The 72,089-nt window shown below is 41.2% G+C and overlaps 1 protein-coding gene across 1 annotated transcript; it reads left to right on the top strand.

Annotated features, from left to right (window-relative positions):
* The first annotated feature begins 16,523 nt into the window (after nt 1-16,523).
* On the top strand, nt 16,524-47,205 carry HAS2 (hyaluronan synthase 2). The gene is made up of 4 exons (XM_019459935.2): nt 16,524-17,171; nt 28,434-29,060; nt 42,335-42,436; nt 44,275-47,205. The coding sequence occupies exons 2-4, from the start codon at nt 28,434-28,436 to the stop codon at nt 45,202-45,204; spliced, it is 1,659 nt and encodes a 552-aa protein (XP_019315480.1). The 5' UTR covers nt 16,524-17,171; the 3' UTR covers nt 45,205-47,205.
* Nucleotides 47,206-72,089: the final 24,884 nt, after the last annotated feature.

The following is a 72,089-nucleotide window of genomic DNA, read 5'->3' as shown; positions in this document are numbered from 1 at the left end:
GGCTCGTTGGAAAATTACACTTTCCACCCCTTCGATGTCAGCTTTGTCCACGTGACTTGTTTAAACCAATGAACTGGGAGCAGAAGTGTGGTGTCACTTCTGAGCAGAAGCGGCCCAAATCCAGCCTCCTCTGCCACCTTCTCTTCCTTTGAATGTCCCAGGCAGGAGCTGTTCTCTCAGCCTGGACACCAAAGTAAAGAGCCATGAAGCAAAGCCTCAGTCAATGACACAAATACATTGAGAAATAACCTTTGCTTTCGTAAGTCACTGTGATTTGGGGTCTTTTTTGTACCGTAGTATAACTTAGCCTCAGCTGACTAATATATGCCGATGAGTTTCCTTATTATCCTGTCAGAACATGTTATTTCTATGAGCCATAGGTATTGACGCCACTTTTTCTCGTACACTCAAGACTTGCATGAATGGGATGATATATAGCAAGTGAATAAAGGTTTAGAATATTTGAAATTGGGACTGCCTAGTAAATCCTCCCTATATGGTCAATTTACTTAAAGAATGTGGATATATGGGTGGGTGGGGAGAAAGAGTTTATATATATCTGTATATATTTCTTTATATATTATGTTTATATTATTATACACATTTATATTATGTATTATATATAATTATATTTATCTCACCTTAATGATATTATTTGTATAGCAACAGAAAACATTTTTGTTAGTCTCTACAAAGAATAGGAATATGTGTGAAAGTTAAGAATTAGCACAGTTTATGCCAATTTGTTTAAACAATTATTTTTAAACCACAATCATTTTTCCCCACTGATCCTAATGTCACCATTTCCCCCCAAAATAAAAACTTTTAGCCTTTTAGATTATAGCCTATATTTCAAAATATAAATAGGAATATTTGGAGACAGACAAAAGAGGAAAGAACCTTTGGAGACTGATCTAATCGTACTTGGGTGAGTTACTGTAGATGTTTGAGGATGATTAAAATTTCATCTATCAAAATAAAAATAAGCCGGGCGCCTGGGTGGCTCAGTCGGTTGAGCATCCGACCTCGGCTCAGGTCATGATCCCATGGTTTGTGGGTTCGAGCCCCACGTCGGGCTCTGTGATGACAGCTCAAAGCCTGGAGCCTGCTTCGGATTCTGTGTCTCCCTCTCTCTCTGCCCCTCCCCTGCTCATGCTGTCTCTGTCTCTGTCTCTGTCTCAAAAATAAATAAAACATTTAAAAAATAAATAAAAATAAGCCAATGACAGTTATTGTTCAAGAATAATGTTTTGTAGAAGATATAAACATTAGACTCCCTTTTTTCCTTGCTCCTTCCCTCCTTTGATATAAATATATATATTTTTTAGGATCTACATATACCGGGCAGTGTGCTAGATGCTAGGGATTAATCAAAGAATAGGGCAGAGCCTGTCCCTGACTAAAATGAATTACATGTTTTAAATAGGCAGGACACATTCCTTCCTCATCTAAACAAGGCACAAGAGGGGCGTCTGGGTGGCTCAGTCGTTTGAGCGTCCAACTTCAGCTCACGTCACCATCTTGTGGTTCGTGGGTTCGAGCCCTGAGTGGGGCTCTGTGCTGACAGCTCAGAGCCTGGAGGCTGCTTTGGATTCTGTGTCTCCCTCCCTGCCCCTACCCTGCTCGTGCTCTGTCTCTCTTTCCCTCTCAAAAATAAACATTAAAAAATTATACAAAAAAAAATAATAAACAAGGCACAAGATTTTCAACAAACTTCCAATCTTCACCGAGAAAAGCCAAGTCACCCTCAGGTGTAGCTGGCCAGTTAGAGGCCACTGAAGAAACAGAAGGTTGTTGGCCTTCTCCAATTTGGGTTTTCCCACTGGCAAAAGGAGAGACCGCCTGTATAAACAGTGATTCCAAGAAGCCAATGCCTGTGGCAGAGTACTTTATTAAGTGAAATGGTGGAAAGCCATTATTTAGTTAAAAGGCAAAGTGGAGCATTTGAGAAGACACTGGACTGGAGCAGAAACAAAGCGTGGGGTTCCTTCTGCAAGTCGGGTAACCTTGGGCAAATCATGTCTTCTGAGTTCAAGTTCTTCGTCTGCGAAACAGAAGTAACGAGATCAGTTTTATCTTCTCATAGCGTTGTTAGGAATATCAAATAGACACAGGTAATGTTCACTGCAAATGTATCTTGCTCTTTTTATTTAAAAATTATTTATTTATTGTTTATTTTAGAGAAAGCCGATGTGCACGTGCGAGCCGGGTAGAGGGGCAGAAGGAGACAGAATCCTGTGCGGGCTCTGCACGGAGCCCAACACAGGGCTTGATCCCATGACCCTGGAATCATGACCTGAGCTGAAGTCACGGGCTGGACCCTCAACAGACTAAGCCACCCAAGGTGACCTTTGCTCCTTTTATTTTAAATCTTACCATTTCCTTCTCCACCGCCTTTTCCTGCAGTTTTTGTCTATGTAAACAAGTAGCATAAGTCTGGGTTGGCTCCTCCCAGAACATCTAATACTACTGCATTAGGTCCATCATATTATAGGTCAGTCAGCAGCCAATATTTTTTTAATATCTATTATTTTTAAGGCTTCACATCAGGTGCTCCAAGAGACACAAAAGTGAATGGCACAACTGCTTTGGCATGACAGAAACTCTAGTTTTTGCTTTGGTTTGTTCTTAGGATTTTATTTTTGAGGGGCGCCTGGGTGGCTCAGTCGGTTAAGCGGCCGACTTCGGCTCAGGTCATGATCTTGCAGTCCGTGAGTTCGAGCCCCGCGTTAGGCTCTGTGCTGACAGCTCAGAGCCTGGAGCCTGTTTCAGATTCTGTGTCTCCCTCTCTCTGACCCTCCCCCGTTCATGCTCTGTCTCTCTCTGTCTGAAAAATAAATAAACGTTAAAAATTTTTTTTTAAAAAAAGATTTTATTTTTGAGTAATCTCTATACCCAATGTGGGGCTCAAACTTACAACCCTGAGGTCAAGAGTTACAGGCTCTATGCTTGAGCCAGCTGAGTGCCCCCAGAAGCTCTAGTTTTAAGAATTTATCCCAAGGGATGGGGCGCCTGGGTGGCTCAGTTGGTGAAACATCCGACTCTTCATTTCAGCTCAGGTCATGATCTCAGGGTCGTGGGACGGAGTCCCATGTCAGGATTGTGCTGGCAGCATGGAGCCTGCTTGGGATTCTCTTTCCCTCTCTCTCGGCCTGCCCCATTCAAAATCAATAAATAAACTTAATAAAAAAAAAAAAAAGAAGAAGAATCTATGCCAAGGGGATAATGGTACACGACTGAAAAAGTTTAAAATGGAAAACATGTCTTACAATATTTTTGTAATAGATAACGGAGAATAAAATAAACTATTAAGCAAAAGAGATTGGTTAAATATGTTCTGAAGTATTAGTAGCATAGAATAATAAGCAGTCATTTAAAAAGACTATGTAGATCGCTGTAACAATTGAAAAAAAAGGTACAAAAAATAAATGTTCCTCTTTTTGTAACTTCTATACATCAATCCATGTATCTATATGAAAAGATTGGCAACACTTCTGAGTGTCAATTCTCTTTTTACACTCTCTTGTGGTGTGATTCACTTACAACAAATAAGCATCATTTCTACAAAAACAATAAAGCTATTTTTTTAAATCTTTAATATTTATTTATTTTTGAGAGAGAGAGAGAGACAGAGTGTGAGCAGGGGAGGGGCAGAGAGAGAGGGAGACACAGAATCGGAAGCAGGCTCCAGGCTCTGAGCTGGACAACGGGGCTCGAACTCACAAACTGCCAAGACCATGACCTGAGCTGAAGTCAGACACTAACTGACTGAGCCACCGAGGTGCCCCCAAGAAAGCTATTTTCAAAGAACTGAAAGAAAGTGAATGCCATAGGACTAGGCTTCAAGAATTCACAAGCAAAACTAGTGTAAACACACAACTCGTTAGGGATAAGTGTGATGAAAAGAACAGCGTGGAGTCTCATAAAGATAAAGGGAGATGAATAAGGACATCAAGCCAGGCAGAGATAGGAAAAGTATTTTTATTTTATTGTTAATTTCATTATATTTATTTTATTTTATCTTATTTTAGAGAGGAGGGAGGGGCAGAGAGAGAGGGAGAGAGAATCCTGAGTAGGCTCCTCATTGTTAGCACGGAGCCCGTCGCAGGCCTTGATTCCACAATCCTGAGATCATGACCTGAGCTGAAATCAAGAGTCAAATGCTTAACCCACTGAGCCACCCAGGTGCCCTTGAAAAAGTATTTTCGGCAGAAAGGACAAATAGAGGGGTATCTGGGTGCCTCAATCAATTAAGTGTCTGACTTCAGCTCAGGTCACGGTCTTGCAGTTTGTGAGTTTGAGCCCCGCATCAGGCTCTGTGCTGACGGCTCAGAGCCTGGAGCCTGCTTCGGATTCTGTGTCTCCCTCTCTCTGCCCCTCCCCCACTAATGCTGTCTCTCTCTCTCTCTCTCTCTTTCTCTCTCTCTCCCTCTCTCTCTCAAAAATAAATAAACATGAAAAAAAATTTAAAAAAAGAAAAGAAAGGACAAACAGAGTAAGTTATTGGGATGGAAACATGCTCTAACTTGCTTACCATAAGTACACTGTTGTCAAAGAACAAAAAGTCGGTCGAGGAAATCTGAAGATCTAATTGTCTTTATTAAATGATTCATGAGTGGGGCGGCGTCCCATCTAGCAAGCAGAGGGGAGCTCTGAGGAGGTGTAAAAACAGAAGGTTTTCATAGGAAGGAGGTTGTTAACAAAAGAAGTTAACGAAAGAAAAGACTGTTCCAGACAAGGCCACATTCCTTTAGGGAGAAGGGCAAGGGTCTTATTAGATGGATTACCTCATTTTTGGGGGAGATGGAGAGGGCCTGTGTGATAGATTGCCTCATTGGTACTGATCAGAAAATTCTTGACTGACCCCCTAAGACATATATTTCTGCGGGAGGCTGAAACTGCAATTAGGTTAGGTATGATGTCCAGATTTGGTGACTTAGCCTAAGTAACACCATTTTGGACCTGGGGTTTTCTTTCTAACACTGTAAATGGGAAAGTTCGCTATCAGGTTGGAAAGTTTAAGGCCATATCAGACAAAGAATTTGGGCCTTTGCTGAGCTGACGATGAGAAGTGGTGATATTTTAGGTGAATGATATACTCAGATTGCACGACATAAAATTTTAGTCTTGCGTGGATGCCTTGGTGTAGCTCCTGGCAGTACAACACTTAGAGGAAAGACCTTATTTCTGAGCCTATTCCCAGGGCTAACAAAAGCTTCCACCCTTGGAGGTCAGGGGTCCGAGGAAGGATGCTGTGGTGCCTGATTTCAGGAACAGTGGAGGCACTTGGCCGTGTAAGCTGGTACTCATACAATACATATGTTCAAGGCCCCTGTCACCAGCTAGACCACAAGACCTGACATATACTGTCCACTTTCTTGTACTCACTAATGTTTGTCCCACATTTTCCTTAATCCCTTTTCCCCAGCTTAACTCTTAACTCAGGCAAATGGAACCAGAAACCACCTCTCAGGTGATGGCAACTGCCCTGACAAGGTCTCCAGCTGGCCCAGACCACCCAGACTTTCTTCCTCTTTCTTTCTTTCTTTCTTTCTTTCTTTCTTTCTTTCTTTCTTTCTTTCTTTCTTTCTTTCTTTCTTTTCTTTCTTTCTTTTCTTTCTTTTCTTTCTTTCTAAGATTTATTTATTATTGAGAGACAGAGAGACACAGAGCATGAGCAGGGGAGGCGTAGAGAGAGGGAGAGACACAGAATCTGAAGCAGGCTCCAGGCTCTGAGCTGTCAGCACACAGCCCGACACAGGGCTTGAACTCACAAACTGCGAGATCATGACCTGAACTGAAGTCGATCGCCTAGCCAACCGAGCCACCCAGGCGCCCCCAGACTTTCTGAGCTAAACCCATTTGGTGCCTATGCAGATGGACCATGGAGTGACCTATGGAATGACCTACCATTATTTTTACATCAGTATAATACTAAAATCTCCACCCAAGGAGAAGCCTCAGCCTCACTTACATAACACACAAAGTGTAGGCACGTTTCCTTAAGGCCCATCCAGGACCTTATGCCCATCTTTACATACAATGACAAGCCTTCCCTATCTAACTATTCATCCTAACCCTAAACAAAAAGAACCCATTCACCCTCTCCAGGGGAGCCAGGCTTTGGAAGCCATTCTGTGATCTCTTTGTTTACTGCAAATAAGAGTTTTCTTTGTACAACTCAACCTGGGGCAGTTTCTGACTCAGGAGGGAGAGAACTCACCTTGGTTGGTTTGGTTACACCATCACATTAGAGGATGTAGCCTGGAGTAGGAAAAAGGAAGCCAGTTTGATTTATAGATATTAGGCCTTTAGATATATGGCATATCAGCCTTCACTAGTACTCTTGTGCTGAGTCCTGCAAATGTTAGTGGCCAGACTGTAGAACAGATGATTGATAAGCACATAGTAGATGATCGATAAGCTTTTGGGGAATGAATACTTGGCAACAATGAACACAGTAACTCAAACTGGGGAACAAGGACGGAGGGTAGACCAACTTGGCCAGTATTTCCAAGAGACAAACTCTCCTGCTATACTTCCAACTCAGTATCGTCAGTTAAACAGCATAAATTTAGTTATTTGGAAGAGAGTTGGTAAGCCACGTTCAAGTTATTATATTTAGAATATTTCTTATTTTATTTAGAAATTTAAATTTAATAATGACCCAAGAAATAGCAAATGTATCTCTCTTCTTTGCTCTAAAAGCAGAAGTGTAAATATTTATCTCAGTTAACCATTTATTTGTGGACACTCCTACCAAAGAAACTTGCCAGAAGCCTGGGCATAAAAACCCTTGATTCAATCAGGCCTGAATCACTGACTCATTGTGTATGACCTGGGGCAAGTCACTTGACCTCTCAGAACATTCAGCAGGAAACACAGGTGTAAAGCAAGAGTGTGCTGAAAACCAGATGCTCCATCTAAGTTGGCTTCTAAGTTGGTAAATACATCGTGGAAGAAAAAGAACATTGAATTCTTTCAAAGAAGTATTTTAAATTTGGCGTTTAATTCTTAAACATGGGGCTTCTTAGAACTTGGTGAATACTTAGCAAATTCCTTATGAACTGCATACTTACTTCTGGTACTCAACTTTATTGTAAAAGGATTTTCTTTAGGAATTAAAAACCAAATCTGCAGCTTTTAAATCTTTGAGGTTTGCAGGTTTTGAACTTTTTGAAATCTGAGCAATGCTAGTGATGAAGTTTTGGGGTCCTGGGGGGGTTGTGGGGTCTGGAGCCGATGGCCAAGAAAGAATTCCTGAAGACGTCTTTGGTGCAAAAAAGGTGATTTTATTAAAGCATGGGGACAGGACCAATGGGCAGGAAGAGTTGCATGGGATCCTGATGGGTAACTCATTACATGCCCTCAGGTTGGGAGGGGGTCAGGGATAGAGTAAGTCTCTAAAGAATTTTGGAAGCAAAGTTTCCAGGACCTTGAGGGGTTACCTGTTGTTAGGAAAACATCATTTATTACTGTTTTGTAAAACCTCAGTCATGAGACCCTTCAGATGTATATCAGGGGTCCATAAGTTGGAGTCCAATTGCCAGCATATCCTGGGCTAGCTGAGATAAAGGAAGTATATTTAAAGGATCCTCAAGATTGGGATAATTAAGCTAAGTTTCTCTTTGGCCCCTAGCAAAGTGTCATCCTCCAGGCAGCTGAGCTCCTAGAGGGAGGTCACTCTGCCAGTTTCAAGGACTTGTCAATGGGTTATAGGCAGTAAGGAATTTAATTTTTAATTGCCTTAGTTTCCCACATTACCATGCCAAGCATTTAAGCCCCTTTCCTTTGTTCTTGGGCAGCCAGGATTGTCTGAGAAATATCACACATATTCCACCTGGGGGGGGGGGGGGCGGGTGTGCTAGCTTGTTCTTTGCCCCTTAGCCTGCCTCATGCTCCCTCATCAGTAAAAATAGGAGCAAAAAGCCCTCTAGGACTGGGAAGACTGAATATCTCCATAGCAGCGAAGGAGCAAGTTCTTAGATACTTATATTTCAACCTAACAATGTTTTCAATGACACCAATAATTTTGGTTAAAATTGCTTGCACACTTATCAGAGTTTTAGGTGGATAATTTTATTTACTTCTCACATGAACTTCTAAAGTCAAGTTTTCCTACTATACCCATTTTACAGAGAGAGAAACTGAGGCTTTGAGAGATTAAGTGATTTGCCCAAGACCATATAGCATTGCCCGAGACAGGTGGTGGGAGTTTAGAGCTCTCACTTTCACACTTGGTATTACCTGCCTTGGGGTGGAAATCAATGGATTAATATGCCAGCAGATAACATATTGATTAGATAAGCCTCATCAAGACAAAGATGCTGGCTTTAAAAGAGATATTCTTTGGAACTCACAATTCAGCTGTATTTTGCAAAAGAGGCATTTTTACTCTTTTGTTATCCAATCACAGGGACAAAAATCGAATCTTAAAGAGCTATGTGTAAAAAGCCCAGGAAATGATCTCTTCATCTCTAAAGCAGAAGTTCCCAAGCTTCAGAGTGCCTAAGAATTACCTGAGGAATCTTTCAAAATAGGCTCGTCCCCAGGACTCGCTGCTATGAATTTGCATGAAGTAGGTCTAGGGTTTGAACATGAGTCTGTAGTTTTAAAAGCAGCCAAGTAATTGCAGGGGAGGCCGCCCTCAGTCCACACTTTGAGTTCTGCAATTTCTTTTCACCTCGGATTCTTGGAGATACCTGGCTTTTCAAAACAAACAATAAGGCTACTTCCCAAATTGCTTAATAGCAGCCTGACAAATTTGGTGTGAACAAACAACAGGTGCTATCTGCAAGAGGTGAGTCAGGACCCGAATCAGAATGTGTACTGGTTCTTGGCCTACGCGTAAATACGTAGATGGAACCCTGGCCTATTGAGTTCTCAAAACCAGCGATCTGGGCTGAACTCTGAAACTTTAAAATCCTCGAAAAAAAAAAAAATGCTATGGGTGAGGACGTGTGCATAATTCAGAAAAATGGAATTCTTTTGAATAGCATCACAATTCCTTGCTTTTAACCCCAAATTATCCTGATACCTGTGGTAGGCAGGAAGTGACTAAGGCCATGCATATGGAGTGACGCCTCTTAATGGTATTTTTAGGACTGAAGGTGGCGGTACGGGTCTCAGGTGCCATTGGAATGGTAATTCTGCTAATTGGGTCTTGGAGCTAACACCTCTCTTGGAGAAAGGTAGGAAGTCTCACTTTACTGAATTGGTTCAGGGTTTTTCCTTCCAAGGATTTCAGCCACCTGTATTTGAAGGCAGTCTTCTCACCCTGAGAGTTTGGATGTTGTTGTTTTTCTAAAAGGATAAAAGCAGTTCTCAATGCCTGAGGAAGGCTAAATGGGATGGATTCTTGAAAAACTTTGTATTTCTTGGTTCCTATTCTTCTCGGGTAGCTTTCTCCCAAATACCTAAGAGTCCTTTGAGATTTCCCCTCCCCCAATTTAGGCTTTAAAAAGAAAATTAGTGTGAATCATTAGAGAAAAGAAAAGGTTCACTTAGGGTTCCCCCCCACCTTTGTCTTCTTTTTAAAGCTTTAAGTATATGATGTAACGAATTAGGAAGATGTGATATTTTCAAAGACTGAATAATACTTCTTTTGGACAAGGGAATTTTTAGTTCCTCCATGAACAGATTTTGGAGAAAGCAATCTGTGAACCCCCTGAAATAGTATGGAAAAATTTGAGTGAATATTCACTTTTCTGGGAACAGGGTCAGTTTTTTTCTTAATTATAAAAACGGGTTCCCTCTACCTAGAAAACTTTAACAACTAGTAAGAAATAAATTAGTTTAGAATAAGAAATACGAATATGGAATCAGAAATAACATTAGTTTATAGAAATTAAGCATATCTTTTCTAAGATTTTAAAAAGCTGTAAAGTTTGTTAATCTTTTCAGGACTAAGGTGAAAATCTCCAAGGCAGATCATTTAAATAATATGGCTACTTAATCTAATTTCACAATTAAGACTATTAGCAACTGCTTGTGGACACAGATATTATAACATCTTCTCCTTAGTCATTAGGATTAGGATTAAAATATCAAAGGACAAGTAGACTACACATTTCCCTTTGAGTAACACTTTCTGCTTTTATCGATTTGTCACATAAATAATAAATCCTCATTGACAGAAATTGTTGGCATTCAAATCAAGGAGGATAAATGGTTTTGTCCTTTTCTGTAATCTGAGTCAGAAAAATCCAAATTATAAATGTGTTATATACACTGTATAAAGAATTTGCTCCCCCTCCAATCCAATACATAGGAGCCTGGAGGTAATTTAAAAAATTAAAATTTATATAAAATAATTTTAAAAATTATCAAAACATTTTGATAGACCAATAATATGAAAGTAAATCTCCCACATATTCAGTGGTTTAAGGTGCAGTTCCAAAAGATAAAGTTTTCTTTCGATATATGTAATTAAATAAACTCTACATTCAATGTGGGGCTACAAGTCACTATCTTACTCACACGCTCTACTGACTGAGCCAGCCCAGCATCCCTCTTTATTCTTTCTTAATGTTTATTTATGCTTGAGAGAGAGAGAGAGCATGGGAGAGGCAGAGAGAGAGACACACACACAGAATCCGAAGCAGTCTCCAGGCTCCGAGCTGTCAGCACAGAGCCCGACGCGGGGCTCGAACTCATGAACAGTGAGATCAAGACCTGAGCCGAAGTCAGACACTCAACTGACTGAGCCACCCAGGCACCCCAAGTCATATAATATTTTAAAGATAGTTTCCTCAATCATGGAAAGGAATGTTAGAAGGTGGTTACAAAGAGTGTCTGATGAGAAAGGGATTTCCATCCCTTTTCTTTCATTTGAATAATCCTTACAACATAATTCTAATAATAATCAGGATGTAATCTGAAATGATCAACAATTGATAATTTACTACTCTGATATGGTAAGATCTTCAAAAACTATAATAAAATATAAACTATCCTCTTCTACCTTTATCAGTGAATCAATAAGTATTTGGTCTTTTCCAATGTGTTTATTCTAATTTCCTGGATGTCTGATAGATGCTTCCATATCTCCCTATATTCACATCTTCAAATTTAGTCATAAACACAGTTAGCCATATCCTTTTCAAAATTTGGTCTGAATGAAAAAGAGAGCCTCAAAGTTTAGCCTTGGAATTAACACGAAAAGTAGTCTGCTATCTATGTGATTCTGGAAACTCCTTCACATTATCCAAACTGGGATCTAGAAAACTAAATTCCAGTTCAATCTCTTTCCATTTTTGCACAGCTCAGACTCACAAACTTCTATGTTTTGTAAAGCTGAAAAATGTTGTGTTTTAATCCCTACTGGGGCACAGTCTTAGGGTTTAGAGAATGTTACATCTCAAATGTATGTAGAATAAGGAAATACAGGGGCGCCTGGGTGGCTTGTCGGTTAAACGTCCGACTTCAGCTCAGGTCATGATCTCATGGTCTGCGAGTTCGAGCCCACGTCGGGCTCTGTGCTGACAGCTCAGAGCCTGGAGCCTGTTTCAGATTCTGTGTCTCCCTCTCTCTCTGACCCTCCCCTGTTCATGCTCTGTCTCTCTCTGTCTCAAAAATAAATAAACGTTAAAAAAAATATTAAAAAAAAAAAGAATAAGGAAATACATCAACATTTGAAAATCCTGCATTACTCAGTGAAAGGGTATTTTCCAAAGAATCAATTCACAATGTAAATTCATGAATGGTTGTAAAGGATGCATTTAAATTGTAAAGTAAACCAACAGATTTTAATGTAACAGAGTATACAAAGTTCATTCCTATTGTTTTATTTTTTATTTACATTACTATTGTTTCAGATACAACATTGCAATTTACCTTTATAAAATTACTATTTGGGAGCGCCTGGGTGGCTCAGTTGGTTAAGCTGTTGGTTAAGTGTCTGACTTGGGCTCAGGTCATGATCTCACGGTTCCTGAGTTCAAGCCCCACCTGGGGCTCACTGCTGCCAGGGCAGAGCCTCCTTTGGATCCTCTGTCTTCCTCTTTCTCTGCCCCGCCCCCACAAATAAATAACATTAGAAAAATAAAATAAAAATAAAATTACTATTTGTTGGGATGCCTGGCTGGCTTAGTCATAGAGCATGAGACTCTTGATCTTGGAATCCTGAGTTTGAGCCCCACATTGAAAAAAATTTATTATTTTTATTACTTAAAAAAAAATTATTGGGGTGCCTGGGTGGCTCAGTCGGTTGAGCATGCTACTTTGGCTCAGGTCATGATCTCACAGTCCGTGAGTTCGAGTCCCGCGTCGGGCTCTGTGCTGACAGCTCAGAGCCTGGAGCCTGCTTCATATTCTGTGTCTCCCCCTCTCTCTACCCCTTCCCCACTCATGCTGTCTCTCAAAGATGAATAAACGTTAAAAAAAAATTTTAATAAAAATAAAAAATAAAAAAATTATTACTGGTCAAGTTTTGACATAGTGCCAAAGAATATCTAAAAAGACGACTAAGATACTTCTCTAGTTTCCAATTACATATCTGTTTGAAGCCAGATTTTTTTATATACTTCAGTCAAAACAACAATTGGATGTTAAAGCAAATATGAGAATCCAGCTGTCTGCTATTAAGCCAGATAGTAGAGATTGCAAAAATGGAAAACGATGTTACATTTCACAAAAGCGTTATTAAGTTGACAAGCCATTGTGTTTATTATTATTTTAAATGAACTAGTAAATATTTTAAAACTTTCAGTCAGCTTTTATATCTAATCTGGTAAATATTGATAAACATAAACCCTATAAGCAAAGCTTTGTGAAGTCTGCAATAATTTTTAAGAATGTATAGAGAGGTCCTTTACATCAAAAAGTTGAGAGCCCCTTATGCCTGGAATTGTGAAGTTACCAAATCCTTTTTCTGGAAACTGCCTCTCAGACATAGTGAGCACTTCTTTTGTGATGTGGGAGGAGGGAGATCAGCAACAAGATACTAACTCACATTAACTAAAGTAAAACTCCTACCTCTGAATTTCTTTGCTACGTTGTCTTGTGTAGTCGACAACATAATAAGTAGAAGTTGTATAAGGTAGGAGTTAGGGTGTCAAAACCTGAAACACCTGTCATCTCCTGATCCAAATAGCTCATGTTTGGGGCGCCTGGGTGGCTCAGTCGGTTAAGCGGCCGACTTCGGCTCAGGTCATGATCTCGAGGTCCGTGAGTTCGAGCCCCGCGTCGGGCTCTGTGCTGACAGCTCAGAGCCTGGAGCCTGTTTCGGATTCTGTGTCTCCCTCTCTCTCTGACCCTCCCCCGTTCATGCTCTGTCTCTCTCTGTCTCAAAAATAAATAAATGTTAAGGAAAAAAATTAACAAAAAAAACAAATAGCTCATGTTTAAAATAGAAGTTATATTTTAAATTAATTATCGAATGTTATTCAGGTGGTTGGTGCTGTAGATTGTGTAACTGAATCTCATGTCCCCTAATTTGCTGCTTGTGGATCGGTACTACATGGCTGGTGGCCATAATTCAGGCCTACGACTCAGAAGGGAATTTTGGTTAAATGTGAAGGTTTGGGTGTATCCATGGGCACAGAGAAATATTCAATCCATGAGATTCAGTGAGATGACAGCAGGAAGCTGAAGTAGGTCAAATAAATGAGCACAGGATAAAACCTCAGTCAATGCTCATCAAGAATAATATACAGAATAGAAAGCCAGGAGAAGGGTACTGTTGTTTGAATACCCACAACGGTTCTATTAGCAACCACTAGGTTACATTTGGAACCCCTAGCTTACATTACCTAAGAGTAGATTTTAGCCCTACCCTTATCTCCTAATATAATTTGACAAATTATATCATCATAACAACAGTGTAAAGCAGGTATTTTCTTCATTTCTCAACTAGGAAATAAAGGTCTAGTGAGGTGAATATGCTTCCAGGATCACACAGATTCCACATCACACAGTCCCAAATCAAAGACAGGGTTTGGATTTCAGGTCTCTCTTGGGGCACCTGGGTGGCTCAGTTGGTTAAGCATCTGACTTCGGCTCAGGTCATGATCTCATGGTTCCTGGGTTTGAGCCCCACATCCGGCTCTGTGTTGACAGTTCAGAGCCTGGAGCCTGCTTTGGATTCTGTGTCTCCTTCTCTCTCTGTCCCTCCCCCACTCAAGCGCATGCTCTCTCTCTCTCTCAAAAATAAACATTAAAAAAGAAAAAAAAAAGAAAATCTGATATATTTAAATATATATATATAATATTCTACCCTTGAGGAACTTTCATTTCTGGCTTGAAATTGTACTAGCCTTTTCCCTATTCTCTTGAGGTAGGGGGAACTGATAGAAATGCATGGATGTGTAATGAGGTTTTATATTCATTCACAGTCAGGTAACATTTTACTTTTTCTTTATGGGCCATGAATTGCAAGTAAAAGGGGACAAACAACAAATGTGCTTTTGTTTAATAAAGAAACCCAGTTTTACTAAAGGTTCTTATTGCTGGAACTATTAGCAAAGGGGCAGCTAAGTGCTACTGAGCAAAAATCTGCAATTCTGCATTACAAATAATAAGCATAGACATTTAGAGCTAAGATTGAGTGTTCCTGTGGGGTCCCACAGCTAGACACTTGGCACCCACAATTTTCACCGTACCCGTAAATCGGCTTAATCCGCATTATATGTAAGAGTACATAAGTCAAATAATATGTTTTTTTAAATAAATTTTTTTAGCGCTTTATTTTTGAGGGACAGAGACAGAGCATGAGTGGGGGAGGGGCAGAGAGAGGGAGACACAGAATCCGAAGCAGGCTCCAGGCTCCGAGCTGTCAGCCCAGAGCCCCAGGAGGGGCTTGAACCCACGAACCGCCAGATCATGGCCTGAGCCGAAGTCAGACGCTTAACTGACTGAGCCACCCAGGCGCCCCCCAGATAATATATTTTCAGTTACAACTTAGCCTTTAAAAACTATCATACAACTAAAATTCAAGAAACAGTCTAAGTGGGATGAATCCGGCTCTGAAATTTAAGCCAGTTCCTCAAGAGTTGAATCACCTCAGGCAGTGTTCACACAAAGGCTGAAGCCTTGAAGATTTGTTGGGGAAAATTAGTGAGTGGGTTTCCCCAGACCAGCGTGAAGTCATCAGGCCAGGGCAATGCTTCCCAGAGGTGTAACCGCGGCGGGAGGGGGGGGGGGGGGGGGGTGGGTGGGGGTGGCGGTGGTGCGGGTGCGGCGGAAACGCGCGGTACTTTGCAGGTCGGCCCCTGGGGACTGGGTTGGCTGACTACCTGGCCTGGTATTGCAATAAAATTCTTGACCTCTAAGCACATCCCCTAACACCACACCCAGCGCGAACTTGTTGAAAAGCATCGTTCCTAGTTTACTCGGCTTTTCTGTTTTGACTTGTTCCTTATTGTCCAAAATACGTGATAAGGAGCAAGACCCCACTTTTCAAGGCCTAGCTGAGTTCCAAAGCAGTTCACACTTCAGAGGATCCTTGGAAGGCGGGGGGGGGGGGGGGGGGGTGGAAGCAAAGGAAAGGAAAGAAATCTCTTTTTACCCTGCAATAATTACAGCGGAACCTTCAATGGCCAAATTAGTGAATTTGTAAACCCACTCTCATTTTTTCCTAAACAGTGCCACCTAGTGTCCATTTTAAGTCATCAGGAGACGCTTTGGCGAGGACCAAAGAGAAAGAAAGGGGAAAAGAGTAACCGGGAAGACTCTTTCCAGCTTTAGGGCGTTGGGGGAAAGATGGAGAAAAGAGCGTCTCAAATATAAGTATTCTGATTCGTTTTCTTAGAAAGCTCGAAAGAAGCAGAAGCCATTTAAGCCATTCCCTTGGAAATGGCTTTTTCTAAGCGCGCTACTTTCGAGTTCTACGGAGCACGATTTTTATTTTGTTTTATTTTATAATGCTCGCTGCTTGCGTGTTTTTACGTGAGGGGGTCAAGTGAAGGAAAAAAATATAACTATGTTTCCACTTTTCCCGCCACCCAAGACCGAAACTTCTGTGTAGGGAGGACTTTGACACTTGACGTCTGCTCAGAAACTTTTGAGCTACTGGGAAGAAAGGGTTAACACGCGGTAGACCTGTGGCCGATTTTGTTTGGAGTCGCTGCCGGCGTTCGGAGGTTCCAGGTGTGCACACACACACACACACACACACACACACACACACACACACACCCCTCCCAGCTATCTCTCCCCAGGGCTGTTACTTAGTAGCCTAAGGGCACCATTTGGCCTCACAGCAAATTAGTTAAACCGTTTGGGGAGTTTATCGCGAAGAGGGAATCCTTGTAACTCAGACCGGAGCTGAGGGATTTCTGCAAAGCGCGGCCTCCCAGCTCCGTCGCTGGAGGGAAGGAGGGAATCAGGTGGTGGCCAGCCTGTGCGCAGTGCATTTCTCTGCACACGTTAGCAATCAAGTTAATTGAATTCATTGGAGTTTAGAACCGGCCTCTAGCTCAGAGAGGGCTTTGAATGGCCAATTTCTCTTTCTTCCTCTCCCCCTCCCCGCCTCCCGCCCGCCCGCGCTCCCAGTTCCCTCCCCCCGGGTTCCCCAGTCCGCACCTCCCTTCTCCACTCCCCTCAACCCCCACTCCCTCCTCCGCCCTATTAAAACACCCACCGGCTCACTTGTTAAGACCCCCTTAAGTTGGAGGAGGCAGAAAGGCAACAACAGCGAGGAAGGAGAAGTCAAGACGTCTGGAAAGAATTACCCAGTCCTGGCTTCCAGCAGCCCATTGAACCAGGGACTTGAACCAGCCCCAGCCAAAGACTTTCTCCCGATTCTGCGCTTCCTGGGTTCTGCTGAGACTTCACCGGGCTTTTCTTGATACGAAAAAGAAAAGAGACTTTCCGTTATCAGGGGAGGGGGAACTGGAGCAAAATAATAATAATAATAATGATAATAATAAAATAAAAATAAAGTTAATTTATTTTTAAAGCACAAATTTTTCTTTTAAGAATTAGACTGAAGTGCAACGGAAATATTAAAAAGAATAGTGGTGAAATTTCCTTTTAAAGTGGGGGTGAACCAAACATTTCAGACTCCCCCCCATCCTTTTTAAATGTTGTTTTTAAATTTTTTATTTTTTTTGGCCGGTCGTCTCAAATTCATCTGATCTCTTATTACCTCAATTTTGGAAACTGCCCGCCACCGACCCTCCGGGACCACACAGACAGTCTGAGGACAACTTTATGACCAAGAGCTGAACAAGGTACGTTACACTGGCGCGATATGGTGAACCAGGAGGGCCCCCGAATAGGCCAGGGAGAGGGAAGAAATTACCCACATAAGTGTTAAAAAATTGTAAAGCTAGTTTTCGACAGAGAAGTTTGAGGTCTGATAATTTCCAACAGACTGAAAATCAGGGGATATTTCAGATCACTGTCAGGCTTGGCAATACAACCCTGGCTTTCCCCATCCCTGCGGCGCTCGGCAGAAATCCGCTGCCTTTCTGGGAACACAGGTAACCTCTCTGCCTGGGAAAGACTGCACGTCCCGAGAGGTACTTTTCCACTCCTCATCTTCCGGAGCCGCAGAGGGGCTCCCGGGCTAGGAAACCAGAATTTCCACTGTGCAAGGAAAATGCATTCCGCACAGCCACCCCCCCCCCCCCCTTTGCCCCTTCCCTTCCCATCCCTTCCCTTCCGTTCTTTTCCCCCCACACTCTACGTGGGGAGGAAAACCCTGGAACAGCCAGCTCAGTGCCTTTTACTTGTAAGTGGGAAACCCGCTTCTTACTTGGAATGCAAAGGGTTAAAGTGATTTGGGCTCCCAGCTCCTGGGAGCCGAGACCCTCCGGGAAGGAGGGTCCTTCGCCACCTCCTCGCAGCTACCGGCCTCGCTCGGCCACTCCCACTTTCCCGGGCTTCCCGTCCTTTGCACTCCCTGGACCCCAAGGCAGTGTCAGGCTCGGTCTGCCCGGGCTCAGCCCGGCTCCGGAAGCCTTACTTGGGCCAGGGGTCCCGGACACAGGCGGTGGCAGCCGCCGACCCGAGCGGGAGGAGGGCGCGCGAACCTCTGCTCGCCGCCGCCCGGGGGCAGGGCGTGCGTGGGGACCGCGCGCTGCAGCGCAGGCAGCTGCAACGTCCCGGGAGCCAACTCCGACGTGGCACCGAGCACGCTGGCGCTTCTCTTCGCAGCTGCAGCGCGGGGCCGCGCGGGTGGGGGGCTTGGGGGTGCCGTCCCCAGCGCCCGGCCTGGGGAGGGGGGACGGGGGCGCGCGGGAGCTGGGGCGAAGTGGGAGGCGAGCCAGAGGCAGGGTTGGGATGGATAATCAACACCTTGGGCGGAATTGGTCACGCTGGTTCCCGCCCAGCGTGAGCGAGGGCTCCGAAACGGGTCCCCGTGAACTGGAGGGCGGGTCTGAAAGGAGGGTCTGTGCGCGGGCCGGACGGGGAGGCGAGAGAGCACTTCCCCTCCGGCCAGGGAAACGCAGCCGAGGGGAAACGGCGCTGAAAGGATAATTAAGGCTGGAAAGAGGGGCTGGGAGCGGAGAGGCGGTGCCTGGGGAGGAGGGTTTACAAGACCCGGGTCCTATTACACCGGCTTAGGTGCCAGCGCCTCTTTTTCCATCCCCCGAACGCGCGCGCGGAGTACTTGGACTCGGCGACCCTGCGCGCCTCCAGGGCGTGCGAGCCGCTGCAGCCGCGCGCCCAGAAGGTGCGTGTAGGAGCCCTGCCGGCCCCTCCCTGCCCGCTTCCCCACGCTTGGGGACCGTTGCAGCCGGGCGTCTCCCGAGCTGCTGCCCAGAAACGCTGTGCTCCAACCCACGTGGCTGGCCTGGGATTGCCTCTGACGTCACACCCTGGGGGGGAGGTGTGACGCAATAGGTCGGGGAGCCCTGATTGGCCGCGAAGGGCTTTCCCGAACTGGAGGCCTGAGTATATATAGACTCTCAGCTCAGTATTGAGAGTAGAGTGAAGGGTATTGGTAGTTGGGCTTTGCTGAGAAACTGAGGTGACTGCCAAGATGGGGAAAGACTTCACTGCCCTTTGTAGATTTCAAGCCCTTTTTTTTTCCCCCCTCGCAGATTTTTCACTGCAGTGAGGGAGTATGATAATGTACCTTTGGAAGTGTTAAACAAGATTATAATTGTTTAGAAAGGTTTTTTTTAACCACTTTTTAAAAGGTCAACACTTATTCAAACACATATGCAGTGACGAAAGGTTTAAAATTAAAATGTGCATTTATATAGAATTGGCTAGGACAAATATTTGTGTCCATCAAATTATTTGTAGATACTGTTTTAAATTTTACAGAATAGGATTGAAAAGAATACTTAAATTCTAAACTTTTTCTTTTCATACCAATGTGTGCAAATTGACTCATTAATTATATTTTTGCTGCGTTTTTCTAGTTGCTAGATACGATTACTGGAACCACTGAGGTGCTGCATTTTTAATATCCATCATGCCACATCTCAGGTTTTTCCCACTGCTTGGCCCTTTTACATTTTCAATAAACGGTTAACTCTTTAACGTGCCTATGTTAGTGTCTATATTATGTCATGTGTAAGTTCGCAATTTTGGAACAAGTATTCAGAATCCTAGGTAAATATTTCTGGATGATAGCATTGTCATTAGAATATCATTACTCCTATTCACATTTTTTAATTTATGTATTTCCTGAGGGGAATAGAAAACAGTCTTGTAGATACATTGACAAAAGTATATTACCTCAGTTGCTTGTGTTGTACCTGGAACTAACTCTTTACCAGAGAAAGTTATGCAGCTTATAAAAATGAAGTTCTTAAATAGACGATTAGCATCAAATTTGCATGTCACTCTCCACAAAGCAAAGATGTAGTAGGTTAACCTTCCCGGAACACAGGACTTGAGCAGCAAACGAATAAGAAACTTACTAGAAAGTAAGTCAGATTGGAACTAATAACTTTTGGTAGGTTTATAGAATAGCATCACAGTTTTGAATTTCATAAACTCTTGTTTTACACATGGTTTCCTTACCAGCTTTCTTTTAAAACAATTTTTTTTTTTTTTGGACATTTTAAGCACAGACTGATTCATTTAGTATCTATTATTGGAACTGTGGGGAAAGCCCTTGGGGAGCGATGTGTAGGTCTCCTTTGGCAAAGCTATATTACATTGTCATAGTTTTAAAAATTGAAGTATAGTTCACACACAGTGTTACATTGGTTTCAGGTGTATAACATAGTGACTCAATAAGTCTGCTCTTCATGCTGTGCTCACCACCAATGTAGCTCCCCCTGCCCCCCTGCCCCTGGTATTGTACAAACATATTGCAATACCAGGGATTCTGTTCCCTACGCTGTACCTTTTATCCCCGTGGCTTAGTCACACAATTACATTTTTCAATTTAAGAGCAAGTAGTTTGTTACATTATCAGCATCCTGACTGTTACATAATATGGGAGTGATGACTTAATGTAATTGGAGAACAGATCATAAACTCCACTGTCTCTTTCTGGTTCTGTTTTGTTTTTTGGTTGTTTTTGTTTGTTTGTTTGCTTGTTTTTGTTTTTAAATCCACCTTCACTCAGGCTGTGTTCCACTAGGAGCCTGCAAGGACAGAGCCAGTGGCAGCTAGTACGACAGCTGATTGGGGGAGACAGCTCCCTGTAGAAAAATCACCTCCACCTCAATTTGGTTTTAATCCTTTTCTCTCCAGTGGCAATCTGCATAGAATAAGTATCGCCCCACGGCATATACCTTAAACTATTCAAGTATATTTCGAATGTCACCAATACATATAGATTTAGAGAGTTGGTATATATACTGCCTTGTCCACAATCTGTCTTTCGAATTTGCACCCAAAGTAGGGCTTGGACTCCTGACCCCGAGATCAAGAGCAGCATGCTCTACTGACTGAGCCAGCCAGGCGCCCCACACAATCTAGAAAAATGTTGTTGGTATAGAAGTCAAAACAAATATAATGAGGTCACACTCTTAAATATTTCTTTAACTTAAATAATAAAATATTTACAAAAGAATGCCTCTAAAATGCATCATTTTACTGCAAACTAAAAAACAAAAACAAGATGCAGTTCACATTTTAATGGAATTTGTCATACAAAAAATATACTCAAAGAAGTCTGTAAATAACCACAGTGTAAGGCAAGATAGAAGAGGACCCACAAAAAGTGAAATAATGGCTACTATTTATTACATGTCTAAAATGTATCAGGCAGGAGTTAGATATTTTTTTAATGTTTGTTTATTTTTGAGAGACAGAGAGACAGAGTGTGAGTGGGGGAGGGCAGAGAGAGAGGGAGACACAGAACTCAAAGCAGGTTCCAGGCTCTGAGCTGTCTGCACAGAGCCTCACATGGGACTCGAACTCATGAACCGCGAGATCATGAACTGAGCCAAAGTCCCATGCTTAACCCACTGAGTCACCCAGGCGCCCCTATTTTATATACATTATATCTAATGTATATGGGCCAAACCCCCATCAAGAAAATTTTGTAATTAAAGGAGTCTTGCTTCAGAAAGGTTGAACAACTCAATCAAAGTCACAGTGTTTAGTGAGGAGTGTGGATGAAATTTAATCCAATAAATCTTGAATATAATGCCCTTGAACTGGACTATGCTGTGGCTGGACTAGTCAAGTTTTCTGAGGGCTTAAATTGAGGAGAAATCACCTCTGCGAGAGATCAGGAAGGATTTTGTGAAGAGCCTTGGCACTTGTGGCACATACATGGGGTGTTGACCTAAAAGATAGTGTGCCCCAGAGCCAATGGAGGAACTTCGAGAACTAAGATTCCATGCCAAGTTTTGTTTTGTTTTTTGTTTTTGTTTTTTTTTTTTTTTTTTTTTTGCAAACTTTCTCCCCTTTGCCACACTGAACTCTAGGATGAAGTTTATGGCGGTGAAACTCAAGAACCAATAGGGCAGTTGGGCGAATTGGCATCCTGGGGGTCATGGATCATTGCTGATGGTACAAATGAGGAAGAAATCCGAGACCTACAGCTGTGGGTGCAGACACAGCTGGGGTGACGAGGCCTTTGAAAGGCTTATTGCCTAACCTTGCGAGCTTGGCTCCAGGGTCTCTGCCAGGATCGATGCAGTGGGACTGGAGAGACAAAGGCCAACTTCAAAGCCGGAGAGGGAGAGGAGGTCAGAAGGGGACAAGATGAGGGTCATGTGCTCTAATATGTCCCAGAGGGTAATGTTCTCTAATGTGAAGACTATTGAGAGCTCCGTTTGGGTACTTTTACCTCGGATTTCTAGTTGAGGACAGTAGCAGAGGCAATATGCATGGAGGAATGCGTATCAATCCAAATAAATCACTGAGGTTTTCTTAGACTTTAACCCAGTGATTGCCAAACTTTGTTCCAATTAGAATCACTTATGGAGATTTGAAAATTACTGATGCCCTGTTAGCACCCCCTACCAATTAACTCTGGATGTTGTAGGAGCCACATATCAGTAATTTTTACAGATCCCCCCAGTTAATTTGGACATACATCAAAATTTGGGAACCACTACTTTTTAACCTTTGCTCACCACCATGGTTTCCTAATCCACTGGTAGCAGGCAAATGTCTACAAGCAAAGAATGTCTTGTAGTATAAAAACGTGGGTTTCCGTGCTCCATGCCAGTGTCACCTGCCTAAGTTAATATTCTTAATTCTGATCTACATATGATTTGAGGCTTAGCCCCCCCCCCCCCCCCATCCTCCATACAGTGAGTTTAGGGGTAAAGAAAACCTGTGTTCCAGAACCAGTTCTGCTCTTTATGAGATTCTCTAAACAAATATTCTTTATGTATCTCCTTTTGGCCTTTGAGCCTTTGTATGTGTAAATATTGGCTACAAGTTAAAAAGACACCAACTTAGTCTTCAGTGGATTTGAGAACATAATGAGGAAGAGAGACAAGTGCACTTTATCCCTTAAGTTACTCTTCCTTTACATCAGAACCATTGGTATCCCATTGAAACTGCAATAAATATATATATTCCTTACCTACTTACAGTAAGCCTGCAAAAAAGTTGCACTCCCATTTTGCAGATGAGGAACTGAGGCTCAGGAGTAGATACCAAAAATGTACTCTTTGTACTCCTCCTTCAGATGACCATGATGAAGAACATGCCCACATTGCAACCTACATTCATCCTTCTTATAGACACTCAGCTATGGGTGGCTACAATATGAAAATTAATAAAGTTTCCATCCTGTCCCTAAAATTTGAAGTTCAGAGATATTCATTGTCTAAGGACACATGGCTCATTCACAGGAACCCTCAGGTGATTTGCCTGAAGTCAGGCAGCTAATATGGGGCCAAACTTGGGCTTGAACCCATTTCTTCCCAGTCCTGCTAGTCTTTTCCCTATGCCACAGTTAACTAGCAGTGGATTAGAGGGCAGGGGAGCAAGTCAGGCTGATTAGGTAGTTAGTGAGCAGGCAACAAGTGGCAGAGATCTAACATCACTGAGCTCTAGCTGTTGATAATTCTTTTTGGGTACTTAAATGAGTTCTCTCTTTTCAATCAAGAATCTGTTGTGTGAAGTCTGTGGGATTATTTCCGTTTTATAGATGAAGAAACTAAAGATGGCAAGTATTATGTGGCTTTCCCAATGTTGCCATGCCATTAAAAGGAAAAGCCAGGAATCTATCCCAATTCAGTCTGGTTCCAGAGGGACCAGGACATATACATACACACACACACACAAGTTATTAGAGCCGAACGCAAAACAGTGTATGGATCAATGCACCATAAATATTCTAAGAGTTCCAGATTTCAAGTAGATAAAAGATGATCTCATTATCCACCATGACCCACACTTGACCCCTGAATTCATAAGGTTCCTCAAATTGTAACTGACAGTTTCTGGAAATGCTTTTGGAGGGCCATTTGCCTTTTCTAACTTTATTATCCAAAGGTCTTCTACAGCTGGTCTGGTACTTCTTGCAAACCATTACGTTTAGGTAGCTGGGCAAGAGATTATGGAACTTGTCATTTAAAAAGAAAGAAAAAAAGGGGCACCTGGATGGCTCAGTCTGTTAAGCATCTCACTCTTGGTTTCGTCTCAGGTCATGATCTTGCAGTTTCGTGGGTTTGAGCCCCACATCAGGCTCTGTGCTGAGAGTGCAGATCCTGCTTGGGATTCTCTCTCTCTCCTTTCTCTGCCTCTCCCCTCTACTCTCCTCTCTGTGCTCACTCTCTCTCTCAAAATAAAAAAAAAAACTTAAAAAAATAAAATAATTAAAAGAAAAAGAAAGAAAAAAAACCCTTTAGGATGAGGGGTATTAAGGGTTCAACATATATTCATTGCCACTGCAGTAAAGAAAGGAGAGGGACCCACCCAAGTGCAAAAGGACTTACTCATTTATTCAAAATATATTTATTGTATGCCTACTATGCGCCAGCCTCTGTCTTTGGTACAAGAACACACAGTTGATTGAGATAATCAAGTCCCTGTAGCCAGAAAACGTACACAGGGCTAGTTAGAAAATCAAGTGTGGTCCGGGGAGAGTGACAGGGAGTGAAGAGAAGGTAGGGTGGAGGAGACATTTTAGAAGAGAATGGTAAACTGAGACCTCTCTGAAGAGACATCCCTTAGTTCTAACTCTGTAGCCTTTCCCAGATGCTGATGACTAATTTGAATTCACTTCCTCTTTTTCCCCAAATCTAAAACAGAAGGACCACTTTATGAAGCTTTGGGAACTCAGTTCTCACCCCTGCACCCCTTAGTGCCATGGGAGCGGCTGTCATTCCAGCTCATCCCACCTTGCCTTCTGGTTAATAGAAAGAATAGGAGGAAGAAAGGCTCCGTTATCCATTGACCTATAGAGTCCTACTTGGGGTATGTGAGCTCACAGCAAGGCTTCTATCTGCTCTGCAGGTGGAACAATGAATGTAGCAGTGCCTTTCTTAAGGTAAAGCAGGATTTTGGCTGTAGGCGGTAGTAACATGCTGGTGCATAGATGGAACCACCAGCTTTCTCTGGGATAACCCCATTCTCTGTCCCTTTTAGCTGCATCCACGCAGAAAAGTCTAAGAACCCAGAAATCTCTGCATGTTGGCTAATCTTGTATCTGTACCTGAGTGTCAGTGCCCCGTTTTCCATAATAACGGGAAAGAGTTTTCTACCTTGTCCTTGCACAACATGTTTTATTAGCCGGAAACAAAAGGAAGCTGCCGGTTTTGTCATGACAAATCAAATCTATTCAGCAAATATTTACTGAGAGTACTGTAACCTGGCTCTATGCTACCATGCGGATCCTACTTCTGGTTGTTTTGAGACTGTTACTTAAATACTTAGAGCCTTGGTTTCCTCGTCCTATGTGTATGTTATTTGTAACATGAGATTAAGAATACATTTATCACCTAAAGTAGTTAGGATTAAATGGGATCATGCCATTCAATAAGACAGACAATACTTAGCCCACTGCCTGGAACCTAATGAATGGTGAATAAAAGTTAGCAGATATAACAACGAGGTCAATGACGATGTTGATGCAAAGTTACATGAATTCATTCAGCAAATATTTACTGAATACCACCAGTAAGCCAGGCAGGGTTTTATGTCCTTGGGGCACATTAGCAAAAGTAGGTTTAGAAAAATCTGTTGACTTTGTGGAACTTACATTAGGGTGCATCAATCTATTCTTTACGCTTGGTTTGGCTTAGAATTCTGTGAAGACTGGTACTGGTGAAATTGGTATCCAATCAAATAGCAGCTTAAAAATCAATTGAAGTTTGATGTGGGCAAAAAAATAATTAAAATAAAATCCAACTTCTATGTTTTACATACTTACGGAAGGTAGATTCCTAAGTCGTCTCTCTCTTTAGCAGTAAACTCTTATGCTCCAGGACGGAACTACCGTATTTTCCAATTGAACAATGAAGCCATATGTCTGAGGAGAGTTTGCTTATGAAGCAGAGTATCTGAATTGAGGATTGTCTCAGAAAGTCTCACACATATGGTGCCCATATCTATGCAATTGCCCAGGGGAGATGATAAAGAAACACACACTGTGTGTCACTCCTTGAGATCAATGTATTCCCTCCGTAAAGTTGGCTCTGAAAATGTGCCTTTTGCCCTTTGGCCTGTACTGACATATGCTGCATGTGTCTTACCGGGCAATAATACGATACATCTCAGAAATAGACAGGTTCAGTTTTAACCAGGCTGCTGCAGTGTACTAGCAACTTTTCCCAGGCTTCAAAGGGACATTCTGTAGACTCCTATGATGTCAGAGGGTGTTCCCCCTCCAGCTGTGGCCAACAGATGCTACGCAAACACTCTCTTTGTCCACGTGTGCTGATAAAAGCAAGGAAAATGTGAATAATGGAAAAGAATGGCAGGCAGTACTTTTGCTGGCTATGGCGATCTTAAACCCAAGCGAAGCACACACTTCGGCTTCTCCCTGGCTGAGCGTTGCAGTCCCCTTGAAATTTTTCACTCTTGTGAGAATGACTCACGTCTTGGAAACGACGAGTTCCAAGTCTGGTGCTCCCAGCACCTTTAGGCATTCGTTAAGGTGCCCGGTGGGAGTTTTCAGCATCCTGTCAGCTGTTTTAATTAACAAGGGATGCTGTGCTTTCTGGCCTCTCACTGGAACTGTTCCCCGGCACCGTGAACTTTCCACTGGTGTTGGGGTTCCCTTTATCAGCCTCCCAGGTTACATACTGTGATGTCCTGTAGAAGTGCTGGAAGGGGAGCACATCTGTGTTTGGTTGTTTTAGCTTCCTTGTTAGCTGATACTTTGTCTATTTTTTATTTTATTTAAATCCAAGTGAGTTAGCATATAGTGGAATGTCGATACTTTAAACTGGATTGTGTTTTGGCTTTTTTTTTTTTTTAATTTTTTTTTCAACGTTTTTTATTTATTTTTGGGACAGAGAGAGACAGAGCATGAACAGGGGAGGGGCAGAGAGAGAGGGAGACACAGAATCGGAAACAGGCTCCAGGCTCCGAGCCATCAGCCCAGAGCCTGACCCGGGGCTCGAACTCACGGACCGCGAGATCGTGACCTGGCTAAAGTCGGACGCTTAACCGACTGCGCCACCCAGGCGCCCCTTGGCTTTTTAAAACCCTCTCAGAAACACTTTGATTTGGCTCCTCACCGCAGCTCTGTGAAGGGTCCCTGGCAAATATTATTATCTCCATTCAACAAAAGAAAATAACGTCCACAAGCTAGAATCCTGGTCTCCAGGCTGTTCTGCATTACCTCGGGTTGTCTTAGTTAGGGTGAGGTCAACTCCAAATTTTAAAACACAGGGAGACTTGGGGAGAGTGGTGCTCTTGGAGAGACATGGAAGTTTGTGCCCTTTCCATACCCCCCTTTCAGCTGGCTGCTTCTGAGTAATGTCCTTTTATAATAAACCAGTAATCGAGCGGGTAAGCAGGTTTCCTGAGTTCTGTGAGCCACTCTAGCAAACTAACCAAACCCAATGTGGGCAGGTCTTGGGAACCTCTGATTTAGAGCCAGTTGGTTAGAGGTACAGGTAACAACCTGGGCTTGGGACTGGTGTCTGAAGTTGGGGAGATGAGTGGCAGTCTTGTGGGACTGAACCCTTAACCTGTGGAGTCTGATGCTATTAGGGATGGTGTCAGAATTGAGTTAAATTGTGGGACACCCACTGTTGTCTGGAGAACTGTTTGTTGGGTGAGGAACCTCCTTTCCCTGACACGCTGGAGTTGGGTCCAGGAAAAGTTGGGCTGGAAAGAAAAACAAACTAACAAAAGTCTACCAGGTACCTCTTCTATGTTCAGCCTTGGAGATACTTTAGGAAATACAAAAAAATATATAGTTCTTCTCTACTCTGGTTGTTCAAAACCTTATTCAGAAGATACACAGACCATAGGGAGGAGTACAAAACTGGCTGTTATTAAGAGCTGAGATGTGTTTCGGGTCTAATGTATCACAGCTTTTTGTTTTTCAGCTTAGAAGCATCTTTTTATTTTTCGATTACCTTCTTCTTTTTAAGTTTTTTTGTATTACGGCTTTAAAAGGATGGGAAATTTACCTGTTGAAATGAAGCGTGATGCTCTTTCTTCCTTAACTTATTTTATTATTATTTTTTAAAGGTTTAGTTTTGAGAGAGTGTGCGTGTGTTTGCCCGAGCAATTCGGGGAGGGGCACAGAGAGAGGGAGACAGAGGCTCCAAAGCAGGCTCTGCGCTGACAGCAGAGAGCCAGATGTGGGGCTTGAACTCACGAACCGTGAGATCATGGCCTGAGCCGAAATTGGACACTTAACCGACTGAGCCGCCCAGGCTCCCCTAACACATTGTGCTTTTCGGTAGAGCCTCGCCACCGTCATCTCATTCGATCCTTGAAACGGCACTCTGAGGTCTACCAGAAGGACATCCGTATCCCTGTTGTGCAAATGAGCAAATTGAGGTGCAGAAAGTCACGTAGCTAGTTAAGTGAGAAACTGAGGTTGGAGCTCCTGAGTGCTTCTAGTCCAACCCTCCCCGTGAAACCATGTGTATAACAAGTATGGGACAAGAGTGGTTAACCAAGAGTATCATTTGATTATATTACAGATGCATTGTGAGAGGTTTCTCTGTATCCTGAGAATAATTGGAACCACACTTTTTGGAGTCTCCCTCCTCCTTGGAATCACAGCTGCTTACATTGTTGGCTACCAGTTTATCCAAACAGATAATTACTATTTCTCTTTTGGACTGTATGGTGCCTTTTTAGCGTCACACCTCATCATCCAAAGTCTGTTTGCCTTTTTGGAGCACCGAAAAATGAAAAAATCCTTAGAAACGCCCATTAAATTGAACAAAACCGTTGCTCTTTGCATCGCCGCATATCAAGAAGATCCAGACTACTTACGAAAATGTTTGCAATCTGTGAAAAGGCTAACCTACCCTGGGATTAAAGTTGTCATGGTCATAGATGGGAACTCGGAAGATGACCTTTACATGATGGACATCTTTAGTGAAGTCATGGGCAGGGACAAATCAGCCACTTATATCTGGAAGAACAACTTCCATGAGAAAGGTCCTGGTGAGACGGATGAGTCGCATAAGGAAAGCTCGCAGCATGTCACCCAGTTGGTCTTGTCCAACAAGAGTATTTGCATCATGCAAAAATGGGGTGGAAAAAGAGAAGTCATGTACACGGCCTTCAGAGCACTGGGACGAAGTGTGGATTATGTACAGGTAGGTTTCCGAATTCCTGCCAGGGCAAACATACATTTAAATAAAGCAGCTTTTGTGTCTCTCCAGGCATATGCTATAGCCCATCCTTGTCCCTCTGAACACAGTACTCCTTTCAGTTCATTTGAAAACCGCGTGACTGTTGAAAGCACATTTTGAAAGCGAGGAAAAAAAAAAATCTTGTGAAACTGTTAAAGACTATCTACGAAAATGCTGAACTTACGCAGTGTTATTGGTTGGAAATTGAGATTATTTTGAACAGGAGACCCTTCCTTCCTTCTCTCCCCCTCCCTTACCTTCTCTGCCCCCTTGGTTCTGCCAAGTCAAATCCAACGTCATTTTCCACAGTCTTAAAATCCCCAGACCTTGTACGAAAATAGTGTCTGCCGAGCAGAAGGGTCTTGAGAAAATCTGCAGGCTCAAGGGATGGCTATAAAACGTTTTTCACGGAGACTGGGCAAAATGGGGGTGGTGAGAACAATTTTGATTTTTAAAGGGTAAGGCATTCAAAGCTGGGAGACAGAAGGAGAAGGAAAATGAAAAAGGGAGAAAAACAAACACACACAAAAACCCTTCCCAGAGCAAAATCGAAGTAATGTTTATTTCACTCCCCAAACAGCATTACCTCACTCACTGCACTTGACCTTTGAAAGCATTTGTGATGGTGTTTGCTTGCATGAAAATGAGACAGGCTGTGTCTGTCATTAATTCCCTGACTGCTCTGCTTGCTCCAGGATTTCTCCCCTCCTAGTTCTCACTGAAGCTTTCTTTAGAATGTTAGTAGGGTCCCTGTGAGTTTTCTAACTGCAATTTTCTTGCAGATACTTCAGTTAAATTTTGGCCATGATGATACGGAGAAGGGACAAATGTCTGCAGTTTAAGAGAATCCATTGGGACACTCTCCCAATCTCTAATCAGTGAAATCCGACTTTTCAGAACACCCATCATATACTTTAGGGTCCCTGATTGTCACAAGGTCATGCCCAGTGGGATGGCATGCTCTGTGTGATTGGGGGAGAATGGGCACCGGCTTCAGAGTCAGCTGGATGACCCGCCTGGAGCAGGACCACCTTTCCAAGCCTCAGTTTCATGGAGAGAATAAGCCAGTCTCACAAAGGGTTTGAGATTACCACGGGGTTAATTCTGGTTACTATCTGAGGAGTTTTGAGGCATTTTTTTTTCCCCTCAGTTGGTACCAATCTGCATATTAATCTCTTCTAGGGAGTCAAGTTTCACTCCCAAGTTTCTCCTAATTTCTAGAATGTTCACAATCGAGGTACTTTTAGTTAACTCAGGACATTTTTATGTATTTTCATAGTGTAACTTCAGGCCCAGATAGAGGATGAAATGATCCTTTTAAAGGAAGTGATGGGATGGCTGGGGAATTTACAGAGGGTTTGAAGACTGAAGCCTAAAATGAAGAAACATGTTTTGATATTTTGCCTTTAATTCTAGTTAAAACAATTGCTACATTTGTCGTTTCTAATCAAGATGTCATTGTGTGGGTTTTCTTTTTTCTTCTCTTTTTTTTTTTTTTAAGCCTGTTCCTCCCAAAGCCTCTTCTTCCATCATTCCTGTGTTGAACTTTGTTTGTATCCTTGACAACTTGACATTGTGCCTGACCAGGACAAAATAATACAAGCTATGGAACGTTAGCATGGGCTCCTTGCTAGAACCCTAATCAGGCTTGAGAACTTTCCTTCCATCAGGCTGAGGCCTCCAAATAGACTAACCTGAGCATCAGTTGTTAACTGGGCCCTAAATCCTGCTAGAATTCTCTATCCATTCCAAATGTTCAAGGGGACTGACACAAGAGTAGAAAACCATTTGGCATTCTGAAATCAGGTGATTTCATCCTGCCATTCCTCATCAAAATCCCCAATTTTTAGCCATGTGTGTTCTATAAAAGTGGAAACATTATAACAGTCAAACCAGTACATTCTCACCATCCATTCTTTTTTTTTTTTTACTATTTTATTTTATTTTTCAATATATGAAATTTATTGTCAAATTGGTTTCCATACAACACCCAGTGCTCATCCCAAAAGGTGCCCTCCTCAATACCCATCACCCACCCTCCCCTCCCTCCCACCCCCCATCAACCCTCAGTTTGTTCTCAGTTTTTAAGAGTCTCTTATGCTTTGGCTCTCTCCCACTCTAACCTCTTTTTTTTTTTTCCTTCCCCTACCCCATGGGTTTCTGTTAAGTTTCTCAGGATCCACATAAGAGTGAAAACATATGGTATCTGTCTTTCTCTGTATGGCTTATTTCACTTAGCATCACACTCTCCAGTTCCATCCACGCTGCTACAAAGGGCCATATTTCGTTCTTTCTCATTGCCAGGTAGTACTCCATTGTGTATATAAACCACAATTTCTTTATCCATTCATCAGTTGATGGACATTTAGGCTCTTCCCATAATTTGGCAATTGTTGAGAGCGCTGCTATAAACATTGGGGTACAAGTGCCCCTATGCATCAGTCCTCCTGTATCCCTTGGGTAAATTCCTAGCAGTGCTATTGCTGGGTCATAGGGTAGGTCTATTTTTAATTTTCTGAGGAACCTCCACACTGCTTTCCAGAGTGGCTGCACCAATTTGCAATCCCACCAACAGTGCAAGAGGGTTCCCGTTTCTCCACATCCTCTCCAGCATCTATAGTCTCCTGATTTGTTCATTTTGGCCACTCTGACTGGCGTGAGGTGATATCTGAGTGTGGTTTTGATTTGTATTTCCCTGATGAGGAGCGACGTTGAGCATCTTTTCATGTGCCTGTTGGCCATCCAGATGTCTTCTTTAGAGAAGTGTCTATTCATGTTTTCTGCCCATTTCTTCAATGGGTTGTTTTTCGGGTGTGGAGTTTGGTGAGCTCTTTATAGATTTTGGATACTGGCCCTTTGTCTGATATGTCATTTGCAAATATCTTTTCCCATTCCGTTGGTTGCCTTTTAGTTTTGTTGGTTGTTTCCTTTGCTGTGCAGAAGCTTTTTATTTTCATAAGGTTCCAGTAATTCATTTTTGCTTTTAGGCAAGGCATCCCCTTGCCTTTGGGGATGTGTCGAGTAAGAGATTGCTACGGCTGAGGTCAGAGAGGTCTTTTCCTGCTTTCTCCTCTAGGGTTTTGAAACTCACCATCCATTCTGACTGACCCAGGGTCTGAGAGTTGCAAAGCAGAAGCCACAGAAAGACCAAGGAGAGAGGTTCAAGGATGTTGGCTACTAAGCATTACAAGTGACTGAATGTGGAAAGCAGATTGGCTACAGAAGGAAGGAAGTAAAGTTTAGGTGCTCATACACAAGAGAGAATGGGGGCTGGGGCAGAAATAGGACCGTCTGCTCACATCCTTGCTACCCTGGCTGAAGACACTGCTTAGCTGGGCAGAGATGGCGCCGATGATTGTTTTTCTCAGATGTGGCTGAATCTTTGCACTGGCTGGTTCGCTTCACTTCGTCTTTTTTTTTTAAGTTTATTTATTTATTTGAGAGAGGGAGAGAGAGAGAGAGAGCGCGAGAGCGCGCGGGAGGGCATGCATGCGGGGGAGGGGGAAACCCAAGCAGCCTTCGCGCTGTCCGTACAGAGCCCAATGCGGGGCGCTATCTCAGAATCATGACTCGAAATCAGGAGTCGAACGCTTAACGGACTGAGCCACCCAGGCGCCCCTCCATGACCCTTTTAGCAGGAGAAAAGGAAGACTAAATTATTCAAAATAGTAGAGTTGACCCTTGTTATTCATGGAGTCTGTATTTGTAAATTACCCTACTCATTAAAATGTAGTTGTAACCCCAAATCAGTACTTGGCTGCGCTTTTGTGATCATTTTGAGACGTGCAGAACAGCAAGAAATTTGATTCACCTGATGTTCATGTTCCCAACTGAGGTCAAAGAAGACTGTGTTCTGCCTTTTTCAGCTTTTATACTGTAAACAAGTAACTTCTTCATAATGTATTTAGTTAGTATCATGTTTTTCACATTGTTGTGCTTTTTGTTGGTGATGTAGCTGTTTAAAATGCCCCCCCAAGTGTAGTGCTGAAGTGCTTGCTGTCTAGTGTTCCTGAGCACAAAGCTATGATTGCCTTATGGAGAAAATGTATTTCTTAGGTGGGCTTTGTTCAGGCATCAGGTACAGTACCTTTGGCCCTAAATTCACTGTTAATGATTCAAATACATATAGTAAGATGTATTTAAATGGGAACACAAATAACACAGTTATTTATTAGGTATTGATTTATTAGGTATTGATTTATTAGGTATTTATTAGGTATTGATCAGTAGACAAAGATGTGACCAGAGCCTCAGAGGAACCTAACCTTATATTTCTGCTAGAAGCCATTTTTTTTTTTTTTGGTGTTCTCTACATCAGTGTTCATGGAAACTTCGTGGAACATAACTACCCTGAATCATGAGAATTGACAAGTATGTATGTAGTATTTGCTTGGTTCCCGTATTGTATGGGAAGCCTGAACTATTCTGAGGGCCAATGTTGAGAATGTTCTATGTCTTTTTATATCATTCATTTTAGAGGATAAGATTGGAGCACAGTGAAATAGGAATGGGACATCTGAATTTCAGACTTGAATCTGTTGTTTCCTTGCTATGGGCCTCAGATGGTAGAAGAGATGATCTCCGAGATCATTCCCAGCTCGGAACTCTAACTCAGTACAGTTTGTTTTTGTTTTTGTTTTTTTGTTTGTTTTTCAGTACAGTTTTAATTTCTCTGACATTTTTAACAGTCACTATCATGTTTTTCACTTTCATTTGGTTTACTTTTTTAAGATTTTATTTTCAAGTAATCTCTACAGGCAACATGGGGCTCGAACTCACAACCCTGAGATCAAGAGTCACACACTCCACCGACTGAACCAGCCAGACGTCCCTCACTTTGATTTTTAGTACGCCCTTTCCCCCCAATTTGGGCTTTTGAATGTAAGCCCTGAGTTAAATGCTACCATTATGGGACTTCCTGATTCCCTTCTTTAGAATGAGAATTCCAGCCATTTGGAATAAGGGTGTTTCTTGACTTCAGCCTTAGAGGTGACAACATTTGGTTTCCCACGTTCCCAGCTGTCTTGTCACCTTTGTTTTACACCTTCTATGACTTTCACTCATGTTGAAGCCTTCCTAAAAAGAAAAGAGAATGACCAAATGACTCCTTTTTTAACCTTAATGTTTTGAATAGATTCTAGGTTGACCAAAGTCAGTAAGTATTTTACAACAACTTGGGTAATTCATTCTCCCAAGGAAGGTATATATCTTCCTAATTCTTTTAAAAAAGAGCAACAGAGAAGGGCCAAATTGCTTAGATGTCTATGATACAGAGGCTTTCCACTGGATGGATTTGAGATCCTTTGTCATAAACTCAATTGGTGTAGGAGAGGGTAATCTTCCTTATCCTGCCTTCTTCTCATAAAAGAATGATTATTTTTTCATTGAGGGTATTTTTTTTTCTGGAATGGTTTTACTGCTAAATTTCAAAGTGTGTTTTTAACTCTAAAATTCTTAAATTTTATGATTTTGTATTTGCCACTGAATCTGAGGCTGGTAAATTTAGCTATAGACTTACTTGTAAATTCCATTTACCCAAAATCCAAGTAAATAGAAAATCAAGATTTTTAAAAATTGAAAGTATGATGCAATATTGATAAAGTCCTAGAAGTTGGTTATGATAAAATTAATTACCATCCATCATAAGCTTTTGAGTGACCTTGTTGGTTATATGAGAAATTTTAAATTGTGTGCAATATCCTATTTTTGTGAAGGTTATTTTCCATCCTAATTTTTTGGTCTCCCCTATCTCCTGCATGTATGTGGTTCCACCCAAATTATGTACTTCTTTTCAGCAGATAATTCAGTTTTCAGGTTGAGATTTGAAAAATAAAATTCTGTCTTCTACATTTATGTACTTCCGAAACCAAAGAATATGTTCCCATTTTAAATAGTATCACGTGCATTAGGTTCAATGTCAATGAGATATGAAGTCAAGATGCAACAAACATTTTTTTAAGTTTTAATGGGTCCAGGGTCTACCCTTTGCTATAGGATGAATTGTCCCACAATAGAATGTACTTTCCCCAAAGGTACATTCAAGGCTATAAAGGAATCATAATCGGCTGCAAACTGCTAATTTTTTAATTTTCTCTAGTAAACAACCCAGTGTAAGGACTTTTACATTGCCTGCTCAGAATTGAGTTTATAGAACTTAAGTTTATTGGGTATTGGACTAGGTAGGGATTGGTTCCCTGCTCTCCCGGTGAGTCATCACTTATTTACAGTGATTGTACGAAGGCCCCTTCTCTCATTGGATTAGTGTCCTTAGTGGGTGGCTCTGTGTTTGGTTTGTCACTTCTGGTTTTGGTTCGTCACTTTATGTCTTCCTTTTATTGAGCATTTACTATGAGTTAGCCAATATTAAGTGCTTTACATACGTGATCGAACTAAATTACCAATATAACAAACTTCAGGTGGATGTGATTATCCATATTTTTCACCTGAGAGGTGGAGGCTTAGGAAAGTGAGGTAAGGACACTACAGTCAACAAGCTAGTCCAAGTTTATATAAACTTGGTGAATGGTGGATTGAGACAGATCTGTTTAGTTCCAATATTTGCATGGTGCTTTCTCTTCTTTCAATAGTGTGTTTACTCTGGTATTATACTGTTAAGAGTTCAAGGAAACTGGCATCATCTTGTGTTTGCTAGTAAATAACTATTTGTAAATTTTGTTGTTGTTGTTCTGGCCTACCCCTTTTCACTAGATAAATGTCCCCAGGGAAAGGAGAGTGAGGGAGACTTTCCATTTACTTTGTGGTAAAGCTGTGTCAGGAAAGCTGGTAGCAGGGTCATGACCAAGAGTAAATTCCACACACTATAGAAAAAAATAGTCTCACTGGGTCAAGGTTAAGATGAAGGGTCAAGCCTTGCAAGCAGGCAAAGGATAAAAGCAGTAGCAACAGAAGGGGTCCTGATTTATTTTCAACCTGTTTCCTCATTGAAGGCAGCCAGAGTAATTAAGATTTCCTCTTAATCTGTGTAGCTCTCAGTGCCCTTTGAAGTGGTATGGGGCTCGAGTTGGGGGTGGGGAGATCCACCAGGCAGTCTGAAAGGAAACACGTTCAAAAAAGTGAAACATGGAGACTTGACATTTTAGACTTGGGTCTTAGAATTTGAACAGCATTTGGTAGAATAGGTAACAATGTTTCTTTCTTTCTTTCTTTCTTTCTTTCTTTCTTAATTTCTTTCTTTTCTTTCTTTCTTTCTTTCTTTCTTTCTTAATTTCTTTTCTTTCTTTCTTTCTTTCTTTCTTTCTTTCTTTCTTTCTTAATTTCTTTCTTTCTTTCTTAATTTTTCTTTCTTTTCTTTCTTTCTTTCTTTCTTTCTTAATTTCTTTCTTCTTTCTTTCAGTTCTATTTATTTTTTTTAAGTTCTATCTATTATTTTTGAGAGAGAGCATGAGCAAGGGAGGGGCAGAGAGAAAAAAGAGAGAATCCCAAGCAGGCTCCGTACTGTCAGCATGGAGCCCGATGTAGGGCTCAGACCTACCAAAAGTGAGATCATGACTTGAGCCAAAATCAGGAGTCAGACGCTGAACCGACTGAGCCACCCAGGTGCCAGGTAACACTATTTCTAAAGGAGATTTTTGTTTAAATTATAGTGAGGTAGATTAAGATCAGTGAGATAAATTGGAATGAATTTATAGGCTAATAACTTACGTAATAAACTATACACTAATCGTTTGTAACTGGATTATAGATAGTTGCAGACACATTTGAATTTGTTCATTGGGATAAGACATCCTTGATATGTAATCAGTTCCCATGGTCATTTTAGAGATTCTTTACTGAGCCATCTCTTTGTGTTAAGGATTGTCATAATCCCTGAGGTTATGGGTTTACTTAGGGAGTATAAAAGTGTAAAGCTTATTACCTTAAACTAATAATACACTTCTCTACAGTCCTTTGTAAATTTACAAGGTACTTTGATATGCAGTGTCTCACTCCAGTACCATGATGATGGTAAGTGGCTTGTTAAAGGTCACAGAAGTAGTGAGAAATAGGACCCAAGACTTAATTGACGCTTCTTGATTCTGAGGGCATTTATCCTTATAATAGGCACAACTTGACAAAAGGAAAAAAAAAAACTACTTGATTAATGTTTCACACTTTTTATGCTGTTACTGTTCTTTATAACACATGACGATGGAGGCACTGGGGATTTTTTATTTTTTTGTTTTTTTAAACGTTGGTTTATTTTTGAGACAGAGACAGAGCATGTAGAGGGGAGGGGCAGAGAGAGAGGGAAACACAGAACGTGAAACGGGCTCCAGGCTCTGAGCTGTCAGCACAGAGCCCGACGCGGGGCTCGAACTCGCGGACCGTGAGATCATGACCTGAGCCGAAGTCGGACGCTTAACCGACCGAGCCACCCAGGCGCCCCAGGATTTTTTTTTTAATCCACTAGAATTAAAATTGGGCTTAGAACGTATTTAATCTCAACTTAAAAAAAATTTATGAAAGAGAACCCTCCCCCTGCAACCAATTATTTTAGTCCCACGGTTGGCAAACTCTGCTTATAAAAGTAAATATTAGGTTTTGCAGGCCATATGGTCTCTATTACAACTATTCAACTTTGCTGTTTTAGTGTGAAAACAGCCATAGATGACATGAAAATGAATATGCTTGAGTTCCAATACAACTTTATTTATGGACACTGGGATTTGAATTTCATAGAACTTCCATGTGCCACAAAATATTATTTTTTAATTTTTTCAATTATTTTAAAAGGTAAAAGCCATTTTTAGCCCACAGGCCCTAACAAAACAGGTGGCAGGCTAGACTTGGCTTGAAGACCTAAGATCGTCAACCCCTGGCTTATTTATTTATTTTTTTAATTTTTAAAAATGTTTTCTTTATTTTTGAGAGAGAGAAAGAGACAGAGAGAGCAGAGGAAGGGCAGAAAGAGAGGGAGACACAGAATCTGAAACAGGCTCCAGGCTCCCAGCTGTCAGCACCAAGCCTGACACAGGGCTCGAACTCACAAGTCAGTCGTGAGATTGTGACCTGAGTGCGAGTAGGAAGTAGGATTCTTAACCAACTGAGCCACCGAGGCATCCCATCAACCCTGGTTTAGATAGGAAGGAAAGGGGAGGGTGTTCCTTCTTGACTGCACTGGGGAAGGATGAAGACGGAGGGACGATGATCTTATGCACTTTAGTTGGATTCTGTGGTTAAGACTGAGGTGGCTGGTTCCTCCCAAATGTGTCTTTTCGCCTTGACACTTTCCCACTCGTTTTAGTGAAAACTTTGCTTCATTTCCATAACTCCTAGTGAGAAATCCTATGACTAGTGATGATGTGGTTTAAACAAATTACAGTTGAGACATTCAGTGTGGACAGTGAGGTGTTTTGATTTGTTCGCTAATTGTTTCCTGTGTGCAAATCATGGCCTGTAGTTTGTCCCCAGGTGAGGTCAAGCTCTGCGTCAACTGGTGTTTGTCCCCCACCGTTTCTAGCCTAGAGCTAAATAGCCAACATTTATGAAATCACATACTTATTATTAATTGGTGGGGAGACAACTAGAAAGGCTGTTCCCACTCTACGGATTTTCAGAGGGACTAAAGTTACACTCTTGATATACTAATAAATACAAACTATTAGGTCGATGAACATACATACTGACTGTCATAAGTGATGGCTTTCTAGCTGGCATTCTGTCACCAAATAACATCCAGAAGTTGGACCTCTTTTTTTCCTTTCTCCTCTTTTTAATATGGAATGCTTCACCCTGCGTGTCCTCCTTGCTCCGGGCCATGCTCGGCTCCTCTGTAGTGTTCCACGCTTCATTTATGTGCTCCTGAAGCACCTAACAGAAATCGAGCTTCTTTAAAGCTCTTTGATCCTGCCACTGCAAAACCCTTCCCAGGAGATTTCTGGGAGCTTTCCCTTCCAACACAGTTAAACCCACCAGAACAGTCTCTCTCTCTCGGAGAACTGCTGGCTCTTTGCAGTTGGAAAGTGGGAGGGGCAGGACCAATTTAAACATTCAGAGCCTCAGAAGTGTGGTTCAAGGTCATTTCAAAGGGGCGGTTCCCTTGGCTCGCCCCTGCTCACAAGCAGGCGGAGTGACTTGCGCATTAATTCTAGATTGCCCCTTCCTGTTGTTTTTAGTCTTATTTTAGCTTTCTGGTTTTACCTTTCCCAGCCTGAGTCAATAGAGGTGGGTGTGGCCATAAGCTCAGGATGCTGGAGCTAAAGGTGGGTCGAACTCTTGCCCCCACCCTTCTACCCGTATTCCAGGCGGGACAGGCTTGCAGCCATCCATGTACAAGCCAGTGGTAGACCAGGCACTCAGAGAGGCAAAAACGTCACTTTGGCTGAAATTTGTTTAGGCTGCTTCTGAGGCTTGCGTCCAAACCCAAGTATTAGTAAAATCCTACTTTCTACATTGAAAAACTAATGCCCAGCTCTTGCCTAGATAAAGTGAGATCATGCCGGATCAAAAGAGAATACTAAAAAACAAAACAAAACGAAACAAAATAAATGGTTTTATTGAGAAAATGAATGGTCCTAAATAACTAGAGTAAAATAAGAAATTCAGATGTTAACCCTAAAATTACTATGATTAGCTAAATACAGAGAGATTATAACTGAATACCCTATATACTTCTTAATTTATAAGATTTTTTTAATGTTTATTTTTCGAGAGAAAGAGAGAGAGAGAGAGAGATCGCGCACGTGCATGCATGCACGTGTTCTCGAGGTGGGGAGGGGCAGAGAGAGAGAGAGAGACAGAATCAGAAGCAGGCTCCAGGCTCTGAGCTGTCAGCACAGAGCCCGACATGGGCTCGAACTCACGAACTGCAAGGTCATGACCTGAACCAAAGTCGGACGCTTAAGCGGCTGAGCCTCCCAGGCACCCCATATAAGTTTCAATCATGCATTTAAATCGCTATTTTACCAACGTTATTCATTAATATATAATATATATATTTTTGAAAAAAATTAATTTATACTTTTTTCAGAAAAAAATAGCTGTCAGTAAAACTGAGACACATTTTTTAAAATGTTGAAATTCCTTAATTAATTATGTCAGGGACTCATGACAGAGAGAGAGGGAGAGAGAGGGAGAGAGAGAGAATCCCCTTTAACTCAAGACTTTATGCTTCTACAAATTATTTTCTAAATTTTTTTTTCCATTCCAAACTGGTATATGAAATCCCTACTATTTTAATAAAGTAGTATGGAGAACTGTAAAGATAATTACTTTTGGTGTAAATAAATAGGCTAAATATTGATTAAATCCATTCTGGTGAGTCAGACTTGATGGAAAAATAATGGAATTGCTGATAACACTCCAGTCTCTACTAATTATTTATTGTTTGGATGGGGTTGTGAAACTGGTTCATTACATGTCAACCTGATCCATTTTAATCTACTAGGCTTTGCTGTAGTCCCCAGAAAGGAATACCATGTCTTATTGGTATTAATCAGGGATGGGGAGGTGGGGGCACTTCTCTTATTTCCGGTTTTCTTTGATCATGTGGAAGAAGCTCTATCCACAGGTATAGCCTACCTGCGGGAAAGGTGGTAGCATTTCTCAGCTGTCTCACTCCTCCCTCCCTAAGAGAAGTGATTTAATCTGATTGGCGAGTCCAGGAGAAGGGGAGCTGGCTCCTTCTTACCCATTCCTTCTGGGAGTGGGTGGCCACCAAGGAGCTGACATCGGCCAGACCTTTGGAAGGGCATGCACTTTATCTGTAAGAGGAGGCTGCCCGCACTTAGGTGCTGTTTGGACTTGATAAGTCTGTCTAATACTGGAAAATGTAATTAGGAAGGCTGCTATTCCACAGGGTATAAGCCCTGTGCTCTGTATCAGCTTTACGATGATACCAGGGATATTTTGGTTTCTCATCTCCCTTATTCTTCTGTTTCATTTTCCAGTTGGCTCAGAAATCAGGCTGGAAAGAAAAGTATTTGTAACCCAGCCCCCTTGGGCCTCCAACAGGAATGTTCGTCAGAGGTTCACTAATATAGACTAATCCCAATAATTTTCTTGAAGTCATAATTTGGTTTGGTTTCAGAATTGCTTTTTTGGACCCATATAAAGATTTAAAAAAAATTTTTTTTGATCTTTATTTATTTTTGAGAGAGAGAGAGAGAGAGAGTACGAACAGGGGAGGAACAGAGAGAGAGAGGGAGACACAGAATCTGAAGCAGGCTCCAGGCTTGGAGCTCCGAGCTGTCAGCACAGAGCCCGATGCGGGGCTCAAACTCATGAACCACGAGATCATGACCTGAACCGAAGACGGACGCTTAACCAACTGAACCACCCAGGCGCCCCTGAAGATTGTTTGTTTGTTTGTTTTAATTTTTTTTTAACATTTATTTATTATTGAGAGACAGAGAGACACAGAGCATGAGCAGGGGAGGGGCAGAGAGAGAGGGAGACACAGAATCCAAAGCAGGCTCCAGGCTCTGAGCTGCCAGCACAGAGCCCAACGTGGGGCTTGAACCCACAGACTGCGAGATCATGACCCGAGCTGAAGTCTGTCGCTTAACCAACTGAGCCACCCAGGCAACCCCCCTGAAGATTGTTTTTAAGAACAACTATTAGCAGGTCTAGAATGACTTCAGATAATTTACATTTGCTTTTATGTACAAAGGGCTGGATGAATACTTGATGCTTTTGGATAAAAAGGTGGTCTGCGGATATGCTACCTCCCTTTCTGATGCTGTGTCAGTTGCTAAGTCCTGCTCTTATGGGCAACTTGCTTCAGAACTATACGACCGAATGGAGGAGAATGGCTTTCCTGTCTTCTAGTTACCATATGAAGATAGGAAGGAAAGTCGCTGTTAAACATGCCTCCCTTTCAATACACTCTTAGGATTTTATGACCATCATTCAGACCTGAGGGATAAGTTGCCTAAAGGAAAAAAAAAACAAAAACAAAACCCATATATGGTGACCAACCCAGATGTCTACTAAATCCTGGAAAACTGGGATGTCACCTGGGAGATAAGACTTTCACTGCCATGATGAGGAACATCCATGGTAAACCAAGACGAGCTGGTTAGCCTACAAGACCTACCTAGCACGTCACTTCAGCTGTTCTAGCCAGCAATGCCATTTACTTCAATACTGAGCTCGTTCTTTGTATCGATTGTGACATAACGAACGGCCATCCCTTGCAATAAATAAGGCTGAAGACATAATATATATGCCCAATTTTGACTGTATTGACTACACTCCTACTTCTTCCTTTAACTCATTTTGTACCTTTTTCTTCACAGGTTTGTGATTCAGACACCATGCTTGACCCTGCGTCATCTGTGGAAATGGTAAAAGTTTTAGAAGAAGACCCTATGGTCGGAGGTGTCGGGGGAGACGTCCAGGTGTGTAAGCCTTCACTTTCGGCATGAGTCGCTTTTAGTTATACTCTTACTCGTTGATTCATTGAACACGTATTTATTACACACCAAACTCTCTGCCAGATGTGGCTTTTGGTGCTAGAGACACATTAGTATGTGCCTTGACCCACTTTATTGCCTCTTTCCTTTCCTAAATTGAAAAAAAGAATTAGGGTTTCTTTGTTTAACCCTGGAATGTAACCCTTGTTTGCTGTGGCTGATAAGTGATATATATTTAATTTAAATGTGTAATGATTTCTACCGTATCTTCTTGAACCATAACTTAATGTTCTGGTAAAATCTGATGTTAGAGTTCATTTAGCTGTGAAGGTAAAAAAAAAAAAAAAAAAAAGGAAGAAGGGCAGATGATGGATTCTATATTTTATACCTATGTATTTAAAAGCTGGTCAATATATGCTTGATTAAAAATCCAAATTGGAATACAAAGAAAAGAGAAGAAGCGAGTCAAATTTATACTGGTAAGAAAGGCAAAGGAATAATTAATAAGTGGATTTTCTGATTAGATTTATTTCCCACTATTTTTTTTTGTTTTGAGAGGGAGGAGGGGCAGAGGGAGAGAAACAGAGAGGGAGAATCTTAAGTAGGCTCCAAGCATGAGCCGGAATCCAGAGTCGGCTGCTTAATCAACTGAGCCACCCAGGTGTCCCCCTGGTAATTCTCTTTATTTCCCAGTATTTGCTATAAGTGGAGGAACAGGTAAACAAATATTAATGAAGGCTACTTGGAATATGTGGGATTGGAAATGAATATATATGTGAATATGTGAAAATATGTGAAGATTAAAATGAGCGCTCTGTAGGGGCTCCTAGGTGGCTCAGCCGGTTAAGCGTCCAATTCTTGGTTTCGGCTCAGGTCATGATCTCACAGTCTCATGAGTACAAGCCCCACTTCGGACTCTGTGCTGACAGCGGGGAGCCTGCTTAGGATTCTCTCTTTCCCTCTCTCTCTGCCCCTCCCCCACTTGCACTCTCTCTGTCTCAAAATAAATAAATAAACTTAAAAAAAATGAGTGCTTTGCAAACACGTGATCAGATTTTGGCAAAAGGTGAGAAGCACGTGGAAACTTGACTTTACAATTTGGGTTCTGCGTTGCTGTATAACCCATTTTACACATGGATGGTGTCACTGAAGGCAAAGACAATGCCTGGAACAGACAAAGAAACAGCCTGGTGATAAAAGAGGAAGCATGCAAAATCTAGATGAGAACTGAACAAAACTGAGATGAAAGAAAGAATTTAGAAATATTGCCAGGAAAAGGTGCTAATTTTCAGTAGCTTTTGCATAGAGCATTATTTCAGGATTTAAGTTTTGGGGTAAGGCCAGAACAAGCAATTTATCACTGGCATTGTGTAAAAGAGAGAAAGAAGGAGAAGGAAAATTAATAGAATTGAATGAGTTGGAAATTAACCAGAACAGGAGAGAAGAGGACTTAAAAACCTTCAAGTCTTAGATGGTAGGAAAGAGTGGGAAACTTTAGGATCCGAGAACTAAAGCCTAAAAATATTATAGCATAACAACATGAAGGACAAAAAGCAGCAAAAAGAGGAGAGAGTCATGAAGTAGAAAAACTATTGCTCATCAAGGAGTCCCAATGCATGGACACAATTGATCAGACTAATCTAGTAACATAGGATCAGGGAAAATAAAAGATAACTGTGTCAAAAGGAAGAAGGATGCTTCGTAGGAGGATCAAATAACACACTTCGCGCTGGGCAGTAACCTCACAACAGCACAGATTTTGTTGGTATTTTAGCTAAGGCTTACCTTTATTCTTTTTTTTTTTTTTTTTTTCCTTCTTGCAGATTTTAAACAAGTATGATTCCTGGATCTCCTTCCTCAGCAGTGTGAGATACTGGATGGCTTTTAACATAGAAAGGGCCTGCCAGTCTTATTTTGGGTGTGTCCAGTGCATCAGTGGGCCTCTGGGAATGTACAGAAACTCCTTGCTGCATGAATTTGTGGAAGACTGGTACAATCAGGAATTTATGGGCAGCCAATGTAGTTTTGGTGACGATCGGCATCTCACGAACCGAGTGCTGAGTCTGGGCTATGCAACAAAATACACAGCTCGATCCAAGTGCCTTACGGAGACACCTATAGAATATCTGAGATGGTTAAACCAGCAGACCCGTTGGAGTAAGTCATACTTCCGAGAGTGGCTGTACAATGCGATGTGGTTTCATAAACATCACTTGTGGATGACCTATGAGGCAGTTATCACTGGATTCTTCCCTTTCTTCCTCATTGCCACAGTAATCCAGCTCTTCTACAGGGGAAAAATTTGGAACATCCTCCTCTTCTTGTTAACTGTCCAGTTAGTAGGTCTCATAAAGTCATCCTTTGCCAGCTGCCTTAGAGGAAATATTGTCATGGTCTTCATGTCCCTCTACTCAGTGTTATACATGTCAAGTTTACTTCCGGCCAAGATGTTTGCGATTGCCACGATAAACAAAGCTGGGTGGGGCACATCTGGAAGGAAAACCATTGTTGTTAATTTCATAGGACTCATTCCAGTATCAGTTTGGTTTACAATCCTCCTGGGCGGTGTGATTTTCACCATTTATAAGGAATCTAAGAAGCCATTCTCAGAATCCAAACAGACCGTTCTAATTGTTGGAACGTTGCTCTATGCATGCTATTGGGTCATGCTTTTGACGCTGTATGTGGTTCTCATCAATAAATGTGGCAGGAGGAAGAAGGGACAACAGTATGACATGGTGCTCGATGTATGATCTCACGTTGTTTGACGTTTGCAGTCACACACGCAGACACACACAAAACCTTAGTTCCTCTCGTGGCATCAGATAGTGCCACCAAAGGAGACATATCACTGCTGCTGGGACTTGAACAAAGACATTTCTATGGGTTTATTTTGATTCTGCCAAAGTAAAACAAGACATCAATGAGAAGAAACTCAGAGTTTAACCTGTTATTTCTATGAAAATGGGAAACATTCTTTGTTTATGCACTTTTTCCTTACTGTACATCCGCCTAACAGTGTTTGCCCTATATACCTCACTAGCCATGCTTTATGTGGGTTATCATGGAAGAAAAGGATTTTGGAAACTCAAGGAAAAGTTCTTTCAACGTATACAACCTAACTTATGGACTGTGTTGATAGCTAATTTTTTTTTTTTTTTAGAAAGGATTTTCTGTTTAACTCTACCAAATGAAATGCCAAAGGAAATTTTAAAGGCCGTTGGCTGTGCTGTATTTTTATATAACTGTACTGTGTTTTAAAATTTTGTATGCCAATTTTTAAAGCAAATTTTGCATATTCTATATTTTACTTCTCTGCCAAAATACACCTGTTCTTTTTTATTATTATTAAAATAGGTTCTGAAAAAATTCATACTTAAAAAAAAAAAAATCTACCCAAAATGTGAAGCTTGGTTGACTGATGTTGTTCATGATAGAAAGAATAAAATATTTCTCTCTCTCTCTCTACCTTTTAAAATGGAATAGTTTCTTTCTGTGAAAAATATTTAAACTTTCAATATTTTAACTTCTTTTCATTTCTTTTAGAAAAGGCCAATATACCTGTCACACTTTGGAAGTAGAAATATGTACTTAGGTGTACAAAATAAAAGGAAAATCAGAAAATCAAGGCCAAAGGGGTAGAAAAGTGCAATTTTTCATAAGATTTAAAAAAAAGAAGGGAATGCTAGTCCTTGAAAGAAAACACTAGGCATCAGCACTGGACAAAACATGGGTATCAGAGATTAATAACCTTTGGGGTTTCTGGCAGTGTTTTCTCAGGCTGAGTACAATGGAAAGTGGAAAAAAATTATCTGTATTATTTGGACAAACAAATACAATGCAGTTCGTCATTTTGTTCTGTGGCCTGAATTCACCAGATGCTGTCCACATATTGAACATAATTTACTGGTCTTTTTTTTTTTTTTTTCCAGCTTACCAGTTCACTTTACATGTTACCATGAGGTTTACACTGGTGAGTTGGATACATTTTAATAAGTGTAAAGCCTATAGATATGAACATTGACACATTTAAGTTCCTCTTCTACTTTCTAGGGAGGATTTTTTTTCTGAATTTATGCAGATAATTGCTTCATCTGTCTTGTTATTGGCCTACCTAGGTATGTTTACATAGTAAAAATAATATCAAGGTTTAATAAGTATATCAAGAATTGGCACATAAAAGAAATTGATGGACCAGGTACCCCTAACCCGGCTAATTTAGCTACTCCAAGGGCCTCAGTTACCCAGTTTGACATTTGACATGACCCATCTTGCCTTGTAGCTGGTGCTGTGTAGACCTGTGTTAAACACAATCGAACACATGAGTCGTCGCATAGAAAATGTTGTGACGAGGCAGAGTGTGAATGTGGCAAAGCGTTCAACTATGTGCCTCTGTCATTCTGCTTCCTTTCCGTGCAGATGCCTACGTTCCATCTGTCCTGCTTAAGAAAAAGCTGCACATTCTACCTTCGGAGTACAAAAGGTACATACCATTCTGCAACTCAAACTCACTGATGGGAGAGTTTGTGGGAAAAAAACACAGCATGCCAATAAATGAAACTAAAACTTGAGTTTGCCTTTTTAACTATTTATGTTCTAAGTTAAGCTTTGATAACTTTCAAATGTCAAATTCTCTCATTCTTATAAAAGATTGAATTAATTGCCTGTATTTATTGTAGCAATTATTCAATGTATTTCCAGTATAGGATGTATAGTATAATTGATTTTTTGTAAATAAAATATTTTTGATAAGAGTATTGCCTTTTTTTCTAAGGGAAGGGGAAATTTCAAATGAAACAAAACCTCTGTTTTCCTGATGGTAGTGGAATAGATTTAAGAATGAGGTATATAGAAAATAAACAAACATACTTGGTAAAAGGTAATAGAAATCATTTCATGTTACTAATGATGAAGCAGAAATCCCTCAAATTAGTGTGGTTTGGAAATCTGGAAAACAGAGGAGCGAGAGAGAGAGAGAGATTCAGTTAATATAATCTTGCCTTTTCTTTAATCTTATATTTCCCTTGGAAGCATCCCAAATTTAGACAAAAATTATTTTATTATAATAATTTATCATAGTGGAGAAAAAAATCACAGATTTTCAGAAAATTCATAAGCAACTTTATTATTATAAATAATAACAAAATCTTAAAAATAACTTGAACTCCAATAGAGGGCAATAATTAAATGAATTATGGCATTTTCAAACAATGTAACATTATTGCCCATTAAAATGTTTTCAGAGAACATGAGGATATTGGAAAAATGTTACATTAAAATTTTATAACCATTTTGTACAGTAACATCTCAAATTTGTAAAAAGAAACATGTTTAAATATCATCTCTACTATTGGGAATATCACAGGTTTCTATACTGTATACATTTGTGTATTTTCCAAATACCATGATCCTGTATTGTTTTTATAATCAGAAAAAGGACAATAAATATTGCTTTTTTAAAAAAAGTGGGTCGGGGCATCTAATAGCATTTCCTGGTTTGAGGAACTCTGATGCTAATCCATTTTGCCACTCATCCCTCAAATTCATCTTGCTTCCTGATTTTATTATTTAGTTCCTGAGAATCTCTCATTACTTTGGCACAGTTACATTATACACACACACACACACACACACACACACACACACACACAATATAAAACAACGTTAAGCCACTGACCATTATTGCCACTCCAGTGATGGTTCTAATCTCAGTGACCAGTGATTCACTGATAAAGTCACTTGGTGCTCTGTTAGAGGCTGGCAAAGTTAACATAACGAGCCAGTATACAGGGTAGCCTTTTCTGGCTGGGTGGTCTGTCATGTGACCACTCTTCTCTTCTTTTGGACTACAAAAGCATCCATAGGCAATATGCCAACCAATGCGTGTGGCCAGCTTCCAATAACACATTATGGACACTGACGTTTGAATTTATAATTTGCATGCATTTTGAAGTATTCTTTTGAATATTTTTTAGTCATTTAAATATCTTAAAACTATTCCTAGTTTACCAGCATTACTAAAACAGGCAACGAGCCAGATCTGGCCTGCCGGCCATGGTTTAAAGACGCTTATTACTCTATAGGAATCTACTGACTCATCTGTACCATTAAATACACCAACATCTAAGTTTCGAGCACATACCATGCATCAGGTACTGCCAGAGCACATTGTACAGACGGGCTATTTTAGCTCTATCAGTCTGAAGGGGTTCCACTATTTTTGCCACTTACAGGTGAGGAATTTGAGGCTTAGAGTTGATATCTTGAGACCATAAAGCTATTAAATTGTGATGGTGGAATTTAGGTCCAGGCATTCTGATGTCAGAATTACCTTTTAAACAGTTTATACTCAGGGTGCTGTCCGTGGTTCAGCAGCACAAGCAGCGCCTGGAATTTGGTTAGAAATGAAAATGCATGGGGCGCCCGGGTGGCTCAGTCTGTTAAGTGCATGACTCTTGATTTTGGCTCAGGTCATGATCTTATGGTTTGTGAGATGAAGCCCTGTACTGGTCTCTGTGCTGGGCGTGGAGCCTGCTTAAGATTCTCTCTCTCCTCCCTCTGCCCCTTCCCCTGCTTGTGCACACACTCTCTCTCCCTCAAAATAGATAAATAAACTTTAGGGGGAAAAAAAAAAGAAATGCAAATGCGTGCCCTGCCCCAGACGCACTGAATCAAAATCTTGGGCTGGGCCCCAGAACCTGCTTAATAAGATTCCTAGATGCGGGCACCTGGGTGGCTGAGTTGGTTAAGCGTCCAGCTCTTGGTTTTGGCTCAGGTCATGATCTCACGGCTTTGTGGGTTCAAGCCCTGCTTCGGTTTTCTTTCTCCCTCTCTTTGCCCTCCACCACTCGCACTGTCTCTCTCAAAATAAATAAATACACTTGAAAAAAATTTTTTATTGTTTATTGACTTTTAAGAAAGAGAGAGAGAGAGAGGGAGCATGAGTGGGAAAGGGGCAGAGAGAGACAGACACACAGAATCCAAAGCAGGCTCCAGGCTCTGAGCTGTCAGCACAGAGCCCAATTCAGGGCTCCAACCCAAGAATGTGAGATCATGACCTAGCCAAAGTTGAATGCTTAACTGAGCCACCCAGATGCCCCAATAAATAAATAAACTTAAACAAAAAAAAGATCTATAAATGATTTTACTCACATTAGAGTTTGAGAAGCATTGCTCTAATCTAGTGTATTGGTTTCCTCAGACTAAGTATCATCCCTATGATAACTATCATTTCAAATATTTGCATTTTCCTGTTGAGCTTTCTACATTTAGTATCAAATATGGATGTTGGCAGATACCTGGTTTTTTGTTTGTTTGTTTTTTTACGTCTATTTTTGAGACAGAGAGAGACAGAGCATGAACGGGGGAGGGGCAGACAGAGAGGGAGACACAGAATCGGAAGCAGGCTCCAGGTTCTGAGCCATCAGCCCAGAGCCCGACGAGGGACTCGAACTCACGGTCTGTGAGATCATGACCTGAGCTGAAGTCGGACGCCCAACCGACCGAGCCACCCAGGCGCCCGGCAGATACCTGGTTTTAATGAAGTTTACTGAGCACCTCTTATGAGCCAGAAATCAAAATTTATACTCAAAGAGGTTATAATTGAGTAAGAAGGATATGGTGATTACACAAACATTTGGTGCAAAATGGAATAATAAAGGTGTAAAGAATGGCATGGGGATATAAAAAGAAGGAATGAGGTGAATGAGTAGTTCTGTAAAGATAGGCTTCAACATAGTGTGGCACTGGGGTGATTCTTTAAGGTTGTGTGGCTTTATGGGGACTGAAGACTTTCCAGATGAAAAGAATGTGGTGTGATTTTGATATGTGTTCCTTTCCACAGAATTAACAAGTTTAATTAAAGTGTGGGCAGTATTTAACCAAGAGTTCAGATTTAGCTATAGAAAGAACATCTGAAGGTACATCATAGAAGACCATAACCCAACAGGGAGAAATACTAGGATGAAGTGTTTGAATGTGATAGATCACGGTACCTGCGGATAATTTTGGATGGGGGTCTAACATTGCAAACTGAGCTACATGGTGGAGGTTTGGATTTGAACGTCCCACATAAACAAGTATGATTTGGTTCACGTGTGCTTATAATAAACTGGTATTGCTCTTCCAGGCACTTGGCTCCTTTCATCCTGTTCCCTGTAGGTCTCCCTCCAGGTATCCAAATACCATCTTTCAGCTTCTTTCATATGCCGTATAACCAGCTGGTCACAACAACCATTTGATTCCTGCCCCCTCCCTTGCCATGTCACTCAACTTCGTCTCTCACCCTACTTAAGACATTCTGTATATCTTGCCTGAACTGTTAAAAACACTTCCTGACTACCTCTTTTCCTCATTTCTGTTTCATCCAATGGAGTCTCTACATTTCTGTCAAACTTCTCCTAAGACCTAACTCTGAATAAAAGGTTTAATTTCATCTCATTGTCAGCAAGATAAAAAAAGCATTACATCTTTACGAATGCATTCAAGGCTAATGATCTGTTTATGTCCTCTCTTGCAGTCCATAATCCTACTATTTTTTGTGGTCCCACTAAAGTAGTGTTGCTCCCTCGTGTACACATGTTGCTTTTTACCTTAGTCAAGTTTCTTTATTGCAGACATTCTCAGAAACCTCAATGTGCTGATGAGGTTTATGAATCTGTAAGAGAGGCTCATCACATAAAGTTCCTACACTTAGATGACTATGGCATCCATTCCATGGCGATGTTGACTAACGTCTGGATTAACATTGTTATCCTGCAGTATATAGTTTAGGTAACGCCAGTATATAATTCCTGACACCACAAGTTGGATTTGTGTTCTTTCAAGATCTAGAAAAAACATGCAAAGCTTAAAGCTCCTTATTTCTTGAGTAATCAGCTCCAGGTGTGGAGACATCAGGGGTTAAGGGGGAGAAGCCTTCAGGTTCATTATGGCTCAGCCTGTGGGCTACAGAAACAGGCTCTTCTCAAAAGAGTTCAATTCACCCACTTGCTGTCAGAAAGCTCTCCCTGCTCTGGCTTCAGCAAACCTAGGTGACATGTTTTTGCTCTGCTATTTAGGGCAACAAGAAGTTCAATCCTGATCCGTTGGGGAGACATGCAATGAGTAGGGAGCCTATTCTCTGAAAGAATTTGGCATTGTATAGAGAACTGACTGAAAAGAGGCACAATTACTTTATAAGCCAAAGGGAAGGTTGCCTTTTATCTTGGATTGAGTTGGTTGTTGGGAGGCAAAATCAAACACATTCATCTCTTAACCAGGTCAGGATAGAATCACAGTTATACATGTTTACTCAGAAGGAACAGAGGCATGAGCATGTCACGTAGGGACACATCCCGCTTTTCTAGAAAACACGTGATGTGTCTCTTCAAGTAAGACAAAAAAAAAAAAACAAAAAAACCATAAACGAAAGTTTTAAGGATATAAAAATCTTGGAAAAAAAGGATCTCTGGGATCAAAACTGAGTGGCTGTTTAAGTGAAGCTCTCAGTATAGTCACAAAAGGAAACTTGAGGTTCATTCAGTCCAACTCAGTTGCCTCAAATCTTTGGTGGAACGAGGCAAGGACCTAAAGAAAGAGAGGGAGAGGCAGGCTCCTTATCTCAAAGGAATCAAACTGCAATTCAGTTATTTTAGCACTTTGCTCAAGGTTGCACATCTGGCTACAAATCTGGGTTTCTTTTATCCAGATGTTTTGGCCTGCTTTATACTGCAGAAAACCTCAAATTAGCGATTTCTGGGCAGCTACTCTACTCTTACATCTGACATTTTGAGGCTATTCTTAGATCCATTCCCCTCAAAAGGGGTTGTAAATTATAAGCTTTGATATTTGGATTTTAAATAAAAACCCACCCTGGGCAGTCTACAACAATACCTGAAATTTTCAGCACTGTTAAGAAAGATCTTAACATGTCAAAAATGGATATTCCAAAGTTCTTGCCCTAAAACAAATTTTTGCCATATCACCCACTTTGGAAGTGCATAAGGCCAGAACAAGTGTGGAGGTCTGACTTATTTTGTATTTGGGCTTTGGTTGCAGATTGACTTAAACTTGAGAAAATTATCCCATTTCTTATTTTCCTCATCTGGATAATGGGGGTGACACATCTCAAAGTTACCGTGTCAAGACAGCCCATGAAAAGTACCCTAGGAAAGAAAGTTGCCACAGAATGGAAGTTTAGTAAAATTTTCTTTTCTTTCCCCCCTCCTTCCTAAGCAACTAACTTTAATGCAACTAAAGCAATGCTCCTTTTCTTAATTTGTTTCCTTCACTTGCTCCCTACTTTCTTCTTAAAATTTCTTTACACAGCAAACCACTGAACAAAGGGCTGGGACGTTTAGCTCAAATACCAAGGAATTTTTCTTCTCAGGGATGCATTTTATCTTTATTTTGTTTCCAGGTTCATAATTCACGATGGTACAAATTGACTATCACGTGATGAGGCAGCATCAGCTTCTCCGGGCCTGGGAACTTAACAGATACGGCGCACTTTAAATTCTGTTTGTGTCTCTTTCACGGTTGGTGTTTTTAATTTTTAATTTTATTATTTTTTTATTTTTAAAATATTTTTATTAATTTTTTTCATGTTTATTTATTCATTTTTTAATTTATTTTGAGAGCTGCAGCCACAAGCAGGGCAGGGGCAGAGAGAGAGAGAGAGAGAGGGAGAGAGAGGATCCCAAGCTGTCAGCACAGAGCCCGATGCCCAGCTCTTTTTTTAGACCTTGACCTGAAGTGTAAGACCCTCAGAGCAAATGCCTCATGTGTGGCCAGTACACAATTCATTCTCCCTGTGAGAGGGTGAGTTGAAACTTTTCTGGTACCACTGAAATGGGATCGGGCATCCGTTTCTGGACCTGCCATGATTTCAATCTTGCAAAAGCCACCAATTCCACTGGTTGTGTCCTTCAACGTACCTCAAATGTGCATTTTAAATCACCCAATTGTTGGTTTCTATATGCCCTTAAGATTTCTTCTAGGAATAGGTGGCCTTCTTTTCCTTTAGACACAAAGCAGGTGAACCGTTATAATTGCCTAGTATGTTCTGACTTTGAGAAGAGCACTCAATACGATTTTGTGTCTGACAAAATAAATGTTTTGAAACGTCTAGAACAGGGTAGATGAGAAGTGGGAAGAGCATGGCGTTGGCATCAGATGGATTTGAGTCCTGCCTCCACCATATTCCGGTGGACTCTTAGTGAAAACCCTAGTTTTTTTCATTTGTAAAAGTATAACAACTCCCCTCCACAAACCTTATAAGGCTGCTGTTGGGGTCAATACAAATAATGGAAGGGAAAGGCCATCGGAAATTCAGAAAAATCCTTCAGATTTGAGTTCCTGTTAGTTCTGAGCGTCAAGAGGCATTCAGATTTTTACCATGGCTGAAGTGAGATTAGGGCCCTTAGTCTTAATGGACACTTTCTATCCTTATTGCTACACCCTAGTTGCACTGCCATCATCTTGTGCCTGTTGTCACAGACATCCATCTGTCCTCCACTCTCGCTCCTTGTTATTTTTCCATGGAGTGGTCAGTGGGAGATCATGTCACATGCCTGCTTAGAAGCCTTCAAATCCTTCAAATGTGTCTTATCTTGAGATACTATGCTCCACAAGGTCCTTCATGATTTGCCTTCTGTTTCCATGACCTATTGTTAAATTCCCATCTTTCTTCCTTAGTATACAACGCACTGGAACTCTTTCTGTTCCTCAACCAAGACAAGTTTGTTTCCACTTCAAGATCACTACCTGTTACTATTTATTTTGCCTAAGAACTTAGCATGCTTGGTTTCTTATTTAGGTCACCTCCTCAGAGAGGCCTTACTTGATTCTGCTCCCTAAAGTGACAACTCCATTCCTAGTCACTTTCTAACACATCATCCTGTGATTTTCCTCAACACTTTAACCATTAATGGAAACTAAAATATTTATCGATTTGTTTACTTGACTGTTGTCTCTCAGCTTCTAGAATAAAACCCAGAGAGCAGGGGTATAGTCTGTATTTCAGAGCCTAGAACAGTGCTGGATAGATAGAAAGTGCCCAGTGAATACTGCTAAGTACATACAGGTATAAAATAATGGTGCTAAATGCTCAACTTTCGTAAATCTTGTACCTGCTTGCTCCAAATTGAAGCATAGCACAGGTAACAGAGGACATCAAGGGTATAAAGAATGGCTCATTTGTTATTCAAATTTTAAAAAGGGATTTTCCTCTTCTCTGCTGTTCATTTCCATGAAGCAAGAACTTACCCCACATGTTAGACCCAAGGAAATACTTGAAACTGTGTGGCTTGGTCATATACAGACTGCGGATCTAAATTTTTTTTCCCATGTTTTAATCAATATTGCATAGATGTGGATTTAAGCACACAAAGAGGGTTTTATGTTTTTTACTCTTTTTGATAGCCAACAACCTTCTTTTTATCTCTGAGTATCTGGAGAAGATAACTTTAAAAAGGGAAATACGCTACTTCTGTGTGCATTGATGACCACAGCTATTGCTTGCCTAATTTTCAACTCCACCCAGGAGAAGTCCCACCCAGTCTTGCCAAGAATCTAGGAACTGGATGGTAATTTGGAACCAGTACTAGTTTTCCCCGAGTATATTTTTGGCAGAAGAAACAGCTAGAGATTAAGGAGTGTGAAGAGGGCTGAAAGCTTCCATTGACCTTCTGGGGCCTTGATTAAGGCTGCTTATGTTGCCGTGACTCCATCAGATGGCCACCTTCCAAACTGTTCAAAACATTACTTCTGGGCATATAGAGCTGATATCTCAGTGCAGGGATAGAAGCCCAGCCTGGACAAGGTCCAGTTAAGAAAGCATCTCCATTGGAATACTATCTGGCAAGGGACAAATCCAGTGATGCCATAGGCATTATCTGCCTTCCCTTTCCATGCTTGAATCATTTCCTTCATAGACCAGATAACGAGCAGTCTACAGAAATATAACTGAGTGAGAATCTGTATATAAACATTGAACTATTTCTTCAGAGTTGATTTTGTCCAGCTGAACTTCTGGAGTCAGACAAATATGGGCCCCAGCTATAATCTCATTGTCTCTTTCTACCATCATGAATGAGAACATGTATGGACCAGCTTCTTTGTCTTATTTTGTTTAGTCTAAACTCACTGATAAATTCTTTTTTTCCTGTTTAAACTAAGTTGACAGATGTAAATCGTACGGTGGATGGAGGCTTTGATTGGGGGTAAAAATTAGTAGACAATCACTTTAATTCAACTGATTCCTATTCATGACTATTTCGCCAGTCCTGATTAGTTCACTCAACTTGTCACGTCATCCTGTGAAGTAACAACCTCTGTGAAGCCCTTTGGTAGTCGCTAAACTCCATCTGGGAGTCAGTGACTCCATCTTTTATTTCCAAATGGCACTTGTATTTTCCAGGAATAATGCCCTTAATATAAAATACTATATTTAATGATTTAAAAGTTTCTCTCTACTTTCTAACAGGCCGTGATATGCCCAAGGAGAAGGGCTGAATCTTACTCACCTTTTTCAAAAATATTTTTTAATGTTTCTTTATTTTTGAGAGAGAGAGAGAGAGAATGAATGGAGGAGGGGCAGAGAGAGAGGGAGACACAGAATCTGAAGCAGCTCCAGGCTCTGAGCTGTCAGCACAGAGCCTTACGCGGGACTCGAACTCAGGAACAGCAAGATCATGACCTGAGCCAAAGTCAGACATTTAACCTACTGAGCCTCCCAAGTGACCCTCTTACCTTTGTAAACATATCTTACCTCCATGAAATGCTTATTGACTGAAGACTTTGTATTTGCTGATCATGTGAGTAAATAAGTCATCAAGTGAGTACATAAGAGTTATCTTAATTTAGCAAAAAATACAGAATCCTTAAGTCAATGACAAGTACATTTTGGTTGAGAGCCTACCAAATGACAAGCAGTTTTAAATAAACGATTTCATAAACACTGAACAAGCCTATAAATTAAACATTAATATCCTCCCCCGCCTTTTTTTTAGTAAAGAAGGTGTCATGAAACATAGGGTTGAGGGAGTGAATGCCAAATTCAAGATATCAAAACCAGGAAAGTCTCTCACTTAAAACAAATTTGTTCACCAAGTGGCCAAAATTGTGTTTTACTGAATTTAATTAATAGAAATCAAGCTAAGTGGCATCAACAGAGATATCCCTCAGAATGATGACATTTGCTCTTCATCTTCCATAATAACCCCATTGTATAGATGAAGAAATTGGGGACTCAGCAATATAAAAAAATTACTAAAGTCTATAATGAGGCAGCATTAATTCAAAACAGATTTATTTCCTTCAAGTCTGATGCTCTTTCCAATTTCTCATAAGTTCCTTACAATTGTTTTCGTCTATAAATTCTAATAGTATTACATTAAATCATATCTCAATAAACACATTTTTGTGGGGTGTTAAAATAATGGAGTCCATTTATGTTACTCTGATTACCAAAAAACAAAGATATGTGTTTATCTAACAATATGCAGCTTAGAGAATCTAAAAGGTTGATGCATCTAAAATTGGAGTGGTTAAAAGCATAGATTTTGGACTAATTTGGGGCCAAAGGTGTGAATTAGAATCCCAGCTCTGCTATTCATAAGATGGGTGACACTGAGTAGGTCACACAGACTCAATGAGGCTAAATTTCCTCCTTTTTAAATAATCTTTTTCTTGATTGCAATGGAACAAGGCTGGCTAATCAAAGCAGAGAAGGAATGTGCTGGAGTTGCCAAAGAGGAAAGACCAGAGAACCAGGTAAAGAGGGTGGAGACATTAAAGGAGAATTCTCATCCTGATTCTTAACTCTTTTCCATGCCCACCTCCCACAAGGAATGACCTTCAGCCCACTTTCTTTAAATTATCACAAGGGATATTCTGATTGGTCCATGAGTTTATTCTGATAGGTCACATGACTACTTCTTGGCTGAAATTGTGCAGAGCTCTTCAATAGCCATTGCCATCAATTCCGTACACAATGTAAAGGAGGTAATTCTCCAAAAGGTAGCACAAATCCTTTTATCAAAAACAAAACAAAACAAAACGAAAACAAAAAAACCCCATACAAGCAAAAAAATCCCAAAAAACCCCAGGAGTCCCTAAAACAATAGACATCTAAGGAACTCCTTCATAGGGTTACTGTGAAGGTGGCAATCAGAGGGCAGGAAATCAAAGGAGAGTAAAGAGAAAGGAAGAGATCGTTGGTCATCAAGTCCCAGATCGCTTGATTAATATCCATATTAATGATCAGGGTTTTATGATTTTACAATTGATTTTAGATATTTTAGAATTTTAAAAATGTCCTATGAAATTGATCATTAGTTGAAGAATCAGGAAGAATTGCAAGAGCTTTGATTTTCCTGCTATATTTCTATAGTTAAAATACTTCCTCCATGAGGTTAAGGAAGCTCCTTTGTCGAAGGGAGATACTAAAATATCAATCAGAAACATGATTTCAGGTCAAAAGAAACTTTGGACACAATCGGGTTTATCTACATCAGAGAGAAAAGCTAAAAGCTCAGAAGAGAAAAGGGGTTGGCAAAGTATATTTTGTAATCCTAGGTCTTTATCAGTTATACGGAGAACTAGAAACAAAAGGCCAGACCAATGAGGTCACCTATAAAACCCTTTTTTTTATACGTGTAATTCTTGAAGTTCATGTGCGCCTGGCTGTTTAGTGGGTCTGAGTCATGATTTGTACACCGTGAAGACGAGTTGTATGTCGGGGGGGTCAGAACTCCAGAAGCAGTGGACAAACATTAACACTAAGCCAGGTCTCTGAATAAAAAGCCAAATGGTCTGGTCTACAAGCTGTGGAAAGGAAGTCGGTGAAAGTGATGGAGATCTGGTCTGAGGGAAACACTAATGCTATCTGACTTACCCTTGGTAGACAGTGGTTTCATTTGTTCAGAGATCACTGCCTAGACAAAGGTTTCTTGAAGACACCTAATCTTCTGTCTTCATTTTTGAAAAAAAAAAAAAAAATATATATATATATATATATATATATATATATCCATGTGCCATGCACATAGCTTTTTGGAGGTTTAGCAGAGGACATGGCATTCTGGAACACTTAAGTACCCTGAGCTCTCTGTAACAAAGAGGAGGGTCCCTGGCAACCTGCCCCCATGACAAAGCTTGTGTTCAAACTTTAGGCTCCCCTAGGGTTGGCAATGATGGTTTTCATTTAGGCCTGGTTGGGCCCCCCAAGTAGAAGACTTGGAGACTAGTTCTGAATCAACTCTGTCATGCAGTTGTTGGGGGTGCCAGATTTGAGAAGAAAAAAAAAAAGGCAAAACAAAAAACACTCTCGAAGTCCAGAAAAGTTTGGCTCAAGCGTTTGCATATAATAAAAAATAACAAAGAGGAAGAAAAGTGTGTTTGTTCTTATGAAATACGGAGTCAGTGCTTTTATATCATCATCAAAAGGCAGTGTCAAACCTCAGTCACAGCTGCTGCTAAATGCGTCGGAGAAAGACCCTGAAGGTGAGCGCTAGGGTGGGATTATGGGAATCCTTGCCTGACAAATCTGTGGATTTCGACAGCCCAGCTAATTACAGGGCAGGGCGGCCCAAACGCTGGCTCTGACAGAGAGACTGGGTTCCACACTCAGGGTAGTAACTTAAGCCACCCTGGGTGTCCAACCTCTGCTCTCAATCTACCCTCAGAACAGGCTGTCCTCAGGCTTAGTCTACAGAACTCCAGAGGACAGAGAAGGCAAAGAGGAATTTTTGCGTGCCCTTTAAAACTCCAGCTGAGTTCAGACTTCAAACAGCAAATGAGAGATTCCCATATCCCTGCTCTTGACTTTTCCCGTAATCCAATCTCCAGGATTTGAAGGGTTTTAAATCAGGGCGTCTCCACCCTGTTTGGAGGGTGTCATGGGAATCTCCAAACAAAGTTGTATTTCGCTTTTACTCCAGCCTGTGGGAATGTGGTGCGAGCCTCTATCAGCTGTGCGAGTCCCCAGCCTTTGGGTTGCGATGGCCCGGTGCCAGCTCTCTAATGGTTGCCGGCTTTAGTGATTAAACTCAATTTAGATGCGGAGTGTTGAGGTTTTGCGTGCAAGCTGCAGAATCCGATTGCCGATGGTCGGATTTCAGCGCCACTATTTAAAAATGGCATAAGCTCTGTCTAGTCAGTTAACCCCCCGAGTCTGTTTCTCCTTCCAAAAGAAAGAGATAAGGAGAATAGCAAGCATTGGTTGAATTCTTACTCTGTGAAATATGCTCAGAACACTCTATGCTTTCAACTCATGTAATCTTCATAATCCTCCTATAAAGCAGGTACTCTTATCATAATTGTCACCCCCATTTTATTGAGCATCACAGGGCACAGAGTGATTAAATACCATGCCCTGGGTGCCAGGCTTGCACACAGCGGACAGGGATTTGAACTCGGCAGGTTTAGCCCCAGTGACTCAGTGTCCACTTACTACGCTGTAGTGCCTCTCCGATGGTAGTGGGAAGGAAAAGTACCTAACTCAAAGTGTTCTGGTGACACTAAATGAGCTCTACATAAACAGGTTGTAGCACCGTGCCTGGAGCACGGTAAACACTTAGTAAATATTAATCATTATTGATAATGGTGATGGCGGTGTGATGGTCATGAGAAGGCGATGATGCTAATAGCGATGGAGTTTGAGAAAATGCACATCCATCCTTTTCAACCATGTGTCACCTTCTTGAGGACAGGAATCCAGGACAGTGGCGTTTCTCATCACCTTGAACTAATGGAAAGGGAGTGACGCTCCCATCTCTTTAGAAAGAAAGCCCGACCATCTTTATTTTACTTTTTTAAAGTCTATTTATTTATTGAGAGAGACACAGAGACAGAGAGATGGGGAGAGGGGCAGAAAGAGCGGGAAAGAGAGAATCCCAAGCAGCCCCCATGCGCTGTCAGCTCAGAGCCGGATGCAGGCTTGAGCCGAGATCAAGAGTTGGACGCTTAACTGACTGAGCCACCCAGGAGCCCCAAAGCCTACCCTCTTTAAATAAAATAAAAAAAATAAAGGGCTCCACTGTTCCTGGGTGACTGTGAAAGGGAAGGAAAGAAGAAATAAAGGAAAAGAGTCAAAGCAAGGATTTCTCTGCCCTCCTTCCCCACATCCGACTTATCCCTCAGGCCCTGCCCTAGGTGATTCCCACAACAAATTGTTTGGGTGCGCGCTATTTTGCGATTCTACCAATTAAGACATTTGAGCATGAAACACGAAAGAGGCTAAGAAACCCGCTGAGACACCACAGCCGGAATCTCTGAGCCAGGGTTTCACCCAGGCCCGGGTGCCATGCTGTTGTCGCGGTCATCAGTCATCACTGTGGAAAATAATTGAAATACCCCTTAGAGCATCCCCAAGGTAACGCTCGTCTCTGACTCTTCCCAGCATTCTCTCATGTGACAAACACATATTGAGCGTCTCATCGATACGAAGGCTGGCTTCCACCACCTCCACGACAGGCCACTGGGCAAGTGTCTGGTCCCAGTTGGAAGCAGGGCTCCAGACCATTATAGCAGGAGGCAGCTGGCCAGGAAGATATTAAACAAGGACACAGACTCATAATTCCAAGCAGTTGGGAGTCTGTTGTTTTAAATACCCTGCAGCTCCTCTTTGGTTCTCTGGAGGCAAAAATAGCTCAGTTGCCAGGGAACCTATGTGTAGCGATAACTTCTCACTAAACAGATGTACAAATCTAAACTCTAAAAGATTGCTCTTTAAAGCTTCCACTGACGTTTGCACAATATAAGATGGGTTCATCATTAACACCCTAAGAATATGTTGTCATGTTGAAATACTATGAATTAAGAGAACACACCGATCACAAAAAATTAGGGACTAGATGCTGTCCCTATCAAGCTCATCCCAGAGTGACGGCCTCCCATGTCCCTCCAGACGCTGTAGTTGAACAGAGGTTGAGAAAATGGTTTCTGAGAATTGCAAGGTAAATAAATCAGGTAGATCGATATGGTTAGTAGGATATGGTATAGTAAGTATAATATCTAGCCCAGGGAAGATTTTTTTTCTTCCATCTTAAACTGAGTCACTATTCTTAGAGTGACCTATGTATTCATTTCCTAAGGCTGCTGTACTCAGGTAGCAAAAGCTAAGCATCTCAGAACAGGAATGTATTGTCTCTCGGTTCTGAAGGCTAGAAGTCTGAAATCAAGGTGATGGCAGGACCATGTTCTCCCTAATGCCTGGGGAAAAGAATGCTTCTTGCCTCTTTCTAGCTTCTCACAGTTGCTGGCAATTCTCAGCATTCTTTGGCTTGTAGACTGCAATCTTGTCTCTGTTGTCACATGGCCCTCTTCCTCCTGTGTCCCTCTCCTTTTCTTTTTAAAAAGTTTTTTTATTGATTTTGAGACAGAGACAGAGAGAGAGCTTGAGTTTGCGCCAGTGGAGGGAGGGGCAGTGCTTAACAAGCATTCGGTGAATGAATAAATGAATGCATTGACTGTCTTTATCTCCATGCCCTCCCTTCCTGATTCCTCCACTTTCCCTGTCTGGGAGACCTTTCTTGATCCTTCCTACCACAATTTGTAACTTTTTCAAGACATCACTTTGTTTCCTGGAAAGGAGGAACTGTGTTCCCAACCTTCCAATTCTCCAAAATCCCGAACAGTGCTTTGTATGGAATAAGCACTGAATTGCTCAGTAAATATACATTAGATTGAATTAAATTAGTGCTAACTCGGGGCGCCTGGGTGGCTCAGTCGGTTAAGCGTCCGACTTCAGCTCAGGTCGCGATCTCGCGGTCCCTGAGTTCGAGCCCCGTGTCGGGCTCTGGGCTGATGGCTCAGAGCCTGGAGCCTGCTTCCGATTCTGTGTCTCCCTATCTCTCTGCCCCTCCCCCGTTCATGCTCTGTCTCTCTCTCTGTCTCAAAAATAAATGTTAAAAAAAAAAACATTTTAAATTAGTGCTACCTCTGTTTTCACTTTCTTGGTCAAGTCTGTCCCAAGCTTTGCTTCATACTCTACCTGGTTACTGTCCCTTGTCCCACACTTTGAAGACCAAGGTTTTAGGACAGCTGTCCTAGTCCCTTTAGCGAGGTGATGAACAATCGGACATTTTGCCATATTTACTTCATCAGTTTTTGCTGAAGTTTTAAAAAGAGATATCAGACATGGTGATACTTTACCACTAAATACCTCAGTATGCGTTTCTAAAAGGTAAGAACATGTTCTTACTTAATGACAAGATTATTATCACACCCAATAACATACTATAATTGTATCAATATTATCTAATACCACCCTAGTTCATATTCTGTTTTCCCTAAGTATCTCAAAATGTGTTTCATGGTTGTTTTAGTCAAACTATGATCTAATCAGTTTCCATTCCTTCCTTTTGACTGTTTGGTCTTTCAATTTAGACAATTGATCTGTTTCCCCGCCTTCTTTTTTTCATAACATGATGTTAAATCTAGTTGATGGGTTTAGAGAGTTTATATTTCTGTTCATCTGTATGTTCAAAATTCATTCATAGTCAAAAGTTAAAAAAATTGAGTTCAAAATGGATCATAGATTTAAATTTAAAATATAAAACTGTATACTTTCATAAAATGACATAGAAAAAAATCTTTGGGGCCTAGTCCTTGGTGAAAAATTTTTAGATATGACACTCAAATCTCCATTCTTAAGAAAAAAATTGGTAAATTGGATTTCATCAAAGCAAACAAAAAATTGCTCTGGGAAAGATTCTATTAAGAGAATGACAAAACAAGCTAAGACAAGGATATAATATTTGCAAACCTCTTATCTGACAAAGGGATATATAGAGAATACACAATACTCAATAGTAAGAAGGCAAACAATCTGACTAGAAAATGGGTACAAGTCATGAATAGAAGAGGATGTATTTCACCAAAAATAAGATTCAGATGACAAGCCTATAAAAATTTGTTCAATATCACTTGCCATTAAAGAAGTGCATACCAAAACTGTCATGAAATATGACTACACACTCTTAAGAACTACAATCAAATAGTGACAATACCAAATACCCAAGAGGATACACAGAAACTGAATATCTCATACACCATTGGTGAGAACATGAAGTTGTAGAGTTACTTTGGAAAATCATTGGACAGTTTCCTAAAAATCGAAAACTAAAACTAAATATATATACTTGTCATACAACCAAGCAATCATAGTCTTGGACATTTATTGCAAAGAAATGAAAAATTATGTCTGCACAAAAACTGGTACATGAATGTTCATAGAAGCTTTATTCATGGTAGCCAAAAACTATAAACAACCCAAATGTCTTTCAATGGGTAAATGATTAAACAAACTGGTACATCCATACTAAGTAATATTCAGCACAGAAAGAATAAACTATTGGTATACCTAACAACTTGGATGGATCTCAAGGGAATTATGCTGAGTTAAAAAAAAAAGCCATCTTTAAAGCGTCATATACTATGTTATTCCATTTGTATAACGTTCTTTAAATGGCAAGATTATAGCAACAGAGTCCAAAGTAGTGGATGACAAGTGTAAGAAATGGTAGGGGGGTGTAACTAGAAGAGATCTTTGTGGTGATGGAATAGTTCAGTATCTTGGTCACATCTATCTACACATGTATTAAATATGGCATAGAACTATATACGCATATTGTACAAAATATGATAACTTCCTGGTTATCATATTTCACTATAGTTATCTAAAATATAACCATTGGGAAAACTGGGCCAAGGGTTCATGGGACTTGCCTGTACTATCCTTCAACATCCTGTGAATCTATCCTTTTTCAAAACAAAAAGTTCAAATGAATCCAAGAATAATAGGTTGTATTCCAGGCAATCTGATTGCGTCATCATCCCACCTTCTTATACTCGATTTAGCACTTCTTTTTCCTGACCTGTACCTCTCAGTCTAGCTTATCTCTTGGGTTCTCTTCTCTACAGTGTTTAACACGTGGCGATGTCCATGCCACATCACAATGGCACTGTGTTTCTCAAATCAGAATTACGTAGGGGGCTTGTTAAGACAGATTCCAGGCTCTAGCCCCAAATATTCTGATTCAGGAAGTCTGGGAGATGCCAATAATTGACATTTCTAACATAATCTTGGATGATGCTGATAGGGACTACACTTAGTACTACTGGCATAGTGTTTTGTATAAAGCTGGTAGTCAAGAACCCTGCAACCTAGTCTCTACCCTGTATGACGTTCATCAAGACAACCTCTCAGAGCTTTGGTTTCTGAAAATGTGAGGTACTCAGCTTATGCAATTGTTGTGAAAGAGGTAAGATATAACAAGCTACTGAAATAAGGGAAGTGAGGACTAAGGTCACAGAGGTAGCCAGGGGCACTCAGGTATAAGGAGTCAGGTGTTTGGGGTGCCTGGGTGGCTCAGTTAAGCGACTGACTCTTGGTTTCCACTCAGGTCATTATCTCATGGTTCGTGGGTTCAAGACCCACATCGGGCTCTGCAGCTGGCAGCACAGAGCCTGCTTGGGATTCTCTCTCTCTGTCTCTCTCTCTGCCCCTCCCCTGCTCACACTGTCTCTTTCTCAAAATAAATAAATCAACTTAAAAAAAAGTGTCAGATCTGTGAACTTTCAGCTCAGGTTCCCTTCCTCTATGCCAGGCAATCACTTCTGGAACTCACCTAAGAATCCTGAACATCTTAGGGGCGCCTGGGTGGCTCAGTCGGTTGAGCATCTGACTTCAGCTCAGGTCATGATCTCACGGTTCGTGAGTTTGAGGCCCACATCAGGCTCTGTGCTGACAGCTCAGAGTCTGGAGCCTGCTTCACATTCTGTGTCTCCCTCTCTCTCTCTGCCCCTCCCCCGCTTGCTTGCACACACATGCTCTCTCTCTCAAAAATAAACATTAAAAAAAAAAAAAAAGAATCCTGAACGTCTTCTACAACTGACACTTCTTGTAATATGAGCATACTTAGTGCCCCTGAGTAAAACCTAGTTCAGACACTACTCACTGATTCAGCTCGACTTTGGTGTATATTTCTGCCACAAACACCCACAGGGGGAAACATAATTCTGGGGACATTTTTAGATGTACGTTGCCATGCATAGTGTGTGACGTTACAGCACCACATACTGCTTAAAAAAAATCAATTCCCTAGAGCACCTGGGTGGCTCAGTCAGTTAAGCATGAGACTCTTGATCTCGACTCAGGTCATGATCTCGAAGTTCATGAGTTCAAGCCCTGCGTCGGGCTCTGTGCTGACAGTGCAGGGCCTGCTTAGGATTCTTTCTCTCTTCCTCTCTCTCTGCCCCTCCCCCCACTCTCTCTCTCTCTCTCTCTCAAAAGTAAACAAAAAAACTTAAAAAAAAAAAAAACAAACACAATTTCCCACCCCAACCCCAACCCAAAAGTTGAAACTTTTGTAGTGGACCATAAATCGGGGGACCTGTGTTTTCTAGGTCTGGCTCCGCCATTAAAGGTCTCTGACCCTCGGCAAGACACAGCTCCTCCCTTGTCTTCAACTTTCTCATCTGGAGAATAAGACATTTGTCTAGCTGGCCTCTAATGGCCCTTCAAGCTCTGGGATTTTGAGTCTGATTTTGCCAAAGAGTTTTGTTTTTTTTTTTTTTTTTTTTGTTAAGATTATTCCTTCCAGGAGCCTGGCTGGTTCAGTTGGTAGAGCATGCGACTCTTGATCTTGGGGTCATGACTTCAAGCCCCACGTTGGACCTAGAGCTTACTTAAAACAATTTTTTTAAAGATTATTTCTTTAATCTTTTCTCTACCTTGCCAATTAATAGCAATAGTGAGGATCACTACTTCAAAAAGCATCGATTTGGAATTTGATTAAGATTCAGTCTAGTTTGGCCAATTATTAACAATGCAAACTTGTTCACTGACAGTTTTTATGGACTTCTGTTTCTTTTTCTGCAAAATGAATATAATAACACATCCCTCCTAATTAGTTACCATTATTAAATACTATAATATATGCAAAAACTACATACAGGTGTAAAGTAAGGTAGCATTCTCTGATCCTTGTATATTTCCTCTTCCTGTTTTTTTCTGTCTCTCATCCTTCTTTCCTTTTGTCTTCCATCGTCACTCACAAAATTCTCTTTTCTCTATAAGACCTTGATATACAGTTTCTGGATACTAAGAAAATAAGGCCCTATTCATCAAGCCAATAAATATTTAACTAGTCGCTAACATGTGGCTGGCAAATTCTTGGATTCAGGGGAAGTCGTCTTAAAGGGATAATTTCCTATTTTTCCCAGCTGAAACTCCTGTTACATTGATCCTTGAATGAATTACTATATTCTCCATCTTTTTTTTTTAAGTTGATACAATATCAACTTAATTTTTTTTTTTTTAATTTTAGAGAGAGAGAGTGCAAGCAGAGGAGAGGGGCAAAGAGACACACACACACACACGGAGAGAGAGAGAGAGAGAGAAAGAGAGAGAGAGAGAGAGAGAGAGAGAGAGAGAATCTCAAGCAGACTCCATGCTCAGTGTGGAGCCTGACACGGGGCTTGATCCCATGACCCTGGGATTGTGACCTGAGCCGAAATCAAGAGTTGGTGGGCTGCTCAACTGACTGAGCCACCCAGGTGCCCCTCATTGTGCCCCTTTAAAAAACAACTCTACGAGTATTCTATCGAGGGTTTTAGTGGCATTTTACAATTGAGAAAACTCAAGCATAAAGAGATCAGGACTCAACCTTGAGTTCTATGTGTTGTTGTTGTTTTTGTTTTTTTGCCAAATTAGTTCCGTTTCTTTGCAGAGACTGGCTATTCACCAAAACCACTTTCTCCTCTTTGTACTTGCACAGATAGACAACACTCTTCACTCTGCCTTGCTGCTCAGTAAGATCGCATATTCGAGTTCTGGTCAATGGAATGTGAGTGGAAATGTGTCGAGTACCACTTCTGGATCTGGTCTAAAAAGCTTCCAGTAAGATCCTCCATGCATTATACATTCCTGTTTATTACAACAGGTAACTTTGCCTTAGCTTACTGTCGCTTCCTATCACTCCTATGTCTCTGTTTCTCCTTTTCCCCAAACATTCTGTACCTACGCCTCCCTTCCTCACAATGCTTTCCTTTCGTGATATGCACTAATCTTCTATCTCTCCTTCAAGGCTCACATGTGAGCACCATATCGTGTGAGCGGCCTGACGCCATCCCCAAATCCTTTCAAGTACTCTTTGTCTGTAAATACTTGTAGCGTGAACAATCAAGTATTATACCTTTTGCTACTTGATTAAATTGGGGAATATTGATCATGCATATTGGACTTCACTCAAATCAGATTGTCTTAGATCACCACATACCCATGATACCCCGTGAGGTATTGAACATATGGTAAAAACTTGATAGATTTCTGCTAATTAGTTGTAAGATATTGTTTGATAAGCAAAATTGAAAATACCTGACCATTTCCTGGCTATTTATTAATTTTCAGTGATTTACTGAGTATCTATCATGAGTTTGGCATTGCTCTAGAAACTAAGACCAAAGTAAGCACACTACCTCATTTATCTACCCTTCACATTAAGTGTCTTTTCACTTTTTCCACCCTGGAGCCTTTCTCTGGGAGTTGGCTGCTTTCTATGTATTGGCAAGGGATATCTATATAGTTTGTTGAATAGAGTAAGCCTTAAATTCAGACAATTTGATCGTCATATCCTAGTTCCTTTATTTACTTTCTGTGCAACCTGGGACAATATATTTATTCTCCCTGTACCTCTAGCTCTGCCACTATAAAACAGAGCGAGTCATATATAACTCACAAGGTTGTCATGACAATGAAATAAATAGCATATTTAAAGAAAGTACCTAAACCTAGATAAATAAAGCAGATGCGCAGGAAAGGTTGGTTACCCCTTAGTGTGGCCCAGTCATTTTGAAAGAAGAGGGCATCTTTCTTAGGGGCCACGTGGACATCTAGAATTACATTTGAGGTGGGGTAGGTGACCTGCCTAGAGGGCCTACGGTACCTCTCTCCCTTGTGTTTAAGAATTCCCCAAAGGTCCTTAACGGGGCTCTTTGCAGAGAAAATATGGCAACAGAGAATTTTACTTTTATTCAGAAGGAGGACAGAAGAAAACTGTTGATTTATTAGACATCCGAGGTTGGAGGGAAACTGGAGAATTCCCTAGTTTTTTGCATCTTTTTCTGATTTACTTAGCCTCACAGGGCAGATTAATGACAGTTTCGGCTTGTTTCTTCCCTTTGTCGCGATGGTTATGCAGCGTGTGAGATTTCCGTCCTTGTGAATGAGATGGTTTTAGGGAATATGAAAATGCAGCATTCAGGCTCCGAGAAGCAACCCACCAGGCCAGGATGGGGGAGACGCACGTGTGAGAGGGATTAGCAATTTCAGCTGCCTGCCAGCCCAGCATGAGTCACCAGTGTGTTGGGACTGCCAAGAGCAGAATTTGATCTGGGGCTGAATTAACAGGGCTGCAGTGTCCAGACCAAAGGGAGTGATACTCTCGCTGTCTCGGCATGAATCAGACCACACCTAATGTACTGCAGCTCTTACTTACCCCAAATACTCTTTCTAGCTGATTATAGTTTATTATAGTGTGAGCGTGGGTTGTCTAATAATTGCATGAAAAATACAATCCTGGGGGCGCCTGGGTGGCTCAGTTGGTTGACTGTCCGACTTCGGCTCAGGTCATGATCACACAGTTCATGGGCTCGAGCCCTTGCCAGACTCTGTGCTGACAGCTCAGAGCCTGGAGCCTGCTTCAGATTCTGTGTCTCCCTCTCTCTCTGCCCCTCCCCCGCTCATGCTCTGTCTCTCTCTCTCTCTCTGTCAAAAATAAATAAGCATTAAAAAAATTTTTTTAAAATATAATCCTTTACCTTATTTCTACTCTAGAATTTACCACGCAAGTTGTGTTATCTATATGTAGATATTTGCATCTTTGAGGGCTAAGCACGTCTTTCTCTTTTGTGTGTCTGGTAGTGTAAAGGGGACAGAGATGTGTTTGGTTCTTCCTCTTTTATGAAAATGGATCAGCTTCTGGAAGCAGTGTCTGCTGTATGGAGCTTGACTGCTGTGGTCGAACAGGCCTGTATTCAAATCCTGTTTCAACTCTTAGGAACAAGAAGCATTATACAGTGGCCCTTCTCATTTCCAGTTCTACATTTTGGGGTGAGAGTATTTTCTTCATACTCCTGTGTACCCCCAACCTAGCAGACATAAACCCATAGACATACACCACCCTTATCTTCCTTTTCTACAAAGCAGTAAGTATTGAGCCCTGAGGACAGGGTCTCCATAATAAGGGAGTTCTGGAAGTTGGGTAGGTAGGGACCAGGGCAATGCAGAAATGGTGAATCTGGTAAGAGGACACACTGGGGATTTCAGGCAGAGGCACTGAGACTGCCTCTAGAGGCAGAAAACTGCCTCCCTCTCTCTCTCTCTTTCTCAAAAATAAATATTTTTTAAAAAAATTTTTTTAAAAGACTCCCTTTTTCTTTGTTTTGTTTCTTAGACTCCATATATGGGTGAGATCATGTGGCATTTGTCTCTGACTTATTTCACTCCACTTTATACCTTCTAGGTCCATCCATGTCGCTGCAAAGGGCAAGATCTCATTCTTTTTTATGCCTGAGTCATATTCCATTGTAGATACGCACCACCTCTTCCTTATCCATTCATCTACCGATGGACACTTGGCCTGCTTCTACTTCTTGCCTGTTGTAAATAATGCTGCAATAAACATAGCAGCGTGCATATCTTTTTGAATTAGTATTATCATTTTCTTTGGGTAAATATCCAGCAGCGGAAGTCCCGGATCATATGGTAATTCTATTTTCAATAAACTTTTCTCATTTTCGTTCAAATTGTTTTTCATGTTTTTTAATTTATTTTTGAGACGGAGAGAGACAGAGCATGAGCAGGAGAGGGGGCAGAGAGAGAGGGAGAGACAGAATCTGAAACAGGCTCCAGGCTCTGAGCTGTCAGCACAGAGCCTGATGTGGCGCTTGAACTCACGGACTGTGAGATCACGACCTGAGCTGAAGTCGGTCGCTCAACCGACTGAGCCACCCAGGCGCCCCCTTTTCTCATTTTCAACTATCAATTTAGAAACAATTAAAAAATACTTAATGAGGGGCACCTGGGTGGCTCAGTCAGTTAAGCGTCTGACTCTTCGTTTCAGCTCATGATCTCATGGTTCATGAGTTTGAGCCCTGCATCGAGCTGTCAGTGCAGAGCCTGCTTGGGATTCTCTCTCTCTCTCTCTCTCTCTCTCTCTCTCTCTCTGCCCTTCCCCCACTTGTTCTCTATCTCTCTCTCAAAATAAATAAAAATACACTTAAGAAAATACTTAATGATCTGAAAAGTGTGACTAGCATATTGTGGTAAGAAAAGAAAGCTCTGTGGCCTCTTTTGAAGGCAATCTGGAAAAAACAATATTTATCAAGTGTCTGAGTACAAATACTCATACCTTGCACCCAGTAATTGTATTCCTTAGAATGTGTGTTGACGAAATGTTGAAATTTTGACGAATATGCATGTATAAAGTCTTGTTTCCTAGCATTCTATGTAATTGGAAAGACAGAAAAACCCCAAGTATTGAATAAAAGGGAAACGATGAACGTATGATAACCTATTGAGTAGAACTTCCACACTTTAGAAGAACATGATAACTTATACGGCTATGTAAAAGTGTGGTACCATATATCACTATATAACCTATAATTACATTGGGAATATTCACAAGCAGGATAAAAACAAGTAAGGTTATTGACATCTTATTTTCTTCTTCATACAGGTTTGTATTTTCCAAAATGCCCTCAATTTGCTCTTTTGAAGAGTGTTCCCAGGTAGGGCATGATGTTTAGGGCTCAAGAGGTGGTAGGGACATGAGGGACCAGAGAACATAGCAGCTTCTTGGGACACAACACAGACTTATCACAGTAGCAAGTGAAATCGCATTAAAAAGGTATAGTGGCTTCACTCCACGGGTCAGACGATATATGAGATTCACATTGTCTGGGTTTATTCCTATTGTTTGCACTATCATCTCTCTAATTTTTGGGAAGGTCCTCCCCTGCTAATTTCCTGACCTCACCGGTATTTATATCTAATATATCCTGCCAAAAGACAAAGTTGATACTAAAAACAACAAACAAAAATAAGATTTACAAAAAATTAGTCTTTCTGTGTTAGGTGACTTAGAAGAAATAAATATTATCTCCAATGATGTTACAGTTCACCTGGGGGGAAAAAAAAGACAGATATACAAGAAAGAGAGGAAACATCCATTCAAAAATAATGCATGTGGGTCTGATTCTGGGCCCTTAATTCTGTTGTTTCTTTGGTCTACCAATAATTCCACAAATAGTATTCTGATTATTATCTTTTGTATCCCTACGTTTTTTGCTGGTATATATTCATGCAGTTGATCTCATATCCAGCTATCTCTAAATTTTCATGAATTATATTTTGTAGATTACTTTGTGATTTCTAAAGAGATAATTATATTATCTGTGACAATTGCAATTTTATGTCTTTCTAGTTCTCATTTTATTTATGTGTGTTCTTTTGTGGAACAGTACAAGGTTAAATAAAAAGTGAGAGCATGCTTCTGAGATAGTTTATCATTTAATAAAACATTGGCTCCTGAGTTTGCTACCTAAAAATAAAAAGTAACATCCAGAAATCAGTGATGCAGCAGAAAGTGCT

This window comes from Panthera pardus, unplaced genomic scaffold, assembly GCF_024362965.1.
Source record: "Panthera pardus isolate Hobbes unplaced genomic scaffold, ASM2436296v1 HiC_scaffold_7, whole genome shotgun sequence".
Lineage (NCBI taxonomy): Eukaryota > Metazoa > Chordata > Mammalia > Carnivora > Felidae > Panthera > Panthera pardus.
The sequence above is the reverse complement of the archived record's forward strand: the minus strand, read 5'-3'. Positions and strand labels throughout refer to the sequence as shown.

Bases quoted from the DNA above. Each gene is read 5' to 3' on its own strand.
- HAS2 (XM_019459935.2), top strand. From the start codon at position 28,434: ATGCATTGTGAGAGGTTTCTCTGTATCCTGAGAATAATTGGAACCACA. The intron at 29,061-42,334 runs GTAGGTTTCCGA...TTTTCTTCACAG, and splicing joins GAAGTGTGGATTATGTACAG to GTTTGTGATTCAGACACCAT. The intron at 42,437-44,274 runs GTGTGTAAGCCT...TCCTTCTTGCAG, and splicing joins GTGTCGGGGGAGACGTCCAG to ATTTTAAACAAGTATGATTC.